General features: G+C 33.8%; 2 protein-coding genes across 33 annotated transcripts in view; both read left to right on the top strand.

The window, feature by feature from the left end:
* The window catches only part of LOC114319295 (DNAJ heat shock N-terminal domain-containing protein), a 14,316-nt gene extending 5,974 nt beyond the window's left edge, over positions 1-8,342 (top strand). Inside the window, exons 2-9 of one of the 2 annotated variants that reach the window (XM_028266298.2) lie at positions 1,182-1,310; positions 1,408-1,537; positions 2,002-2,122; positions 4,247-4,328; positions 4,906-4,956; positions 6,098-6,136; positions 6,617-6,716; positions 7,933-8,342. In XM_028266298.2, the coding sequence (XP_028122099.2) occupies positions 1,182-1,310; positions 1,408-1,537; positions 2,002-2,122; positions 4,247-4,328; positions 4,906-4,956; positions 6,098-6,136; positions 6,617-6,716; positions 7,933-8,063 (783 nt within the window). In that variant the 3' untranslated portion in view covers positions 8,064-8,342. Of the gene's footprint in view, positions 1,311-1,407; positions 1,538-2,001; positions 2,123-4,246; positions 4,329-4,905; positions 4,957-6,097; positions 6,137-6,616; positions 6,717-7,923 lie in introns of both variants that reach the window. The other variant, XM_082883639.1, reaches the window with a different exon arrangement.
* A 21,508-nt stretch (positions 8,343-29,850) lies between these two features.
* LOC114319291 (TMV resistance protein N) lies at positions 29,851-59,650 on the top strand. Of its 31 annotated transcripts, XM_082883603.1 has the most exons (13): positions 29,851-31,318; positions 34,626-35,724; positions 35,845-36,153; positions 36,275-37,315; positions 40,757-41,406; positions 43,401-43,751; positions 53,101-53,125; positions 53,234-53,307; positions 55,850-55,884; positions 56,397-56,450; positions 56,699-56,737; positions 58,155-58,239; positions 59,323-59,337. In XM_082883603.1, exons 1-6 carry the CDS (start codon positions 30,831-30,833, stop codon positions 43,708-43,710), a joined length of 3,897 nt encoding a protein of 1,298 aa, XP_082739729.1. In that variant the 5' UTR covers positions 29,851-30,830; the 3' UTR covers positions 43,711-43,751; positions 53,101-53,125; positions 53,234-53,307; positions 55,850-55,884; positions 56,397-56,450; positions 56,699-56,737; positions 58,155-58,239; positions 59,323-59,337. The 31 variants fall into 31 exon arrangements, with proteins under 31 accessions (XP_082739729.1, XP_082739728.1, XP_082739730.1 ...); XM_082883602.1 differs by lacking the exons at positions 53,101-53,125; positions 53,234-53,307 and having other exon boundaries at positions 55,811-55,884; positions 59,323-59,557; XM_082883604.1 differs by lacking the exons at positions 53,101-53,125; positions 53,234-53,307 and having other exon boundaries at positions 43,401-43,755; positions 55,811-55,884.
* The last annotated feature ends 12,439 nt before the right edge of the window (positions 59,651-72,089 follow it).

Raw genomic sequence — 72,089 nt, 5'->3', positions numbered from 1 at the left:
GATATTATAAATTTATAAGCAGAGGTTGCACATGCTTTACATACCGAACATCATCAACCTTTGGATTCGGTTCATCTAAGTAATACCATTTGAATTACTTTCCTTAGTGATTATTGTAATCATGTATTGGAAGGATATGTCACTTGAATTCAGAATTCCTAGATTACTGGGTGTCACAAATAGTTTGGGTTGAAGTCTGACTTGGATTAAACATTATGAAATTTTGGAAGATAGTTGCACTGGTAAACTTCAACAAAAATATTGATTGTTGTCTAGGTACTTAGATAATGCATTTGGAAGGTTGACAACTTTGTTGAGTATAAGATGCAAGTATTATTAGTTTGGATGGAGAATTGTGGAATTTTGAACAAGGAAATTTCATGCATTATCCTTGGGATTCTTGGATGTTTTCTATTTAACTTGGATGGAATAACATGGCAAAAATATTAGATGGCACGAAGTCAGGTTGCTCAGTTCTAATGAAAATGCAACATAGATATAGTCTCCCTAAATTAGGTGGAAAATTTTGTAATAGGATGCAAGGAATGTTCATATGACAATTTACAATAATGGTTCATCAAAACAACTTTCAATGAAAGTCTAGTACATTCCGATTTGTGCTATTGGAAGCCTGTTTCAATAATGTTACTTCATTCTTTGGTGTGAAATTCCCTTTCCCATGCATATACGCTCCATTTGTTTGGGTTTTTCTCATTTTCTGACATTTAGTACAATGGAAAATGAAAGTCAACGGAAAAAAAGCTTATTTGGGCTGAAAATGTTTTTCACTTTTGAAAGATAGAAAATGTTTTTCAGACAAAGGTCTTATCAATGCCTTCACACTACCCTGCCATCATCACCTCCACCACGTTACCACTACCATTGCCACCACCACACCACCCCCACCACTGCAACCACCCCCAAAACCCCTGCTATCAGCGCTCCCACCAACCCACCACCACTACAATCACTAGTACGTTAGTTTGAAGGATGCAACCAAAATAGGAAAACTTTTTCTATGGAAAATATTTTTTGGAAAAAGTTATACATAGAAAAAGTTTTCCACCGTAACAAACGGAGTGATAATGCTTGTCTCTATGTTCTTTCTTCTCAGATTTTGTGCAGTACTTGAATCATTGTTGAAGTTTACACTTTTTTCTTTGCTTGGCTTATCTTACCAGCTTCCAGATGCCACACCAGAGCAGATTAAGAAAGCCTACTATAATTGCATGAAAGCTTGCCATCCAGACTTGAGTGGTAATGACCCAGAGACCACAAATTTCTGTATGTTCATCAATGATGTTTATGCGGTGAGTTAGCACTGGAAATGGAATGCTTGAAAATCTGAGTAATTGAATATACATTTTTTTCTTGTGCTTCTTTTGTAAATGGACTATTGCAGTGTAGGTTCTCAGTGATCCTGTGCAGCGCATGGTTTATGATGAAATTCATGGGTATGCTTTGACTGCAATCAATCCTTTCTTGGATGATTCCTGCCCAAAGGATCACGTATTTGTCGATGAGTTTAGCTGCATAGGTACATTCAGAGTTTATCAGGAATCTCCATTATAGATGTAAAAAGTATTGAGTTAATGGAAGAGCACAATTGAAATCTGACATTAGCTACCCCTGAGAATTTCTGAAAATCTGAAAACCTCTTTAGTGTTTCTGGCTTCAGCATTATTTAACTTCCCTAATATGCAAATTGTTTGAAAATGACCTCTTCTGTGAAGATCAATGACTCTGTAATCAACACAAAAGCCTTTTTCTTAATGCTTATGAGATTTCTAGTACTTAAATTTTCATTTGTGAGTGGTTAAGACATTATTCCTTGTCTGTTGAATGCTATTTTTAGATCTTATTTAATTTTGTTTGAGTGTAGAAACAAGGCTGGAGAGATTCTACTTAGTCTTGATATATAGCTGTGTCAGTGTCATCCTCTGTAGCAATCTATGGGTTATGATACCTTTGAATTACAATATAACGATTTTTTGTCCACAGGTTGTAAAAATTGTGCCAATGTATCCCCAGATGTATTTGGCATTGAGGAAGATTTTGGAAGAGCCAGAGCATATAGTCAGTGTGGGAAACCTGAATTAGTTCAACAAGCAATAGATAGTTGGTAAGTTCCTGATCAATGGTTATGGCTATGATGCACTAATTATGGTTTGCTCAGGCGTACTGTTAGAAAGTGAAAAAGTTGCAGGCATTTTACTTCAATCATCGAGTATTAACTTTATCTATTCTGGCAAAAAACGAATCAAACCTTTTTTGCACTATGGTATAGCTCTTAAGTTGTTACTTTTATTTGTCATTTAGTGACATAGATTAGAGACACAAAGCATTGTTATTTTAACTGTAAGAGGGGTTAACTTGAGCTCATTGAATTAATTGGGTCCAATTGGAGCCCAATTTGAAAGCCCAAAAATTAATGGATCCGGAGAAATTATCACCAAGTGGCCTCAAATGAATTCTATTGAATGGACTAGCAAAAAAACTAGCCAAATTGGCTAGAGAGGCCCAACAAGATTATATTTCTAAGAAAAGCCCAACAGGCCCATCCAAGGAGGCCCAGATCATACGGGCATCCGAGAAGGTTGATCATTGCTTTCAAAAGAGATGAAACCCTCGGAGGAGATCCATTCTCCGAGGTATTTGCTTAGTCTCGAAAGGGTTTGGAACCACGAATCTAGAGACCTATTTGAGTTCGGACTCAAAAGGGTTCAGATACACGAACCTAGAGATCCGAAGCACTTGGCTTCGAACGGATTCGAACGCAATCTAAAAGTCGCTCCGTTAATGAGTTCCAGAACACTTACGGGCTCAGAGCTTTTCGGGATCTACGTATCAGAACCATGGACGTGACGGAGTCCGAATAAAGGATCCGATCCTGAGGACGGTGAGTGGAGATAAATTCACTCTTCAGTTAAACTATCTTATACCCGGGTCGAGGTGGCACAATCTAGGGGATCCCTGAGATTTGGCGATATTTGCGGCAGGGCGTTCTCTTGAACTATCCCTGACCCTTCTGTGGTAGGGTGTCCTCTGGGACTACCCCTAACCCCTTTGGGATGATTGGGGATCATTGGTTAGGTGTGGCTAAGAAGAAGGGTTTGTCGAGAGATTGATCTCCTCTTCGGGATTTTTCTCATCTTCAGAGAGGTCATTTCCTCGGACTAAGTGGTTAGAGAGAATATTCCCCATGTGCCTTGCACATTGCCTCCATCCTACATCAAGAGGTGCTTATAAAGAGCACCCACCCATAGTTTTACATGAAGATGGATTTTGGAGAGACAATTTTTGGAAGAGAACTAATTTCTCTTCTCCGTTATCTACCTTGAGAGTGAAAGTGAGAAATCCATGGGAAAGTCTTGGCATTATTTTCTCTCAAATTACTTTGCCTTCTTCTTCACCCAATCTCTTATCTCCATCATCTCTTTGCTATTGTGTTTCTAGTTGCGACCATTAAAGAATCTAAGCCTCTCATTATTTCTAGAGAATTCAGGTTTTATGGTGATCTTCGAAGATCTTCGAATTTTCCGGCAGGCATTCAAAGTTTCCGTCAAATTTTCCAGCGAGCCTTTGAATTTTCTGGCAACATTCTCGAACCCTCTCATACATTAACAAGACGTCATTTTTGAAGATTTTTTTATTTTTTTAGTGTTCAAGGACTGAAGCTGATATTTCTTCCTTTTTTCTCTGTATTTTGCCAATTATCTTTAGGTAATATGCTTATTTTTCTTTTACAGATTTCTCTTAACATTCAAACACCCTTTAACAAATAGACCAAAGAATCTTGGAGAGTTGGTGCTTATCTGTTTTTGAGTCTGCTCTTCATGATTTACAATTGTTGTGTAATTGTTCTATATAATTTACATCAACTTGTAAGAATGATCAACTTCCCTGCATTTATAGTACATATATTAGCTGATTTACGGTAAGGGAAAACCCAGTGATCTTTGTCGTTAACCCTTTATGTGAATATTTTAATGGATGGTGTCACCTTTGGACAACTCTGACTAAGTTTCGAACTTATGTGAAGTAGATGCTAGATGAACCTACCTGGACTTTGGTTTTGGCAAGACCTCTTGATATTTTAGCTCCTGAAACCAAGTACATTAGCTAGTTTATGGTTTCTTGACGAGATCTGAATAATCAGTAATCATAGAATATTTGTCGCATGTTAAAAAGTTAGTGCAGTGGATGTCTTTAGATAGTTAGATAGTTAATTCTTTTTTCATTTCAGCCCAGTTGATTGCATCCATTGGACTTCTGCTGCACAACTATCTTTGCTTGAAGACGAAATGCGGAGGGTAGAAAGAGTAAATGTAAGGCACACACTTAAAGTTTCATTGCTTCACAGTTTATTTTACAATAATTTATGTGTATCTGATATCACCTCTTTATAGTTTACAGAATTTGTGACTTTTGGCTTGCTATTGTCTATTTTCAAGTTTAAATAATATCTTTATTGCAGATCCAAGGGATTTAACATCATTTTCAAAATGGGTTCAGGCCCAAAAATCACCCCCAAAATCCGAATATCTGGGCATGACTTGCATTTTAGACATGATATTATTTGGGTTTCATCGGTTTCTTAGCATAGAATTCATAATTTCTTTTATGAGTTACATCTTTTTTAGAGACTAGTTTTTCTTGTTTGATATTCTACTGTAGAGATGAATTCATCAGGACACCTTGAAGAGACCAAATAATCTTTCAAAACTTATCTTCTAATATATGACATTGTCAGTTACTTTTGAAAAAAAAGAAAGGAAGAAAATCTTCATCTCATGGTAAAAGTATGCCTTAGTATTGTGCATTATAACTTTATTCATTTGTCAAGTTCATTAAAAATAAAGCTAAAATAGTTAAAATTTGACGATTTTCATTAATGACAATCAGGTTGCACTGATGCTTTCAGGAATGGGATCTTCAGTGGATGTTTTTAGAATGGTAAGACCTAAATTCTTAATTGTTCATTGTACAATTCCTCTAGGGGTGAACTGAATGATGGCCTGCCTGTTACACGGTCTTGGGTAGAACTCAACCCAAAAGTTAGCTATTGAGGTGAGAGTGCCCTCACGCTTATATGCTTAATATTACTTTAGTAATGTAGGACTTTGCTTCACGCCCTTCCTTGCGCCCAGCGTGCTCACTTGGCAGCACCTGCGATGTGCAGATTAGGGACATGCACCCTACCCATACTTGACTACTCCAGCTTTGATACCATGTTACACCGTCTTGGGTAGAACTCAACCCAAAAGCTAGCTATTGGGGTGATGGTGCCCTCACGCTTATATGCTTAATAATAATTGGGCGATGTAGGACTTTGCTTCACACGACCAACTAACTCACTGTGATGGATAACATTTACACTCCTTAGGAGAGTCAAACTTTCGTGTAGGAATTAATGTTGTCATCTTGGAGACTATTATTTGTTTAATTGATCAGAACATGGTTTAGTTGAATGGTTTGATCATGCCTCATTGTCTCTGAAAATCTCCTGAAATGTAGTAGTGCTCAAACTATTGATTCATTTATGAAAATGAATTACTTTGTAAAACAAAGTTGATATCTATTTAAAGAACCTAAAATATTTATGCTTCTTTTGTGCCTTGTGTGGTTTAGTGAACTTGATTCAGGTATTCAGGCGCAACGCCTTGTGTTATTAACACCTTTTGAGATTTTGATAGGATTGGATGGAATTTAATTATTTTCCTGTTGACAACTTTCTTTTATTGAATAAAGTGTCAAATTATGCTCACAAATTTCTTCATTTATTTCTAAATGCTGGTTCTTTAATCGGTTACCAAGTTCTTCAGGTGGCATTTCAGAGAGGTTGTGGTACAAGGAATGGATAATTTGATATTTGTAGCTCATTGGTCAGTAGTTATTTGATGGTGGTGCCACAGTTAATACTTATTGCTGTCATCAATAGGCAAAATCATGAAAAACCTTGAGAAGTTTTCTAGCAGCAGACCTTGTCTCTTAGGAAGATCTCTGATAGAGATAATTAAACTGCTAGCGTACTTTAATCCTTTCAGTATTAATGTTTTTGATTATTATTTTTCATCAAATTACTCCAATGTGGCAGGCAACCTCTCGATGGGAAAAGAAACAAGCTAAAATCTTGGTAAGAACTCTGATATTTTTTCCTTTTTCTTCATTTTCTTTTTGTGTTTTTGTGGGTTCTTCTGTATTGGATTTCAGCTATTATTTGGTGTCTCAATATTTTTCATCTCTATACTTTTTTTGATTTTATAAAAACCTTTCTTGTAATCTTATTTATTCATTATTAGCAATGCATTTTTAAACTGCATTGCATACAATTTCACATGTCAATTATTATTTGTATTAATGAAGCAAATGTTTCCTAAATAAGCTACAAACATGGAATGGCAAGAGAATGATGGCATTCCAGTTGAGATATATATTAAACCTACGATTTTCTTTATGTTTTGACCTTGGATATTGTCTGCATCAAGTTTCATCTTTTAATGCTGCTCATATTTGTTTTCACCGGGCAGGTATATTTGTTATGTTCATTGATTTTTGTTATTATAAATCAAATCAGTGTTAGGTTTGACAAATGGCTTATATATATTGTGTCCAGGGAAAAGCTAAAGTGAGGATGATGAAGCAGAAAGGTTCTGATCAAACTGAATCATATTGGAGCAACCTCTGGGGTAAGCCCAGAGACTATCAAAATACAGGTAACAAGGATTCAATGAAGAAAATTGTTGATTTTGATGTTTAAAATCATGGAAAGCATTCTACTTCTATTATTCTGATATAAATATTTTGTCAAGTGCAAATAGCTGCTCTATTGTTTCTCTCATATGTTTCCAAGAATTCTTTAGCTCGATTGAGTATACATTGTAGGCATGTGTTTGTTCCTAAAGTTGTAGAATGTGGTAAAATAATATGGCATATGCAAACTTGCACTGACCTTTCCACTGAAATTTATTATTTCTTTCCATTTGGTAAAATGCTGTCCAAAATAATGTTTTGTGTACTTTGGGAAGAAGCCCTACTTGTTGAAGGATGGAGCCTAATGAAAGCTCCCCTATAATAAATAGTGGGAAAGGGTTTAATTGTAAGGGTTTTTTGAGTGAAAAGGTAGGAGCTGAGGTTTAAAGGGTTTAGACCTGAATTCGGCCAAGTTTGGACTAGGCAGTAGCAAAGAACACAAGGTTAATGCTTTCGAGTGTATGGTATATTTGCTGAGAAGCACCACACCAAGATGGATGTTGTGCGGGAACACACGTGTCGACGTGTCCGACATGCCTTGTGGGGTTCAATTTTTAAAATTATTATTATTAGTATTATTATAGAACATGTCAAGGACACTTCATGGACAGGCCAAACACCTTTATAGAATTTTTATTTTTAATTTAGAAGGATGATTTGGTGTCGAAATAAAATATATCCATATATGCATCGATGCCTCTCATATCTATGTATTCTTAATGTCTATTAATATAAATAGTAAATAAAAATATATTTGTTTCAGTATCTTGCCGCATCGGTATTATAATTTTTTGAGAATCGTTGTATCCTGTGTCCATACTTCTTAGTTGATTGGGAGAAGCACTGGAAAAAATTTTATGATTCCATACATAGTATTGTCGCCAGTTTTAGCATTTGTAAAGATCCAAAGAGGCTAGAACTCAAAGCACTTGAATCTATAGTGTTCATTGCAAATACTAAAAAAAAAAATTGAAATTTTAAATGTGCCACCCTGGTGGATTTTGTAGAATATAAATAAATTTTCGCTCCTTGGATGCTTATTACTTTGTTGGCTTCTGTAATGGTTGTATGGTTTCTGCATCGGTACAAATCATACACACGGCAGAAATTGTCTCAAAATGTAGCCAACACTTTTTAGTTTAAAATTTTAAATAAAGCTTTATATAATAGTGGTTGCAGAGGAGGAAGCAAAAGAGAGAGCACAAAGAGCTGCTGCAGCATCTCGAAGATGGAGAGAGTACTCGAGAAGGGGTGCTGATAAACCTCCCACCTTTAAACTTCCCGAGTCCGTGTCAAACAATGAAAAATGAGTAGTAAATTCTGATACCTCTTGATTTTCCATTGTTATATGTAATTAATATATTCAAAATTTCTTTACTGAAAACATATATTCGAGATGGAGAGAGTACTCGAGAAGGGGTGCTGATAAACCTCCCACCTTTAAACTTCCAGAGTCCGTGTCAAACAATGAAAAATGAGTAGTACATTCTGATACCTATTGATTTTCCATTGTTATATGTAATCAATGTATTCAAAATTTCTTTACTGAAAACATATATGATAAATGTTTAGCTGTCATGTACTATAAATGTAAAATTCATATTGATCTCACAACTATGTAACTACATTACTATAGGTGCAATAAAAATAAGAAGAGAAAATTTCATTTTCCCCCTGAAGTATACTGTTCTGATCAATTTCACACCCGAACTTTTGATATTGTCAACTTACAACCTCACCTATTTAAATCGTTATTAATTTGCCCTACCGTCACATTTAAACAAAAAAAGTAAAAAAAAAATATATATATATATATATTTTGGCCCTAACTTTCAAATTATAGATTTAAATTCACCCATTCTCTTCTCCTTTCTCACCCAAACCACCCTCTCTCTTCTATCAGCCAAACAACCACCACCACCACTACCACCATTGCCATGTCAGTGTACCGCTCCCGTTACCATCAACCATCCTAAAAACTAAGAAAATTTATGAAAGAGAAGATATATTTTGATTCACAAACAATCATACATAATAATGAAATTCACTAATTTAGATTCAATAAATCCAAACAAACTAATTCCAGTATATACTCAATCAGACTAGTTGATTAGTATCCTCAAATGTTGTAAAATTTCCTCTTTCTTTCTCTCAAATGTTGTAAAATAGTATCCTTCTCTACAAAGCATAAATCATTTACTTCCCATCAACAAATATTTTATCACTTGCTATCATAACAAATTTCATAATAGAGGCTGCTCACAAAATATTACATCCAATGGAACCACTAACAAAGAAACCATGTCCTTTTGAGGCTTCAAGTTTCATCAACTTACCAGAGGCTACTTCAATGGAGAACCCAAAAGAGGACACAAGAGGAAAGAGAAGAAGAACAGCAAGAAAATCAAGTATTAGAGAGGATTACCGATCCAAAGATTGATCTTGAGTTCTCTTGCAAGAACTCCAATGATGTATCCAGAGCTCAATCTTCTTGATTGTTTGAACGTGGGTTTGGCTCAAATTTCATCTGGAACTCCCGATGATTATGCAATATCGTCTGTGTTGCAATAACAATGATGCTATCGTCAATGATTGAATTAGTTTGGTTGGATTTATTGAATCTAAGTGGGTTTCATAATATGATTGTTTGTAAATTGAAGTATATCTTCTCTTTGATGAATTTTCTTAGTTTATAGGATGGTTGGTGGTGGCGGGGGTGCCACTGATGTGGTAATGGTGATGGTGGTGGTGATGGTTGTTTGGTTAATAGAGGAGAGAGGGTTGTTTGGGTGAGAGAGGAGAAGATAATGGTTGAATTTGAATCTACAATTTGTAATTTGGGGCTAAAATATAAAAAAAAAAATTAAAAAAAATTCCGTTTAAATGTGACGGTAGGGGACAATTGTTAACGATTTAAAATATTTCCGATGTACCCAAAAAAAAGATAATGATTTAAATAGGTATGGGGCAAATTGACAATATTAAAAGTTTGGATATGAAATTGATTAGTATAGTTTGGGGAGAAAATGAAATTTGCTCAATTAATAAACAAGAAAAAATAATTTATAGAACTAGTTTGCTACTCTATGGCTTGTTTTGTTGCATCAATGAGAATAATTGGATAAGGGAGATTGCAATTTATCGGACTGTTAATCCTGAGATACATTGTTCCCGGACTATTTGGTTGGGCTGGTGTCTGAATTGGACTATTCTATTGAATCTTATGTTTGTTCGGGATATTATAGAGAATGATAAATGCTCAAAAGAATATTTTATCCATTTGAATTGTTTACTCAATAATAGGAATATTAAATCTGCCTCATAAATTTTATTTAATTTTTTTACTAGAACTTTTAAAAAATTAAATAAATCGAATATTAATAAAAATTAAATAAATTTATTTTAATTTGTAGTTGAGATTTTTAAATTTTATTTTACTTTACTAAGTATAATTAATACTATATGATTATTAAAATAAATAATTCCAACTAACAAATGGCTCTAATAAATAATTTAATAAATAAATTTTATTTTTAAAAAGTAATTAAATAGTATAGAGTCAAAAATGTAATTTTATTATCTAATTTCATGGGATGAGTTATCCTAAGATTTGTGTCCCACTCCCCTCATGGGATAGAACAATCTTATATATTTGAGATTAATAGTTCGGACTATTAGTCTGGTGTAAACTTTTTGAACAAAACAACGGAGTATTCCATCCACATGATATGAATCCTATCTCATGGCTCAACCCCTATTATTTGCGAGTGACAAAAAATGCATCCATATGCATATATTATATGACTTGTTTGTTCTTTCAAATTTATTTCCACTTCTTTGTTAATTATAATCAAATCTCACATGTATTATTACTTTGTTAGTTGCAACAATATTTAGGTTGTATTTGAATTATAAATTTGGATAGAAATTTGAAATGAAAAAGAAAAAAAGTGGGTGAAATGTAATCACATTATCAGATTTCACTCAACGTTCTCTTGTTTTTCTCTTAAATTCTTACTGAAATCTAAGTACCAAACATAGCCTTATTTTTATATGAACTGAAGTTGTTGGTTTGTATTGATTGGAGTTCGGCTGACTATGGTATATGCCAAAAGGGATAAATTCCTTTTTATACTTAATCTCTTCATACCCTTCTCGTGAAAGATTTAAATAGTGATTTGTGGAGAGAATAGAAAAGGAAAAGGAAAAACATAGTAATCTCTTCAAATTTTTGAGTGTAAAATTGATATTAATCGAAGTCTGGGGGTCAAATTGAAAAATGCATGAAAGTTTGGGGGGCGAAATGATATTTCCTCTTATTTTAATATAATATTATCTTTTGGGAACGTAGAAATAATTTTTTTTGATATTTATTTTCGTTAAATTATTTTTTATTTTTTCAAAAGTCAAACATAGCGATAACTTTGATATCATTATTAAACCAATTCATTAAATCAAAAAATTCAAAATTAAAAATATTTCATATATTAAACATATTGACTATACATTAAAAGTCTAATAACTATCCATTACATGATAACCATCTAAAAATATCTGTTAACAACAAATACAACCGTCTAGTACATGATAACAATCCAAAAATATCAACAAAATAGCCACCTATTACATTACATGATCATCATTCAAACATATACTAAAAATTAATTTAGTTAAAAAATAAAAATATAAAAAATTATTATTTTTATATGACTTTATCTTTGGTGAGTAGATATAATTTTAAAAAAATTTGACATTTATTTTTGTCAAACTAGTTTATATTTTATCAAATTGACAACTTTGCCCTTGAAATAGAGCAACAATATCTTCAATTGTCTTTATTTGGAACGAAATTCAAAATTTAAGGTCAAATATATCACAATTGAAAGGTTAGGGACCAAAGTCATACAAGCCTCAAACTACAGGGACTGTTAGTGTAATTTGCTGAAGAAAATGGTTGGCATATTATGCTTTACCAGATAACGTAAGATTGTGCAAAATATTACTTAATCTGTTAAAATTATATCAGTTCACATTAATTTGTATCGCTCTATCTATTAATTACGTGTTAAATTTTAAAATTTATAATCTGTTTTCAAAATCGTTACGCTCCGATATAATATATATATATATATATATATATATTAACCTCTAATAAAATATCAAAGTAAAAATGAATATGTGAGAGATTTAAGATGTTACAAATTAGTAGTTATATGTATGAAACGTAGGCAATTCTTAAGTGTGCAAGTGCATACCATATGCACTTACGTAAGTTCTCACAAATATATGCAAGTTACCTCATAAAGTCGCAATGCACCTTACACACCCAAACACTTCCCATGAAACTTATTAGGGCAAATTACACTAATAGACCCTATAGTTTGGGTTTTGTGTCACTTTAGTTCTTGACCTTTCAATTGTGATACATTTGACTTGAATTTTGAATTTCGTTCCAAATAAGGACAATTAAAGACATTATTGCTCCATTTCAAGGGCAAAATCATTAATTTGATAAAATATAAACTAGTTTGACAAAAATAAATTTTTAATTTTTTAAAAATTATTTCTACTCACTAAAGATAAAATTATATAAAAATGATAAATCTTTTATATTTTTCTTATTTTTTTACCAAATTAATTTTTAGTATGTGTTTGGATGATGATCATGTAATGTAATGTAATGTAATGGGTGGTTGTTTTTGTTGATAGTGTTTTTTGAAGGTTATCATGTAATAGATGGTTGTATTTGTTGTTAACAGATATTTCTAAATGGTTATCATGTAATGGATGGTTATTAGGCTTTTAATGTATAATTGATATGTTTAATATATGAAATATTTTTAGTTTTCAATTTTTTGATTTAAAAGATTGATTTAATAATGACATGAAAGTTGTTACCATGTTTGACTTTTGAAAAAAGTAAAAACTAATTTAACGAAAATAAATATCAAAAAAAATTATTTTAAAAAATTATTTCTATCCTCTCAAAAGAAAAAATTATGTAAAAATGATGTGTTTTTAATTTTTTTTCATGAATTTAATTTTTAGTTTCTTAGAAATTTTTTCTAAAAATAGATTCTAAAAACCAAATCAAACAGAATTTTATAACAAAAAAAGTTCCAACATTGTTCATTAAAAAAAGAGTTACTTATTTAAAAGTCCTATTTACAAATGTTATGGTAGCTCAATTCCTATTTAAGATTTTTTAAACCAATAAATCCTATTTAATAAAATTAAGAATATTATCAGTTTCTTTTATCAATTTTTAAAATTAAGAATATTATCAATTTTGCATAGTAATATTCCAGATAATTATTTCACCAATTGATGAAAAAAAACAAAGCATAAGATTAAACAATTTTGCCCTTCTACTTATTGGTTTGATTCAACTATCCAATAAAACCGAGAACATTATCAATTTTTTTTCAGTTTTAAAACTGAGAGTATTATCAGTTTTTTTCATTTTTAAAGTTTTTTTTTTAATTATATTTTTTTTTCTAGTTTTGCACATCAATGTTCCATCATCATGCTCCTTTATAGACACAAAATTTTCAATTTTGCAGAAAAAAATAATTCAATTTTTTCAAAGAAAAAATAGTTTTTTTTTTTTTTTTGCACGTAATTTTTTTTTTTTAGTTTTCTCAATTTGAAAGTTGATGTTTTAAAGTTTTGAAAATCAAAATAAATGTCAAATTATCACGTTACTTTACAAATAATCATAAATGATGAACGATCATTGTTTGAAAGGCAATTTCGATTATTAAAAATTTAATGGAACTTGAAGGTTCAAAAAATTTTAGTTAGAATTTAATGGAGTATAAGTTCATAAATTAGGACTTGTGTGTAAATGCCTCTTAAAAAAAAAGTTATTATATTTCAAATAACATATAAGTTAACCAACATGAAATAAGTTGTATGACGACTTTGCCCTTCAAATGGAGTAACTAAGTCTTCAATTGTTCTTATTTGGAACAAGATTCAAAATTCAAGGTTAAATGTATTATAATTGAAAGGTCAGAGACCAAAATAACACAAGCTCCAAACTATAAACTATCGCCCAACATATTATGTAAAATTAGTTTGTGTTAGATATATGGAAAATATTATACAAATTAGTATTATATATTATGCAAATGTTTGATAATTTGTTAGACTATTTTTCAATCCGTCAATCCATCAAAAACCGTCCAAATCACAATTCGCTAATCTGTTAATTCACCATTCAATTTGTAATTGTATTCTTAAATCACACCGCTCACACTCAAGTAACGTAAATGCCACATTATAAATAATAATAATAATAATAATAATAATAATAAAAACTAGAGAAAAAGGGAGAGATACTAGTTTCTAGGGTAAATTACACTTATCTTCCCGAGATTTTTGACAATTATAAGGACTTTTTCTTATGGTTTTAATAATTATACTAACCTCCCTTACTTTTGAAACTATTATCAAAATTCTTCTACTGTTAGGCTATTTAACAGAATTTGTTGATATCATACTGATATCATACCAAAAATGACGAAATAGCCAATTAATTATTTTATCTATTCAAATAAGAAATTTCACTTATTTCACATGAGGTTTTGTATATATATTATCAACAATTCATACATATTTTACCATTAGTTAATAAAACTCTTAAATTTCATTCAATATTAAATAAAAAATTTCACTTATTTCACCTGAGGTTTTGTATATATATTATCAACAATTCATACATATTTTACCATTAGTTAATAAAACTCTTAAATTTCATTCAATATTAAATAAAATATTTAAATTGTTAAGACATTATTAAATCATTTAATGTAAAAAAATATCTATTGATAAAATGCTTAAAAATAAATAATCTCTCTAAAATTAGTGTATCCTAATAATTTAATATATAAGACTTATTTCACACCACATAAATAATCTAAAATTTATTATTTTAAGTAATGCATTTATTATTTGAATTTTTTTAAAAGTTAAAATAAATAAATTTATTTTTTTCCCTATAATTTGCATTACTTATTTATTCATATGTAAAAAAATTATTATTTTATCTTTTTTCAATCATATATTATTCTCAAATTTTTATTTTTATCCTTGTGTCATTAAAATTCCAGTCGATGCATATTTTAAAAAAGGAAAATGCATGAGACCCCCAGTGGGGGTGCTGGGGGTCTCTTCCCATTGGTCCAAAAAATTGTTTTTTTTTTTTCCCTCCATTGGCAGCCCCCCACGTGGAGGTGGGGGTGCTGGGGGTCCTCTCCTGCTGGGGTCTCCAGCAGCCCAGCAGGACTCTTTAAAAAAATGCAGGTTAATATTTCTTATATGATTAAAAAAAATATATATAGAATTAAAAAAAAAATTGCCTCACAATAAAATAAAGGGCACTTGAGCGATAAATCCAATTATCAATTTTCTTTACCTATAGATCCAAGCCCTAAAATAGGATGTCCTTAAGGACATCATTCTACGAAAGGACCAGAATATCCATGGTATATACGGTCCAAACATATCCACACCACTCACTTTGTCTCTCTTCGCTTCTTTATTATGTCTATTCACCTCACTCGCGCCCCACTCTCTCTCTAGAATTCGCGTAGAAATCTGTGGCGACGACTAAGCCGCCCACTACGGCTCCCCGATTATGGCCGTGTTAGGACTCTATGGCGGCAACGCGACCGACAATGTTTTGCGGCATTGCTAGGGCATGCAATGGAGCAAAAAGGAACTAGAGACGGCTATGAGACGGGTTTGTCATCGACCCCCACCCCAGCTTTCAAACCCCATTCCCGCCCCCGAGGAAACCCAATGCCAGCGAATACCCGACCACATTTTAAATAGCCAAAAAAATTGAGAACCATTTAAATCCTTAACATACTAAATAATTTATCTTGTTTCAATATATATAAACAATGCGACTTTTAGGATTATTATTTATTTATAGTTAAACAGAATCACAGAATTTTAGTATTTCTTTCTTATATCTAATTATATTATATATATATTATTAATTATATCGGGTTGGGTTTGGGTAGGAGGAGGCGATACTCGCCTTCACTCCACCACTGTTGCGGCTAACCAAAATATAATCCACCCCCACTCCACATAAATATCGGGTTGGGTAAAATCCGCCCCATTTGGGTAGATATGGGTAGGCCCTCGCGGATCAGATTAAAATGGCTATCCCTAAAAGAAACCTTCTCTATCTTTCTCTCTCCTCCTGTCTTTCCTCGTCTCGTCGCCAACTGACCACCACTACCTCCTCTGCCATCGTATTTCTCTTTCTCTCTCTTTTTCTCTCTCCCTCCTTTGTTCGCTGCCAATTGACCACTACCTCTGCCTCCGCTGTCTTTCTTTCTCTCTTCTCTAAGCACCTATTGCACCACATTTCTCCCCAAAACTGCCACCACTACTGCGCCAAATTTGAACCCTAGCCCACTGACGACGATGACAAAGGGAAGCTTTAAACTGTAGTCTTCACATCTTCTTCAACTCTAACCTCTTAGCCACCACGATTTGAGCAATCTAAACCCTAGACCCTAAGTATTTTCTAGATTTACATACTATCTATCTCTTTCCATTTCATACTCTTTAAATTCTCTCTCTTTCTCTCTCTCTCTCTCTCTCTCTTTCTCTTCATTTTCAAGTTCTTGAAACAATCTCTCTGAAGATAAATGGTAATCACTTTGATTCTATGTGAAAATCTCTAATATTCATCTTGGTATACTATCTGTATGGAGTAAGTATTTCTAGTCTGTAGATCTAGATCTTCTCTTAGATCCGAGTGATTCGATCTTTTTTTTTTTAGTAGTTGATGAAATGAGATCTAGATTTTCAACAGATCCTTCTTCTTCTTCTTCTTTTTTTTGTAATTATTATTGTTGTTGTTGGTGGTGATGAAACATATTAAAAAAATTGACAGATAAAAAAGATCTATCCGAAATTTGAATAGATAGTGGCTTTGTGTGTTTCAATAACAAAGATTTGAATTTCAACAGATATAAAAAATAAAAGGACTTTTCAATTGTAATGCCTCCAAATAATTAACATAAAGATAAAACCCTTTGTTTCGTTCAAACATAATATTCTCAACTCAAGAGGGCAATATCTCTATATTTGTATTCCATCCATGTAAGAGATTTATAAAAGTGTCCACATGCAATACATATTCAATATTCTAAAAGGATGAATTCATAGCATGTGTGCAACTAGAATGAGGAAAAACAATAATAAAATAAATGCCCAAAGGCTACAAGTTCCAAGGCTTAAGCCTAGTTACATAAAAATGGTTGTCAAAACCCATACAATCTAAGCCTTTGACTTGTCAAAAATAATCACAAAAGAAAAAGAGTCTCGTGCTCTCAAAAGACTTTTCATGCCTTCAGCTAGGAGGGATCACCACATCTTTTCTTGCACAAATCCAGTAAGGGTGAGCATGTAGAGATATCTTAACAAAGTATATATGTTTAAGTAGTCCTATATATATGTATGCAATGCTATGCCATGATTTCAAAATCACTAGTTTCATTCTTTTGAAATTCATATGCAATACTCTTTAAAAGAATTTTCTTCATCTCATTAAATTCCACTTTTAAATACGGGGTGGTAAATACGACTCAGGCAAATTCTTAAGGCTAGTGTCTACAAGTAGGCTTTTCAAGCACTACCAAATCTTATCTTATTGGCTTCTAATTAAAGAGCTTAGGCACCCACATGGGCGTGTTTTTGGTTTTACTCCAAGGACACTCAGGCCAACTTAATTCTCATTTACACACCCTAATCGGATTTCCATCATATTTACTCCAAAACAGTTAACGTCAACAATTGTTTTCTCAAAACAATGAGTCAATTCTCAAAACATAGCTATAATGAACAATAGTCAAAAACCATGCAAGGTATGGAATAAGATTAAGTTACGTATGAGTAAAATCATCATCATATACTTTCCACAATTCCTCAACACATGTTCAAAATAAGGTGTAACATTTCAATATTTTTCACCCTCATAACAAAATCTAAATCGATGTGACATATGATATCATTTCATATTCACAATCAATATTCATCTTCATTTCTTAGTCGAAGCATTTACAAGTTCATGCTCGTCACGCCCTGAAAATTCCCACAATAAATATTCGCCAACTTCATTGTTAAATATAAACATGAGTAAGTGTTCAATGCTAACATCATCTACAAATCCCCAACATTTGTATTCATTGATCATTAAGAGATTTACAAAAGGTATTTCACATGCAAATATATATTTAACATCCCTAGTAAATAAATCTATAGTATGTGGCATAACAGTTCAAATACAATTAAATGCCCTAAAGGGCTACAATTTCCCAAGGCCTAAACCGGTTACAAAAAAATGGTTTCAACTCATACTTATAAAGCCCTTGGCTTGCCAAAAATAATTACAACAAAAGAAAAGAGCCTCATGCCCTCAAAACATAAGCTCGGCGGAATCACCACATTTTTCCCTGCACAAAATCCCATAAGGGTGAGCACAAAGCCCAGTAGAAACACCTTAACAAAGTATATACATTTTATACAATCTCACAGAATGAATGCACATGTCATGCCATGTTCAAAATGACACATATATTTATCTTTTGAAAACCTTTGTGCACAATGCAATCATGAGAACTCAACATTTTAACAATTTCAATGAAGTTAGCAGGGGCAGTAAATACGACTTAGGTAATCCCTAGGTTGGTGTATGCAAGTAGTGTAGCACTTTTGTTTCTGGGTCCGCTCTAGCGGGGGATGTTACGTTTGAGCGAAAATTTTTAACTCCCACTATTTGATGAGTTGCAGGCAGGATGCTCGAGCACAAGAAGTTGCGCTTGAGCGGAGAATATTGGTTTCCAGTTGTTTCACTGTAGCTCTGCAAAACTTATGGGACTTGTCATTTCACGCTCGAGCGAGGGATTAGTCGCTCGAGCAGGCCTTCAAGTTTATGTCTCACGTTCCAGCTCGAAAATCGGCTGATATCAGCAACTTAAAAAGTACGATTCTAGATCCTTCTTTCCACTTTTCTTTTCCCTCTTCCTCCTTCTTGTTCCAAAACTAAAAAACCCTAAACTTCCACCTCAAAATACTCCTCAATTCCTTAAGATCTGAACTAAATCTCTTGTAAAGGGGGACGAACACTTAAAGATCATCACTTTTACCGGTTCGAATTTTGTTTGGTAAAGGGCTCGACTAGAAGTTTGATTCTTGGGCTCATAATTTGAGGTTGGGATACTTTTACTTTAGTATTTCTTTATGTTGAAGAGATCTCATGGTGTTGTTGTAATTGATAAGCTAAGTTAAGGATATTGTTGAATTAAACCCATGTTTTACATAAACAATCCATCTAACTTGACTTTTGCTTGAAATTTCTTAACTCTTGCCTCAAAATATGAATATTAATGTTGTTGAAATCCATATCTACGATGAAGAAGAAAAACCCCCAAATTTTGTAAAACGCAAATTATAAATTTGAGTAGAAGATGCTAAATTGAATGGACTTTTCTTTGAACTATGGAATATTGTGAAAAATGAAGAAATGAAAGATGTGAATATTGATATGGTAAAGGAATTGTGGCTTGAGTGTCATTGATCCTTGAATGTTGTGTTATATTCTATTCTTGTGAAGTGTTCAATACTTGTTGATAGAATGAAATGTGGTTAAAGTATTAGTTGTGCATGAGTCCGGACAAAAGTCAGTCTTGGAAATGTGGTTTGATGTTGGTACCCACGCAGGGAGTTTAAAAGGTGCCCAAATACCCCGTCTAGGCTTATCGCTGGACGAATGTGAGAAAAATGTTTTTGGGTGTCCACACAGTCCTACCGTATTAATAGCCGGCAAAAGTGGAAAAACAGATGATTTTGGGTGCCCACATCTTGCTGTATTAATAGCCACAAAATGTGGGAAGATTTCCTTTTAAAATAATAGTGAATCGAAATTCCTTTGATTTGAGACTCATGGTGTGTATTTCTTTCTAATGTAAGAATGCTTTTCTGTGACGAAATGAAAATTCTCATTTGTGCATCAACTAATAAATATAGTTAGCTAAGTCTTTGAATGTGTGTTAATGATTCACCTGGCCTATCACCAATGATGCCTTGGGTTTGTTCAATAATTAAATATTTGATTAAATGTACCCCTACTGGGCATATAGCTCAACCCTATTTCGTTTTTTAGGAAACGATGAAGTACCACAGTGAAGCATGGGGTAGAACTTGTTGACCACTTGGATCAAGGCTTAGAGATGTTTTGTTATTAATACTTCACATTTTGTATTAAGAATTCATTTTATTATTTTCTTCTATTTTTGTATGCCCTTGGGGCTTATTTTGACATAATACTATCTGGCTTCTTGAACTAGGTTCATTTTGGGAATGTATATTGAAATATTGTAAGGTGCTGAATGTCAGTTCAATGAGAGAGATGGTTTCAGTTTGGCTTTTGTTATTTTGGTTATGAATAATGGTGTTCTGTATATTTTGTTAGGACGTTACAAGTAGGCTTAATAAGCACTACCAAATCCCCACTTTATCGGTAGCTAACCGGAAGGTACGTGGTATCTCCTCCGCGTGTGTTTTCGGTCTTTCACCATGGACACTTAGGCCAACTTAACCAATACCATCTACACCCCCTATCTGGACTTACTAACGTATTTACCCCAAAACAAATCGACATGATCTTGTTTCACAATTCAATTTTCTTTCTCAAAATAATTCTTTTCCAACACAATATTTAAAATCAATTGGATCAATGATAAAAGAGGATGGTAATGCAAATGTCCGATGCAATAATGAAGTTCCATTAAATAATCTCTATTTTCTCAATTCGTCCACACAATCTTCTATTCTGATCAAATTCTACATCTCAAACAATGCAAAAATCATGATACATTACAAGAGATAAAATAACACAACATTAGCCTTCAAGCATCTTCTGCATATTAATCATCATAATATAATTCTAAAGGATGATATAACAATCTCAATCTTCATGTATTCTCTATTTTCCACTTGGTCATTTCAAGACCAAACATTAATAAGCTATACAACAAGCTTCTATTAAATTACTACTTATTTTCTCTCCATGGAATTTCCTCTTTATGCACAATCATAGGAACATCCCAATCACACATTCACCATAATACTAGACAACCATAGATCTCATAACATCATGACATTTTCTCAAATACAAATCTCTAGTTTCAAGGGTTTCCACAAAACTAGGTTTCATCATTTTTGAAAGGATTTTCCAAAACAACATCCCTCCTCAACAATATAGTTCATACTTCCAAGAGTTTTTAGAAAATAGTGAGAAAAACCCGTTCTAAAATCATCAAGAACTCATGAATCAAAATTAAAGTTCCATACTACAAGAGGAAGTTCCAAAATCAACATAAACTTGCAAAAATGCATATATAACTCAAAAATTATCCCTACCTCAAGTTTTGGAGAAAAAGAGAGAAGAAACCCCCAAAATTAACGGTGTTAAAACCCGATCTCCACCACACAAAACGTAGCCCTCGAAGAGTTCTCCAACTTTGATGAAGGGACTAGGGTCAAAACTTTAATGGATTTGGAGAAATCAAAGGTCTAATGCAATTTGGTGAGAGTAATTGTAGAGAGAAAGAAGAGAAAAATGTTTTAGAGAGAAAAAGATGAGTGAAAAGTGAGGTACACTCATGCCAAGGAGAAGAAAAAGGAAATTTTTTCAGACCCAACACTTTCCGCACGTGCTAGCTTCTTCCGTACGGCGGTATGTACTTTTCCGCACATGCAGCCTTCTCCCCGGCATGTACGGCCCATTTCCCGCTCGTGCAATTAAAGCAGTAGCCAGCCAACGGTGGCACTCCCTCACCTCATGTGTTGTAACGCTCCACTTTTAATTACTCAGATAACATTACCAAATTATTATTATTAACCATTTTAGAGATAGCAAACAGAAGTTCCAATATCTTGATAAAGATAAATCAATGAAGGTTCTCTCATTCGTATACAAAATAAATGTAATATGTGACCTAACTACAGTAAATTGCCTGAAGGCTTACATCAATACATGAAAGAGGAAGGATTCAATCCTTTATACAACAATGGCATTCGGCCAACAATTAAAAGGTCCCGTGGCCAACAGATAATGATGATCCACGATCTTGAAACATTTCTCGATGTTTACCTGAAAAAGGATTAGCAATGTGAGATGAACATAAAGTCTAGTAGGAATCCCAACATGATCCTAAACAATAACAACATATAGATAGTTATGATCATGAATGCTTCACGTCATACCATATACATAAATGCCAGTTTATACATAAAGATATACATACATAGATACTTTTCTCAAAATTATTCAATTTATCCAACAATCACAAAACCTTTCATCTTTCTTTCTTTTTGTTACCACTTTATTTATATTTTCCAAATGATAGTAGGTATTTGAAAACAAACCCATGAAATCTAATTACTTTTTCCAATTGCTGAATTCACACCCAATTCCAAATTTCAATTTCCAAACAGAAGGATCCCAAACGAACAAGAAGACGATACACGTAATATACTTCTCACATAACCGTATAAGACAAGTGACATTCTCAATAAAACCATTATCACTATGCATGAAACACATAAAGAGAGTTGAGATAATAACAAGAAACCCAACAATGCTCTACCTGCCTCAAGCACGGTAAGCCAAGAATACACATTTCCAATGCTCATGCCAATTTACCAGTCGCCAACTGGAAGGTAATGGTACCTCTGCCAAGTTCTCTAGGTGCTAGCTAGAAGGTACTGGCACCCTACATTCTCAGCGCGACCAATTCTCCAAGCGCTAGCTAGAAGGTAATGGTACCTCTTATTCTTAGCTCATTCACAATTCCAATCATTACATAATTCAACAAATATAAATAACTCATGTGTACTACATACACAATCTTTTCAACATCACTATGTCATCCTCCACCGATGACCAAGGATAAAACCTCTAAACATAATTATTTAAAAACACGTTATACGATAATCCAATGCTCATTTGATCTCAAGTCCAACAACAATGATAATCACAATATTCACAGGTTACAAAATTCAACCTCCAGTTCATCTCTACGTATAAAATACACCATGGTTTCTTTCTCTTTTCAAAATCAACTTTTTTTATTTTCCAAGTTAACTTGCCCTAAATACATTGTTTCCAAAAATCAATTTCGCCAGTTCGATAAAACCAAGTCCATAAATTCCAAGCCATAATCTAACTTAACTTAGCATGATTGTCCGCATAAATTCCAATACCATAATTAATTCACCCTTTATACTAATAATACAATAACACAACTCAAATTATCAAAACACAATCACTGTACAACTTTACACCTTTATAATTTATTAGGTTAAATCATCAAATTAGGGCTTCCATTTCCTCTCCAAATAAACATATTAACTACAACCCAATTAACCCAACCAACCATCACGTAAGCAATTTCAACCCCAAACATTCAAACCCTAGACCCCTTTATATGCTTTTCAAAAATTCATAATGAACATGTTTTTTATGCAGAAAAATCTACCGTATATCTATCCATAAACGAGGTATTGAAGAGAAGCAAATGAATCCCTACCTCAAGCAATGAAGAGAAAAAGCATAAAAAATCCAACTTCAACGAAAGCACGATTTGCTCAGATTAAATGGAAACCCTCGTCGAGCTCAACGTTTTGGTATATAGAACTAGGGGTCAAAGCTGTATAAAAGTAGATGAAAACCAGGTAGAAAGAGCTTGAGCAGAAGGAGAGAGAAGAGAGAGAGAGAAAAGTGATCTAGATGTGACCAACAGTGACTTTTATAGTTGCTGAATTCGGACAGTTTGCTCGAGCACAAAAAGTGTCGCTCCAGCGTCTAGGTACAACAAGTGTGATCGCTCAAGCGCAAGAGTCATCGCTTGAGCGAAGAATTCACCCTCCTAGTACTTTGCAGAGAGTTTTCAAACACCGCTTGAACACAAGAAGCTTCGCTCGAGCATGGAGACGAAATTCAAGGCAGCAGTAAATTTAGAAAGAAGCAACCAACTTACTCCAAATACAACCAACACAACCCAATAACCAAATTCAATGAGGAATAAGGGAAAACAAGACATGAACAACCATAAAAGACAATGAAACTTGGATCCAAAACATCAACGTGTTGGATCTAAATCGGAGTCGCTATACGTGCGACCTCACTTCCTGCACGTGTAGCTCCATCTCCGCATGTACGGCCCAAGCCTCTGCACGTGCAGTTTTGCTTTTCACCCAAAAAGGGCATTAGCAAGACCATAACACTCCAATTCCAACTCATGTCAACTGAAATGAGCAAAAATTTTACTTTGGAACAAAATAAAGATGAGAATCCAAGAAAGGTTTTCAGGGACAGTGAACCCAAACGGTCGACGAGGCCTTAGGTTAATACCTGACGCTCCCAACGCAAATAAGATAAACATAATTAAAAGAAAACAAGATGGGTTAGCTACCTGGGCATCACAATGCTAATCCATAATATCTCAAAATAAAAACATTCATCTATCTCTTGAATATTTTAAACAACACACCAACATGGGATATTTTTCATATTTTTTTAAAGAAAATACTATCAATTTCATAAATCCCCTCACAAAACCCACTTTTCCCCAATTTCTCAAAGCTAGGGTTTTATCTTCAAAACGGGTGCTTTCTCATTTTCAAAAGTATTAACCTTCCATGTACTTCCAAAAGGCTCATGAAGTTAACAAACAATTTGATTTAAATAAAATCACCAAAAGAATCATCTTTCCAACGTTTTCAAACTCCAATACCTTGAATCTCAACCCCTCACTCAATAATCATAAGAAAATCTGGAAGACATGCTAAAACCATATATATAACTTAAAGAATCTCCCTACCTCAAGTCTTGAGAAGAAACTGTGAGACAAACTTCAAAATTGACGGTATTGAAATCTGATCTCCACTGCACACAACGTAGCCCTCGACGAGATCTCCAACTTTAATGAAGATACTAGTGTTAAAATCCAAATGGATCAAGAAGGATCAATGAGTTAATGAGGTGGGTCGAGGGTTTTCTAAAGAGAGATGAAAGAAAAGAGAGAAAATGAAATATACACACACACACATACACACACACACATATATATATATATATATATATATAGAAGTGAAAAGTGAGGAAAAAGGAGTGTAAGGCTAAACTTTTAAGTGATTGGATACATTTTTCAGAGCTAATTATGGACAGACCACTCGAGCGAACAATCCTACGCTCGAGTGAACAATCCAAATTCCCAGACCGCTCGAGCGAACAATTCTAACTCTTAGAATCTCTCTCTTATCTGCAAAAAGACCGCTTGAGCGATGAAATCTTTGCTGGAGCGAAAAATGAACACTCATAATATTTCAGACTTCAGAGCAAAGTAATAAGAGGACGATGTTACCACTCGAGAACCGGAAGTACCACTCAAGCAGTCTCAACATAGAAGTGAGACAACAACAACGTTAATGAAATTTTCCACCATTTTCGGATTCATTCCAACATCCAAATAGATAGAGTTTAAATAGATTAAAAAAAATAAATATATGGGGAACAAAATAGGCTTATGAAATTCGACAGATAAGGGAAAATAAACTTGAATTTCAACAGATAGAAAAAATTAGAAAAATAATTTCAATAGATAGGAAAAAATATGACAAGAATTTGAACAAATAGAATTTCACACAGATAGATTTTTGATAGACAGAATCAAAATTTCAACCTATAAAATAAAAAATTTCAACAGATAGAATGGTAAAATTGGAAACCAAAAGTTCTTAAAGACAATAAAAGGAATTTTCGGCAAGCTATTTGACAAAGTGTGGACTTTTCACCAACAAAAAATATTCATTGAACTTAATGCCTTAGGCAATTGTTAGTTTGGACTTTTCAACAATTTTCTCTAAATTAAAATTAGTTATTAGGAAATGAAAGATCAAGAAATCATTTGAGAATAATAAAAAATCCAAACAATTTCTCATTTCTTACGCCAAAAATTAAAATTAATCTTTACTTGAATGGAGAAATTATTTAAGAATAATAAAATACTCAATTAATTTGTTATGTATGATAATTAAAATCTATTTCTCCATCTTTATTTATCTCATTTAAACCATTTTTATTAAATTAGATCTTAAAATTTATTTCTCACTTTCATTAATGGTTGAATTTTTATTTTATTTTTTATTTATAAAAGTTCAAAAACTTGTTGTGAAATCAAAATAGAGTCAAGAAATTACATTTATATTTTAAAAAAATTATGAAAAATAAATAATAATTTCATATATATTTAATAGGGTAAATTAAATTAAATTTATATGATTTTCTTTAGAAAGTGTTTTATTTCGTTGTATGTTTAAATTAGTATTAGAGTCTGATTTCTCTATCTTGTCAATAAAATTATATGAATATTAGATATACGGAAGAAATAAAATTAGATAATTTAAATAATAACACTTCGCCATAAATAATAATAGAACAAAATAAAGGTAAGAAATTAAAAAGAAAGTAAAAATTTAGGGGATTTTTTTTTAACGTCCCTGATATTAAGATTTTATAAGATAAACGATATACAATATTTTCATACTAGTTAAGGCCCCTCAAAATTTCTATAGAGAAAATTCAACTTAGAGAAATTTTACCCAACTCAGAGAAATTTCAATTTTCAGAGAGAAATTTCTCCGAGTCGGGTGAAATTTCTCTGATTTAGGCAAAATTTCTCTAAGTCAAATTTTCTTTGTAAAAATATTGAGAGACCTTAGCTAATAAAAAAAAAAAACTATACAATGTTAGAAAGAGATGTTTCACTAATTTTTCCAAAAAATTAACCATTAATGAAGGTGAGAAATTAATTTTAAGATTTAATTTAATAAAAATAGTTTGAATGAAAAAAATAAAGATGGAGAAATATATTTTAAGTATCAGACAACAAATTAATTGAATATTTTAATATTCTAAAGTAATTTCTCCATTCAAGTAAAGATTAATTTTATTTTTAGGTATAAGAAATAAGAAATTGTTTGAATTGTTTATTATTCTCAAATGATTTCTTGATCTTTCATTCCTTATTAACTAATTTTAATTTAGAGAAAACTGCTGAAAAGTCCAAACTAACAATTGCCTAAGGCATTAGGTTCAGTGAATATTTTTTGTTGACGAGAAGTCCACACTTTGTGAAATAGTTTGCTGAAAAATCCTTTTTGTTGTTTTTTAAGAACATTTTGTTTCCAATTTTACCCTTTTATCTATTGAATTTTTTTATTCTATCTGTTGAATTTTTTTAATTCTATTTGTTGAAATTTTGATTTTATTTATTGAAAATCTATTTGTTTGAAATTCTATTAACTAAGGGGACAATATGGTCATTTTGGATAGACAAGTAATGGCATTTCTGCTAAATGAACGGATTGACATAATGTAAAGAACAATTTGAATTTTAAACAAATAATGTAATTTTCAGAAATATAAAGAACAATTTGTATTTTAAACAAATATTGAGAAATGTATTTGTAACTTAATTATGAATTTGAAAATTTTGGCCAAAACCCCTTAGGTCCAACATCTTAATGTGAAAAGGACAGTATTTTTTTTTTTTTAATCTTCTAAACCCCTTAAAACAGTCCCGTTTCTTTCTAGAAGGACAAATTTTCTTTTTTTTTTTTAATTTTTTTTTATAGACGAACTTACCTTTGATATATATATATATATATATATATGTATATATAGTATAGATCCCAGTGGATTGTAAAATCACCAAGAAAAAAAGTCTCCCTGTTTTCCCTCAAATGAGCTTCGATTCGCAATCCACAATTTTTCTACTGCTTCATTCCTACTTACAAAATTCCAATTCGGTGGTTCTTATATCATTTATTCATTTTCAATTTTTGAATTTTTATTGGGTTCTCGCATGTGTTAAGAGACAAATTAAAAAAAGTTAAAGACATGGCATGAGTGATCTATTCATATGGCTATTGTTCTTTTTCCTCATATTCCTCATTGTTATTGTTGTTTACCAGCTTGTGTGCTTAGTTGATTTGGAGTTCGATTACATCAAAACATATGACTCTGCATCTCTGATATATAAGGTGGTTCTGCCAGACTTTATTACTCAAGGAGTCTTGTGCTTTCTTTATCTAATAACTAGGCAATGGTTTATGTCACTGTTGCGTGTTCCATACCTGTACTACAATGTGAGATTGTAAGTCTTGTGCTTTCTCTTCATAGGTTTTTTTTGTTTTGTTTTGTTTTTGTTTTTGTTATTGATATTCTATTCAGAACAAACAATAAAATATTGCTATTAACCAGAGTAATATTTTACTATAAAAAATATTAACATGTTACCGTGAAATAAAGTAACATAGTAGTGTCAAACAGAATAACATGTTACTGTTTATGTTTATTTGGATGGTAATTTTGTATTTTTTATTTTATTTTAAAATTTGATAGTCAATATAAATCTTGTTTGATAGATCTTGATGAGAGAATTATAAAAATATTAATTTTATTAAAAATCAACATCTAGATCAAAAGTTATATCATTTTAAAGTTTAAAATATTAAATTACTTACTAAGGATATTTTGGTAACAGTGATGTGTGCTAAACTTTTCAAGAATTTTTTTTTGTGTTTGTCCTTAATGTATTAAAATTTATGAAGGAGTTTTGATCAAATTCCCCTATAAATTTAGTATTAATTCTAACCAAACTAATTGATGCACATCTCTAGTTAAGATTATTATAATTGGTACGAGTCTCTCTAACAACCACTAAGAAATTTGAATTCAACGACCTCTTATTTATCAAATTAATTGAGGGTTAACCCTTAATCGCCATCAAGTATCATTGAGTAAAGATAAACATAAGCCGGGTTCAAGTTTAATCTTGTCATGTGAAGCTCGACCACTTAACTTGGTGTATGAACTAATAATTATTTTATATTATTTTGTATTAAAAGTAAAATTTTATCATTTTTAATTTGATTCTACAATTTGATTTGATTTTATTTATCCTTTTCTTCCAACAATTCCGTCTAAAATTATGATTTTAACAACCTTTATTACTAGAAGACTATTTGCTATGATACAAAAAGTATATTTTTTATCTTTTTTGAATCATATCAATTTTTTATTTTTTCTGTATATTTTTTTTATAAAAAATAAAAAATACACTGATTTAGATCATTCTAAATACCCTCTACTAGGTTAGTGACCGTTCCTACCATTGGGCATGTTTGGCTGATTATTTGCTGATATGTGACAAATAATTTTGTTATTGCTTTTGCTTTCTTTTATAAAATAAATTACAATTCAGTGCATGTTTTTTAAATAAATTTTAAATTAATAGTAAAATTTATTAATTTTAATACTTTAATAGCTTTTCAAGCCATTTTCCTGTTCAAAAGGAAACGCGTATTTGCAATAATAAAAAATAATTGAGAATTCTAATAAAAGAACCTCCCTGTCATATGATGTTTAAACTTGAACTTGATTTTCTATTTTATTTGTTTACTTTTTATGTTTTTTTTTCTTGACTGTGCCACCGCACTGTACTATAGCTCAAATTAGAATTAAAGCTTAATCACTTCCCTAAGCAGAGCAAGCAGTACTAGTACACAGCAAATGGGATGCATTAAGAACCTTTAGGTCATGTTTGATTCATAATATTAATAGTGAAGTATTAATAGTCCTAGTAAATTAGTATGGTATTCACTATCCAATTGGATTAATATCTATTGGATTAATAATCCCACCCCTATCCTATTACTAATAATCCTACAAATTTATTGGATTAATTATCAATTAGATTAATAATCCTAAACAAAAATATTAAAACAAATATAGGATAATTGGACCTACGGATTAATAATCATAATCTCACACCGTAACCCACCCAATCAAACATGCCCTTAGAGTGTAAATCCTGTAGTAATCTCCTTGATCCATTCAATGGCTGAGATTAAGCCTGACATCGTTTTAGCGAGTAATTTTTTTTTTTTAAAAAAAAAATCTGAATCGATCAAGAAATAGAAGAGAGAGAGAGTTGCTGAATCGATCGAGCAAATGTTGGTGAAGCTGGCGAGTTCATAATCTCTACCCTCGGAATATTTTCTCTATCATATCACTTTGAATGCAATGTTTGCTTTCCTTTGTCAGCAAAGCCGACTCAGACATTGTGGTTCTGTTGGAATTTCAGCCACAACCCATCTGGGTTTTCTTCAAAATCTACATTTAACAATACCCATCAAATTCTTCTCATCAAAGAAAACATCAGCACCACCAACAACCAAATGAAATCGAGTGTTTTACAGTGTCTTCCCTCATAAACTCATGTGGGTTATCCCCAGAAATCGCCAACTCTATATCCCACAAGGTTCATTTTCAGACCTCCGATGGACCAGTCTCTGTTCTATCTTGCTTCAGAGATTGTGGGTTTTCTGATTTCCAAATTTCCAAACTAGTTCATAAGTCCCCATCGTTACTCTTATCAAACCCTAACAAAACCCTTTTTCCCAAACTCGATTTTTTCCAATCTTTAGGGCTTTCAAGAACCGAAGTTGCAGAGCTTGTTGCTTCGGCCCCATTTCTGTTATGCTATTGCTTGAAAAACCGCCTCATCCCAGCTCTTGATTTCCTCAAAAGCGTTGTTCTTCTTGACATTACAGTTACAGGAACGAAGAAATAGATCTGATTTTTTTTTTTTTTGGTTAAATTTCTTTTTCAAATTACTCACAAAAACGACTTCGTTTTGGTGAGACTTAATCTCAGCCATAGGATGGATCACTCTATGATTTACACCCTAGAGGATCTTAACATTTGGATAGGAAAGTAGCCGCAATGGACCTTCTCGATTTCTTTGATGAATTTCGTGGAAGTTACAAAGAAAATTGGTTGTTTATCTGTACCAAATTGCTTGCAAATGACGTAAATCTCATATTATAAAAAAGGCCACAGAGATCTTAGATTCTACTTGTGTTTTCAATTTCCCAATTTTATCTCTCTCTACTAATTCCTTATACCAAACAGTTAAACAATGGCTTCCTCCGCTGTTCCATCTTCATCTCGACCTCGATACACATACGATGTGTTCTTGAGCTATAGAGGCGAAGACACTCGCGATAACTTCGTCAGTCATCTCTACACTGCGTTGTCTCAGAAGGGGATTCACACCTTCAAAGATGATGAAAAGCTCGAGAGAGGAAAAGCGATTTCGCCAGAGCTCCAGAGGGCTATTCGAGAATCGAGGTTTTCAATTGTGGTTTTATCGAAGAATTACGCTTCTTCGAGATGGTGTTTGGATGAACTCGTGGAGGCACTTGAATGCAGCAACACAACAGTTTATCCGATATTCTATCATGTGGATCCATCAGAAGTGAGAAGGCAAAGAGGGAGTTTTGGGGAGGGATTTGATGAATTGGTTTCCAAACAGGGAGTATTGGGGATGGAGAATGTTCAAAAGTGGAGGAATGCTTTGGAGCAAGTTGCTAATTTATCAGGATCGCCTTATCCCAGCGATACCAGGTAACTTGCAATTAGAAACAAAATATATTCACATTTCATCAATAAATATATATATATATATATATATATATTATAATACAAAATATATTCACATTTCATCAAGAAATCTATGTATGTGAAGGTTCGATGCAAGGGTTATATATTATTAACAATAAAAATCAAAATGCTTGGATTGAGACAATTTTTCCTCAAACTGTGACTGAATTTAATTCGAGTTGGTAAATTTTTCCTTTAGTCTTGACAAAATTAAAAAAAAGTCTCAAGGCTCTAAAATTTTGCGTACTTAAAATTACTTAAGTTGGTCCACCCAAATTACACCTCAGTTAAATTAGATGGAGCCCTGAATTTTATGATCTAAATATTCATGTAATGTTAATAAATATTTTTATCATATATCTCTAAATTCAATAATAAAAGTAAATTTATAATTTAAAAATTCATAAAATATTAATATATATCATTATCATATACATTTAGTCGTGCATAGCACATGTTGAATGCTAATATATTTATATTTAAGTTTTATATGGGATTTTTTTTTTCTAGCTTCCTTATTAGGACAAAGTGTGTCACTACTGTGTGCGTCCGATTCGGTTCTCATTTCATTTTAATGGTGCGAACAATTCACTTTTTAGTGTACGTTGAATAAAATATTTCTATAAAATTTTAAGTTGATTGGACATCGAAAGACCTATGATCAGGTCAAATCCTAAGCTTTTGATTTGTTTTCAATTTGAACTATTTGTCTATTTTCATTAAGTAAAATCGATGAAAATATAGGTATTTTAGTTATTAAACACAATGAAAATGAATATTCTAGACATTTTATATATGTCTACATTGAGTTTAATGACTAAAATATTTTTTTTATTGGTTTTACTTAACGAAAATATATAAATGGTTTAGATTGAAAACAAATCAGAAGTTTAGGGTTTAAATTGACAAAATTGAAAATTTTGAGATTATTTTGTTACAAGAGTTAAACTCTGGGGTTTTTTTCATAATTATACCAAAAATATAATATTTGCTTTTTTTTTAATCAATATAATTGTTTTTTCAAATTTGATATTTGATATTCATTGTCTTAAAAGATTTCAAAAAGACAAATTAATATATAAGTGGTGTTACATCTTCCTAATAAATCACTCTCTCATTTTGATCTTTAATGAGATAGAAGATAGAGAATAGAGAGGGATAGAGAAGAAGGTTGAAGTGTAAGGAATGGGTTTTTAAGATAGACTAGGAGTGCTCAATTAGAACTCTCAAATATTTTTTTTAATATATATCAATTTTGTTAAAAACGAATTTATAAAATAAAGTTATGTGATTTAAAAAATTTAACACAAAATACAAAAATGATAAAAATATCAATGATTGTCCTTATCATCATATATTTAAAAGTGCCTGTGTCCTTTTTACCAAGATGACATCAGTCTTAAAACACTCTCACCAATTTTTCGTTATGTTTATAATTATAAAATTATGGGTAAATTATAATTTATTCCTTTTATATTTAGTCATTTTTTATTTTTTTAATTTTTGGTTCTTAAAAGTCTTTTTTTTTTTTTTTCACATTTTAAGTTTTTTTTTTCAATTTACTCCTAAAGTTAATTTATGTTCAAAATTAGATAAAAAATTTAATAATAATTATAAAAAAGTATATTATTATATTAGAATTTGAATTTGTGTCAGTAGTTTGAATTATAGATAATAAAATATTTTTATGACATGTAACTGTTGATGTATCATTTTCTCTAAAATTTTTAAGAGAAGTTAACTTTAGGAGTAAATTGAGAAAAACTTGAAACACGAAGCTTCAAAATGAGGAAGTGGCCAAACGTAAAAGGGCAAAAAATAATTTATCATAAAATTATTTAAAAAGATGTTACGATATATGCAATGCAAGATATGATTAAAAAAAAATATATATATATATATATTTTTTTTTGATTTGGAAGTATAATCCTAGTGCAACTTAAATAAATATATAAGGAAATTCTATTATATACATGCCTTAAATGGGGTGTACCATATGCGCTTTTAGTTATTCATTTTTTTTTAACTATGGCTAATTTTCTTCTTTATTTATGATAATATTTTAATTATGACTCATGAGATCTTTGGTTATGCATCATATAGTGTTTGGACATCATGTAGTATTTGGTTATAACTTCTTTTTTTTAGTTATGACTACAAAAAAAGGAATTATATCATTTTTTTTTCTTTAGTTATAAGGTGCATATGGTACACATTTAAGGAGTGTGTACCATAATTTTTCTCAAATATATAACATAGTTTTATATGATGTTGAATGTTATCATATTAAAAAATTAATCAGTTTGAAAGTAAAAATTATTATTTATGAAACATTACAATATGCATGAAATAAGCGTTGCCAAGTTGGTTAGTTTAATAACATTAATGAAAACGAAAAAATTGTCATCTAACCTACTCGTAAATTGTGTTTGAATTTAGGATTTGGACAAAAATTTATGGAAGTAAATAAAAAGCTGAGAGGAATGGTGGAAAATTAACTTAAATTTCATTTGCATTTTTTACATTTTTTTTCTTTTTCTCTACAAATTCCTATCAAAATCATAAATTCAAATACAACGGTAAAATTTTTAAAGTTGAAGGACTAATAGCCAAAAAGCATAAGCTAAAATACCTGTTCCCTTGCTTGTTATTAAAAAAATATTTAGACTATTTATGCCTCATAAGTTGTAAACAAAAGCTCACCAAACATTCTTACACAAATTTGTAAAATAGAAATAACTGAAAAGCAGAAACTAAAACACATCTTCCCTTGCTTGTTAATAACAACTTATTTATACTATTTATGCCTCATAAATTGTAGACAAAAGCTCAGCAAACATTCTTATGCACCAAACAGTTTTATTGAGGTTGGGGAGGCCTAGAGGAGACTTATCCTTAGTTCTCTAGTTCAATATCACCTTCAGACCAAAGAAGCTAATAAAGATTAAACCCAAAAAGGGATAAAAAATAACAAAGGAAAAAAAACTTAAAAATAGAAATCTTCATGAGTGTTTCTGACAATAAATTAAAGTAGAACTGAAGAAATGCAGTTCAATAACTAGTGAAGTAGATGAATTGTGGGAAAATTTAGAAACCCAATGTGCCATTCAAATAAAGCAAATAAAGACGTTTCATGTTTTTCTTTCTATTAAACAATATTTCAATTGCAATGAGTAAAATTAATCACAATTTTACCAAAATAAATTTTTCTTCTTATTGCTCTTTTGAGTTTTGATGAATAAATTTATTTTTATCCCCCCTAAATCTGCAGGTCTGAAGCAATGTTCATTCAAGAATTTGTTGGGATACTTTTTAGAAAATTAAATCAAACATATGAATATTCAAGCGTTGTCAAAGACCTAGTTGGGATGGATTCTCGTATGCAGAAAGTGATTGAATTGCTAGGTTTAGGGATGGATGATGCTCGTGTTGTAGGTATTTGGGGAATGGGTGGAATAGGTAAGACTACTATTTCCAGAGCTGTTTATGACTCTATCTCTTGCCAATTTGAAGGTTACAGCTTTATTGAGAATGTTAGAGAAGTTTCAAAAAATTGTGGTTTAAAAACTTTGCAAGAAAAACTCATTTATGAAATCTTAATGGAAAAGGATTTGAAAGTAGGAAGTGATGGTCATGCAGTACATATGATAAGGAACATGGTATGTCGTAAAAAAGTTCTTATCGTGCTTGATGATGTGGATGAATCAACCAAACTCGAAAAATTGGTAGGAGAGCAAGATTGGTACAGTTTTGGAAGTAGAATCATTGTAACGACTCGAAATCAACAAGTGTTAACTAGATATGGCATAAAACATATCTATGAGGTTGAGCAATTAAGAGAAGATGAAGCTATAGAACTCTTTGAATCGAAAGCCTTCAGGAAACACCAACAAATGAGAGGCTATGGAACGCTTGTATGTCGTGCAGTAGAGTATGCTAAAGGAGTTCCTTTAGCTCTCGAAGTTTTGGGTTCTTTTCTTTGTGGTCAAAGCAAAGATGAATGGGAAAATTCATTAAACAAACTAAAAGGAAGCCATCTCGCAGAAGTTCATCAAGTAATTAGAATAAGTTACGATGCATTGGATTGGCAAGAGCAGCAAATATTCTTAGATATTGCATGTTTTTTCAATGGGAAGGACAAAAATGAGGTTATAAAAATACTAGAAAGTTCTGGCTTCCACCCAATTATTGGAATACATATTCTTGTTCAAAAGTCTCTTGTCACTATCTCAGACAATAAGCTGTTGATGCATGATTTGATACAAGAACTAGGGTGGTACATTGTTTTCCAGCAATCACCTAAAGAGCCTGGAAAGCGCACTAGGTTATGGCTTGATGAAGATATAAAACATGTATTGATGGACAATACGGTAAGAGGTCTTATAGAAAGGAATGAACACTCAAAAATTGTTTAATTAACAAAAGCTAGCTCTGCATAATTTTGTCAGCCTTCTAATATTGTGTTCTTGTTATTTGCTTGTGGTTTTTAGGGAACAAACGAAGTGGAAGGCATAGTTATGCAGTATAGTGACCTACGATGTCTAGATCCAAAGGACATTCAGTTTCTAAAACAATTGAAGTTGAGGCCTAAAGCTTTTGCAAAGATGTCAAACTTGAGGATTCTCAAAATTTGTTGTATGCACCTCTCAGAAGAGCTCAAATATCTTTCTAACAAGTTAAGGTATCTTGAATGGTTAGGATACCCTATGAAATACATGCCTTCAACATTTCAACCAGAGCATCTTGTTGAACTTCACTTAACCTATAGCAGCATTGAACAACTTTGGGAGGGAACAATGGTATGAATTTGCATTCTCTTTAATTACTTTGAATAAGATGCAAAGTCCTTGACACAATATGATTCCTGTAATTTATTTCTGTGTTCTGTAATTTATTTATATTTTTACTTTTCTTCAACAGCATCTGGATGAGTTAAGGATCATGGATCTTAGTCACTCGACATATCTAACGAAGAGCCCAGACTTCACAAGGGTCCCAAATCTTGAAAGACTGATTCTTGAAGGCTGTATAGGCTTGGTTAATCTTCATCCATCCATTGGAGTTCTCAGAAGGCTTATTTGTTTGAACTTGAAGGACTGCAAAAGTCTCAAGAGTCTTCCATGTGGCATTCAATTGGAATCTCTTGAAGTTTTTATTGCCGCTGGGTGCTCAAAGCTTGATAACGTTTTGGTCAGCTTGGGATATATGAATTGTTTATCAAAGCTTTGTTTAGATGGGACTGGTGTCAGTGAACTTCCACCTTCAGTTGGACATCTTACCAATCTTGGTTTGATTAGTCTGAGCAATTGTAAAAACTTGAGAAGTATTCCAGACAGCATTTGTCAGTTGAAAGATCTTAGAAATTTAAATCTTTCTGGTTGCTCCAAACTTGACAAATTGCCGCAAGACTTGGGTGCTTTGGATTGTTTATATGAGCTTCATGCAGATTGGACTGCAATTAGACAACTCCCATCCTCCTTTGGACTTTTGAAGAAGCTTGGAATACTAACGCTAAAAGGGTGTAAAGGAATATCATCTAATTCAAGGAGTTTTTTCTTCTTGCCTTCCTTTTTACGAAGAGAGAGAGATAATTCCATGGCTTCTGAACTTGAAGCTTTGTCGGGGTTAAAGTCTTTATGGAAACTAGATCTCAGTTACTGTAATTTAAAATCTATCCCCACAGCCATTTGTCACATCGACTCCTTGGTATTTTTGGATCTAAGCGGAAACAATATGGAAAGTTTACCTGCAAGCATGAATCAACTTTCAAGGCTGTCGGGCTTGGTTTTGAATGGTTGCAAGAAGCTTCAAGAATTGCCAGAGATTTCATCTGAAATACATGGCCTATCTGCTGATGATTGCCCATCATTAAGAACAAAATGGATTCCAAACAAATGCAATACTTTTGGCGGGCTGTCCTTCAACATCCTGACAGAAAAATTTCTTTCAAATAAATTTCAGGTTCTCTCTCTCTCTCTCTCTCTCGCACTGTGAAACGGCGGCTCTACTCTTTATTCCACTGTTTCCGTTTTTCATTGTATATATATATATGTATGGTAAATTACAATAATAGTCTCCAAAATTTTATATCTTTTTCATTTAAGTCCTTAAAGTCTTAATTTTGTCAATTAAGTCTTTATAGTATTTAATTCGAATCAATTTAGTCCTAAAGACAATATAAAAATTGAACATAAGCCTAAGGATGTGTTTGGTCCTTGATTTAGAAAGGAATTTGAAAACGGAAAGAGAAAAGGTGTGTGAAATGTAGTTAATTTCATTTACATTTTACTTAACTTTCGTTTCCCTTTCCAAATCTCTCCCCATATCTATGAACCAAACATAGTGTAAAAGTTATAAAAAATTGTGATTAAGCCCATATTTTAATTTATTGTTAACTTAATTATCCTCTGCATGTGTGTTTTTATAATTGTTATATTTTTTGCAGACTGATTAATTCTAATTGCTTATATAGGTTTTCTTGTATTTCTATTCTACTATTATTTATTTTTTGTAATATGTAATTATGCATTTTATCTGATTTTTTGCTATTTTTAATATTATTTTATATTTTATTTTATTATTTTTTTCTTGTTCCGCCATTATTTATAATTCGTCTAGACTATAATTAATTAGATCTATTTTTTTTTTTTGGTGATATTAATTCAAAAGATTCCCTTGGAGAGTTCATTTGTAAGGATAAAGATAATTATATGTATTATTTTTTATAAGAGCTAACTACTTAAATCATTAATAATTTTAAAAAAATAATTACAAATCAATGATAAATTTATAAATATTAATAATTAAAATTTTAAATTTTTTCCTAAACATGTAATTATTTTTTTAATTTATGCTAAATTATAAATTTAAAAATAAATGCCTTTTAAGCTCCAGACTAGGTATGAGTCGTATAACTTATCAAAAACAATTTACATATTTTATTTTGTTGGATTGAAACAAAAATATTAGGGATAATTACAAAAAAAAAAAAAAAAACTCTGGAGTTTAAGTTTTGTAACAAAATAAATTTTTTATTTTGTTAATTTAAACCATAATCTTTTAATTTATTTTTAATTTAAACAATTTGTTTATTTTCGTTAAGTAAAACAAAAAATAAAATTTTACTCATTACACTTAATTTAATACATAAAATGTCTAAAATATACTTTTCATTAAAATACTCATTTTTTCATTGATTTTATTTAATGAAAATAGGCAAATGGTTTAGATTGAAAACAAATCAAAAGTTTAAGATTTAAATTGATAAAATTAAAAATTTAGGTTTAATTTTATTTTAAGGTTCAAACTCTAGTGTTTTTTTTTTTTTTTAAATTGTCTCGAAATATTAATATATTTATAAAAAAAAACTATCTGTAATTTGAGAAGTTTAAAGGATTAATTTCCTCCCATCTAAAAAAATATATATAAATTTCAAGTACACCCCCTGAATTTTGCTTAAAATACAGATTACTCTTTGTGCTTTGAAAAATTATAGATAGTCCATTGTTAGAATTTTTTATTTAATAAAATTAACTAAAAAATAAAATTTGTAAATGTATTCTTATATAATAATAAAATTATCTAAGTTATTAATTAAAATATATTTCTAACAGTATTAAAAACTATTAATTGACTTGATGATTTATTAATAAAATGACCATTTATTATGAAATTAGAAATTCCAATGGGTGGAATATAATTTCCAAAGCCACATGGGTGATTCATATTTTAAGCAAAACTCAAGTGGTGTATTTATAATTTATCCAAAAAAGAGATTAAATTTCTCTCATGTATACTCTTAACATGAGAGAATTTGAGTCTCGTGGGACTCATCATAGGTCATGTTTTGATAATCCGAACCATTTATTCTGTAAGACTCTTAATGTATATCATTCATGGAAAAAATTATGTCAATCTAATAATCTTAATATTTTCATTTTATCGTGTTTGTCTTTAAAAAAACGAATAGTCTATTTTTAAAAATGTCTATCATCCTTTTTTTTCAAGGATAAATTCGATAAAATAAAAATATTACGACTATCATATCAAATTAAATTTTTTTTTTTTATAAATAATATAAATTAAAATTTTACAAAAATGAAGAGTTCGGATTATTGATAATGAGGCCAAACCTTTCAAATTCTCCTATATTAGATAAACTAAACCAAAGTTTGACTTAACGGATTAACAGAAAGTGAATGATAGATATAGATTTGCTTGGTTGGGCTTTCCGGCCCGAGTAGGTTTTGGGGCAAGCTTCCCACATTGTGGGGAGTTTGGGTGTGTATTTTAATGGGCCACTTCAGCAATTGTCCAGTGTGTGGTTTGTGGGTCCTCCTGTAAAAAAAAAAAATGATAGATATAGATGAGTGAATTTTTTTTTTTTTGAGTGTAAATTACACTTTGCTTCTTTTATATTTGGTCAGTTTCTCACTTTAGTTTTTAATGTTTATTTTTTTTTCTTTCACTTTGATCATTCATGTTTTTAGTTTTTCTCACTTTACTCTTAAAGTTAATTTATGTTAAAAATTAGACAGAAAATGACACATTAATAATCTCGTAGCATAAATATATATAACTCACATATTTGACATAAATTTAATAATTACTATAAGAATATATTTTTTATGTTATGTGGCAGTTATTGTGGTATTTTGTATTTAATTTTTAACAAAAAATAGTTTTAGGAGTAAAGTGGAAAAATTTTCAAGCATAAAGGGTCAAAGTGAGAAAAAACAAATTTTAAGGACCAAAGTGAGAAAGTGGCAAAACATTAAAAGGTAAAATATCATTTATCCTTTTTATTTTTATTTTTACAGAAATCTTTGGTAGCTCGAATTGAGCTATCCCGAATGGCCCGAATTTGTGTTTATCGATCGATCTCCTAGACGACTGGCCAGATGACCGGGTGAAATACTTGTCTACTGTGATTGTCACCTTGTCAATTGTGACTGTTAGCTTTTTCGCCGGACGACTGGCCGGATGACCGGCAAGATGAAATTCGAACCATTCAGCGCAAGCTCAAATTCGAGTTACACAACATTGCTCTTATTTTTATATCTATCTATTCTATTATATAAAGAGAGGTCTTAAAAATATAAAATTATATTATGTGGTGACTAGGTTTGCCGAATATTCTTACCATTTGAACAATATGTTTATATGCATTTTTTTTTAATCATTTTTCTTATAATAGTACTTATATAAATTGTAATTTACGATTTTGGATGTGTACCTCACTTTGGGTTGGTTTGGAATGAACTAAAAAAGTCAATTTATTAGTTTGTTAGATGTCCCATCACTTACCTATATTTTTGTGTAATAAGTAAAAAATGTAAAAAAAAAAAACCTAAGATTTTTGGAAGCGCCAGCCACTGATTGAGACCAATCTCTATTGTACAGAGAAATTTTCGTGCAATGAACTGTTATTTTGACGTTGTTTTACCTGGGAGAGAGATTCCAAAGTGGTTCAGCTATCAAAGTGACGGGTCTTCGATATCTTGTCAGTTGCCTCCACATTGGTTTAACAACAGGTTCTTGGGATTTGCTTACGCTGCTGTTGGATTCAAAGAGGATAATTCCGACTATTGTTATATTAAAATGAGCTTCAAGTGCCACGTTACTCAGAGGATCATCGAATGGGGTGAACCCATTCCAACTGTGAAATTTGGAAATATGGTGGTTAGGTGTGTCCCACGAGGTGCATTTTCGGGAATCACGGAAGATGATATGGAGCAATTAAATGAGGAGGGATTTGAATTGAACATTTATTTTTATAAACTAATTCGGTATTCTTCAATTCGAGAAAATGAAAAACTGGGAGTAGAGGTCTACGAGCCAGTATACGAAGTAGAGATCGAGAAGGTCGGTGTCCACGTCTTTTACAAGGAAGCTGAAGAACAAGCATCGAGTAGTAGTATTAGCGCTACTACATCAAAGAGAAGACGCGACGACGACCTCAATGACAATCACTACAATGCAGCAGCAGCAGCACTCAGTGGAAGTCCTGGAATTGATGATCAAGAGGACCACCTCAACAGCGAAAGGCTTAGGTAAGTATATATCTCTTACAACTCAGTTACAGTTTCCTCCAAATAAAAATGTCTTCCAACTCACACTCCCACTGCAAATTAGAAAATAAAATTATAATAGACATAACCCATTTCAAATGACTCAAAATTGGTTTAATTTCAATTGTACTGTCTAATTCCTTAACACAAACACAATAGTAATAATATTTACTTATGGTTTTCTAAAATATGTGCATTCTGTATCACCTTTTTTTTCTTAAGTTTTTAGTTTTGTCTCTTTGGTTCCTAAACATATATAAAGAAGATGAAGCATGTTCTTATAGTGTTTAGGGGTGCAATTAATAAAATTGAAATTTTGGGACCAAAATGACATGTAATGTATACTTTAGGGAGAAAAGTGTATTTTATGATTATTCGTTAATGGTTTAGAGGTCCAACCATTTAAAATTACACCGATTTGACTTGGGTTGAAAATTTTATAGATGAAATTGGCAAAATTGAAACTTGTAGGACTAAAGTAACATGGTAAACATACTTTATTGAGAATTTCCCATTTCTAGACCAACAATTTTTTTTCAATGCTAAACTTTAGGATATGTCTGGATGACATTACTAGGAATAAAATCATGTGTCAATGGTATTCAAGTGTTTTGTTTGACTAGGAATTCTCTACGAGAAGATTATGAAATTTTAATTATTATGGGCCCATTTATTTATTTCTCTTAAAACTGTTTACATTATCAGTAATGCTCGGAACACACAAACCAAACATAGAATGCGACACAACACAAGGGGTGTGGGGGATTGTCCCATTCTGTGTTTGGTTTTTGTGCACAGACTTACTGCTTTACCTAATTATGCATTGCTTATCTATATGTATATATATATTTTCCTCTTGCTATCTAGTGCTTTTATGGTTTTTTTTTTTTTCCTTCCTTTTTAGGTTGGTTTGGGATTTTATCTTTTTTGTTTTTCTCGTTCTTTTGTTTGTTGGAGTTCTTTGAGGAGGCTTCCTAAATTGAAATTAATTATGTCTTGTGTGACACCACAATGACGACAGACATGCACATTTTTGAACTCCTTTTTGAGACTTGCAACTCAATTTTTTATTTTTTGAGACTTAAAATATAAAGAGAATTACATCTGGACAATTATAGTCCACTAATTTTATAACTTCAACAACTAGCATGATAAATAGTCCTATAATGGTGAAGCAACACCAACCCAATAATTATTCACCCACAAAAACACCAACCCAATAATCAATCAACCTAAGAAAGGGTCCTGTAAAGAGGAAGAAATGAATAATACAATAAAGAGTTCCCATAATGAAGATGAAATTATCAATCCTTGAACTCCTTTTGAGACTTGCAAATCAAACTTGATAGTACTATTATGCAAGTACGTTTAGGGGGCTTACTACTATTATCAACGTTTCCAACCCGAATTGTCACTAGCAGCCTTTGAATTTTTAAACAAGCTTTTTAATTTTCCTATTCCAATCTTCATTTTTCAAAAGTTTTTTTTTTTGAACTAGTCGATTAAATTTGAAGTGCTTTTTTTTTTCCTTCAAATTTTGCAATGGTGAATGATGATTCCATTTATAATACATTCACCAACAAATATTTTTTTTTGGATTGAATCAAACGTGAGAGTGGATGTTATGATGGAATGATCATTCCATTTCATTCCATATTCATTTCAATGAAACAAACATTATCTAAATTATTTAGTGCAAATTTCACTTTGCCCCCCCGTGATTTGGGCCGAGTGCGGATTACCCACCTGACATTTGAATATCACCACATAATCCCCTGGTAGTTAATAGATTGAAGTGCACAGTTAACATTTCCATCTAATCAAACAACCCATGCATTACACGTGCGTAATGTGCAATTGGGCATAAACTGATGGTTTTCCCTCTGAATTAAATGACTAAAAATGCTCCTAGAGTTAGAAATAAAAGCTATCCAAGAAGATTGGTTTTTTACTCTCTCATTCCTCTCTATGTCCAGTTGCAAGCGACTTTGCCCAGAAAAAATGTCCTCTTCAAGTAGTATGGGTGGTGGGGAAGCACAAATCTTGAGGTTCATCAGTAAGAAATGTCGTTGTGGGAAAAAAGCAGCCATTAGAGTGGTAGAGTTCGAGAATCCTTCAAAAGGTAGGTTGTACTATGTATGTGAAAAGACAAGTTTTGGGGGTTGTGATTTTTGGGCTTGGTGCAACCCAGTTGAATTTGCTCTCACCTATAGAAGAGATGAGACTAATGAGAAGCCAGGAGTTGAGGAAGGTGAGCCTATCTGCACTTTAATGGAAGACTCATGAAGCTGAAAATGAAGATGGAGGCACTGAACATGATGATGAAGGCATGTATGGTGATTTTGATTGTGTGTTTCATTAGCACCATGTTAATGTTCAATATGAAATGAATTTGTAAGGTGCATTATGAACTTGATGTATGTGTGAAATGAATGAAATTATGTTTATGAAATAAGTGGTTTTTTGAATTCTTTTATTGCATTCCAATGCAAAAAATACAAGCAACATGAAAATGCATTCAAAGTTATTCCAACACAGGTTACCCTATTGAGTTTAATTCCAAAACAAACAATTAATTCCAAAATAGTGCACTTCAACCAATGGAACAATAATAACAAAGGACAAATTTGCAATGACAATGCTATTTAACAATGAACCAAAACATAAATATTGATCCAAAGCCAAAATCAATGCTTCCCAAAAATCTGCATTACAATGCCAAAATGGTCCTTATGTCTGCATTACAATGGCCCAAAATTAATCCATTTATAGAACTAAGCTGCATTTAAATACCATAATTGCCAAGTCTAATATGTTAAAAAGCCACAAAAACACATCAACATTTGCATACAACACTTGAACTAATTTTTCAAAAACCACAAATCTATGTGTGTGTCTACCCTTCCTTAGCTCAAATACAAACAGACCATAATTTTTTTCAATACAAAAAAAAAAAAAAAAAAAAGAAGAAGAAGAAGAAGAAGAACTGACATGAAATGCTCTACTTTGACCCACTAGCCAGTTCTTTGGCTTGCCTCCTTGCTATGATTTTGTCAAGTACATAAGTTATGGAAGCAGGGTTGGCATTGTCTCTCACATCAGCATTTACTCCACCACTTGTTGCAGGATTGCCCTTTCCCCTCCCACCAGTATTTACTATACCATTTGCATATACAGGACCTCCTATGCCCCTCCCTATGGCCATCAGACCAACATTCACTCCAGTTTTTTCAACATTGACTCCAGTTGCATTAATTTCTCCTTTACCCCTTCCAGCAACAATGACTTCAGGTCCTTTGGCAAGACCAAGTTACAAAAAACGAAATACAAAACAAAAAAGTTGGAGTTGTAACAAGTTAGTTACTTGAGTGGATGACCTACTACTCCTCATCTTTAGTCCAATAGAAGTACTAGTCACTGGTGAATGAGATGCTGATTGGCCTCCTTTTGTGGTTTGCCCCCCACTAGACCTCTGAGAAAAAAATTGGAAGTCTCATTAGTTATGTCCACTGTTAAAATCCACCTACTCTCCACCTACTTCACCCACTTAAACCTACTCCACTAAACCTAACCCACTACACCACTACCACCTCACCTACTCCACTAAACCTAACTCACTACACCACTACCACCTCCACTTCACCTACTCCTTACCTACTACACACTCACCATCTTCTATATATAGGAATCATGAATCATTGTAATAGACATTAATATATCAATCAATAATAATACATACAATTTATTCTCTCTCTTTCTCTATACATTATTTCTTACATGGTATCAGAGCTGGTTTAAAACCTAGTATTTTCGCTTCCCCGGCGGGCGGCAACCTCACCTTAGCCGCCCGCCGGACCTCAACCTATTCCGCTGATAAAATCAACAAAGATTTGTGCAACTGTAGTCATGTGTGAGGCTGATGGAGAAGAATTCTTCACCTCATATGACGAGACAGTCTGGAACTGGAAACACTGCAACATTCTGCTCTGGAATTCTGCAGCAGCTAGATTATAGCTTGGTTGAGTGCCAAGCTTTGGTTCTTCCACCCACTCTTGAACTTGCCCAGCAAAGTGTGAAGGTTCATGCTTGTGTTGGAGGGACTAGTGTGCGCGAAGATCAGCGCATTCTCTCCAGTGGGGTTCATGTTGTTGTTGGTACTCCTGGTCGTGTGTTTGACATGTTGCGGAGACAATCACTTCGCCCTGTTTACATCAAAATGTTTGTCTTGGATGAAGCTGATGAAATGCTGTCACCCAAAATCCAGGTTGGGGTGTTCTCAGTTGCTGCCACCCACAATCCAGGTTGGGGTGTTCTCTGCCACAATGCCACCAGAGGCTCTTGAAATCACCAGGAAATTCATGAATAAGCCTGGAAAGAGAAAAAGCTCATGCTAGGATTTGCGAAGTGATTCGCTGCAGGAATTTTGGCTTTGGATGAAACCCTTACCATACTCCACTCATTCTCTCCAACTGTTCTAACTTTTTATTTTTATTATTATTATTATTATATCAAATAATCAATGCACTCATGTTCCCCACTAACAGTGTCCACTTTTGACCCAAACCATTTTCAATCCATCATTTCTCCTTCACCTTTTGCACCCCACTCACCGACTCTCTCTCCACTTTATCACATGGGTTTGTCCCTCTCTCTCCTCCATTTGATTTCAAAAATCACTTATTTTTATTTATTTTTTCCAAGTCACTTTTCCTCTTTTTTAAATACCCCACTTTATTTTGAAACAATCGCACTGATGTTTTTCATATAATCCATCTATAAATATTTTTTATCTATTTTCTTTCTCCCTTGTTTTCTTTCATTTTATTTTTATTTTTTCAACAAAACACTCCCAAAACAAAAACAAAAAAAAAAAAACAACAACATTTTACAAACTTGTCATTTCTTCATGCCGGGGATCAACCCCGATCAGCATTTTACACCATAAAAAAAAAATAAAAATAAAAATAAAAATAAAAAAACACAAAACAAAACAAAACACAACCAACACAAATCGGAACAGTGGGATTTTTCTTCTCGCCTATTCCGCCGGTCTTTTCTTCTTGCCACCGTCTTGGGCGGCCCTTGCCGGGGTTGCCTCCGTGTTTCCCACTCCACTGGGCATGATCACTACTCCCTGCTCCTCCACTGCAGCATATGGCGGCCCTCCAAATCGGAACATAAAACTGGCCTTCCGTTTCAGCTCCTTGTTTTCCGCCTTTAGCACACTTATCTCTGCTCGCGCATCCTTATACATGCGTTGGAGCAGAGCCAGTTGGGCGTTTAACTGCTGCACCTCATTTGTCCTACTCTGCAGCCGGTTCGACAAATTTGTAACCGCAGTCATGGTTTCCACACATGACTTCAAGGTATACTGATTGGCCTCCACATCCGACTGCACCGCCATTTTTTGCTCCACCGACCGCATCGGAAAGTTCAACGGAGCAAAACCAGAGGTGTTTGGTTGAGGTTCACTGGCCACCGCACCAGTTATTTCTCTTGTGGACTCGTTCAGTTCTGGAAAGAGCGTGAGCAGACCACGGGAAGAGGAGGCCATGTTCTGGGTAGCTGGACGGGAAGAAGAGGCCATGTTGCTGAGTGGTTCAGAGACGGGTTGGTTACAGAGTATTACAGAGTTTCTTTCTCAGCAAAGGAAGAGTTGTTTTCAGAGGATTTTCAGAAGTTTTTTTGTCTGCCTCAGCCTCAGCATCAACCTTGGTTAAATAACGAGGCAGCCACGCGTATCGCGCGCCACTTGACGCCAGACGACAAACGGGCGCGCCAGTCAAGGCACTCACGTGCCTCGCCATCATGTCCGGCACATCTTTTTATGACTTGGGCTCGCCTTTTGATGGCACGCCTTTTTATGGATTGGGCACGCCTTTTGAAAGATTGGGCACACCTTTTGAGGGTGCGACTTTTTAGGGGTCCGACAAGACTCTGTAAACTGTCCCGACATTTGATTCCGGTTAGCTTTTCCAAGGGTCCGACAAGACTCTGTAAACTGTCCCGACATTGATTCCGGTTAGCTCCTTTATGGGTCCGACAAGACTCTGTAAACTGTCCCGACATTGATTCCGGTTAGCTCCTTCATGGGTCCGACAAGACTCTGTAAACTGTCCTGACATTGATTCCGGTTAGCTCCTTCAAGGGTCCGACAAGACTCTGTAAACTGTCCCGACATTGATTCCGGTTAGCTCCTTCATGGGTCCGACAAGACTCTGTAAACTGTCCCGACATTGATTTCGGTTAGTTTCTACAAGGGTCCAGCAAGACCCCGTAAACTGTCCTGCTACAACGGTCCGACATGACCCCATAAACTGTCTTCTACAACGGTCTGACACGACCACACAGTGTCTGCTACAACGGTCCGACATAACCCCGTAAACTGTCTACTACAACGGTCCGACATGACCCCATAAACTGTCTTCTACATCGGTCTGACACCGCCATCCAGTGTCCTCTACACCGTTATGACACCACCATACAGTGTCCTCTACATGGTTATGACACCCCCATACAGTGTCCTCTACACCGTTATGACACCACCATACAGTGTCTCTTATCTTCTTTTATTTTTATGTATTTTCTTGTTTTGTTACTCTCTCCAAACTCAAGTTGGTTAGTTCCTATCCCCCTTGAGTTTGCGGGGGGCTGTTAAAATCCACCTACTCTCCACCTACTTCACCCACTTAAACCTACTCCACTAAACCTAACCCACTACACCACTACCACCTCACCTACTCCACTAAACCTAACTCACTACACCACTACCACCTCCACTTCACCTACTCCTTACCTACTACACACTCACCATCTTCTATATATAGGAATCATGAATCATTGTAATAGACATTAATATATCAATCAATAATAATACATACAATTTATTCTCTCTCTTTCTCTATACATTATTTCTTACATCCACAAAGTTAATGTTACCAATAAATTGATAACATAGTCATGTTACTTGACTGGGCTCCCTTTGAGGTGGCTGAGGTGCTGAATGGGCTCCCTTTGAGGTTTGCCTCCCATTGGACATCTAAGGCAAAAAAATTTAAGTTAGGCACATAAACAAAATGGGTAAACTTGTGTCCAAGATAAATTGTGTATTCATGTTACCTAATTGGTTGTCATAGGTGGTTGGGAACAATGTGATTTGCTCCTGGTGGACACCCTAGTAGACCCTTGGCACAAATTAATTCAAGTTCAAGTTAGGCCTAAGTTGAAGTAAACCCTATGTTGAAGTTACAAGTCAAGTATAAAAGTTAACTTCTGGCATGTTACCTAATTGGATGGGATGTTTTTTGTTGGAGTAGGAGTAAGAGTAGAAGTTGATGCATGTTGAGATGAAGATGATTATCTTTGTTGCAACAAACAAATTAAGTTAGAAGCACAAACGAATGTAACAACACGTGTACAATAAATGAATGCATAAGTATACATTGACCTTCACCATTTTGGACTTAGGATGCAGCTTGTTCTTGCATGACCTCTAATTGTGCCCTTTCTGCAAACACTTAGCACATGTCACATTGATGTTCTTCCTTGATGCCTTGTGTGTATTTCTTGGTTCATCTACTTGCCTATTTCTTAACTTCTTTGGTCTTGCTAATTTCCTTGCTTTTGGTGGGTTCCATTTTTGGCCACCTTCCTCATACTCATTCATGTTTGGAACATGGTGTATCACAAATGCCTAAGTATCCAAGTACCTAGACTTGGTGTAATACTCATGCATGTAGACTTCTGGCTGCTCATGATTGATTTGAATGGCACTGATGGCATGGCTACAAGGAAAACTAGACAAATCCCATCTCTTGTAACTACATGTCCTAGTACTTAGGTCTACTATGTACCTCATTTGAAAATGATCCACCTCAAATTCCAGTTGTCTACACCAAGTTGCAAAGTAGTTCCTTGATTCCACCTTCACCTTCTCAAGTTTGTCATAAATACTGGGACATATCTTACTAGTGTATTTCTCTATTCCAGTCTTCTTAATTTGGATCCTTTGCATTAATTTTCTTTTGATCCATTCAAACATGGAGATGATTGGTAGCTCTCTAGCTTCTAGAATGTAAGAATTGAATGACTCACTCAAATTATTGACAAGGATGTCACACTTGCTCCTTGGGGAAAAATGTGACCTCGACCACAAGGCAGGGTTAGTCTCCCTCAACCACTCCACAACTGTCTTCTTGTTTCCAGTCTTAGGATCAACTTCTTCAATTTTCTTCATCCAGTAATTGAATTCATTCACATTTCCTGTTGATGTAGCTTTCCAGAACAGGTCTTTCAACACAGAACCACTGTACGTTGCCTTGAAATTGTTGTACATATGTCTTAGGCAATATCTATGATCTATTGTAGGGTATAACTCTGCAAATGTTTTAACCAATCCCTTCTGTCTATTTGATATAAATGTCCACACCATCTCTTTGACACTCCCAATGTTACTCATCCGTTCCTCAAGAAACCAAGACCAAGAGGCTTTACATTCAATCTCAACCAAAGCCACAACAATAGGGTACATATTGTCATTTCCATCTCTCCCAATAGCACTGAGTAGCTGTCCTTCAAAAATCCCTTTTAAATGACAACCATCCAATCCTATTATTGGTCTACACCCTGCTATAAATCCGTCTTTCTATGCACAAAGTCTGAAATACATCCTTCGAAATGTAGGCTCTGTTTTTTCAGGATCAGCTGTTATTGAAATGTGACTTGATGGATTTTGCCTCAGAACTGTAGCTGCATAATCCCTAATCTTGAGATATTGCTTTGCCAAATCCCCTGCAATGACCTCCTTTGCCTTTTTCTTTGCCCTATAAATTTGAAACCTATTTGCATCCACCATTATTTCTCTTCTCACTTTTTTCTTGAAAGAAGCTATGTTAATGTCATGATTATCTCTTACCTTATCTACAAACTTCTTCCCCAAATACTTATAGTTGGCTTGTTTGTTGTTGGAATGCCTCCCACATGTATATTTCCCCTATAGAGTTTTGATCTGAAAGGTTGTGGCTCCCCTCAATAGAGAGGCATGTATCCTTCAACTACAGTTATGCCTACAAATAGCAGTGATCCTAGCACTCTCATTTCTGATGCACCTTATATCATAACCATTGATCACATTGAATTCTCTCAAATACTCTCCGAAATCTTGGGGACTGGGAAACTTCATTCCAACTACAAGTTTGGCATCCTTCATCATTACTTCTTTGTATTCAGGGTATCTATCATCTTCCTCATCTGATGACCCTTTCAGACTAATCAGTTCATCATCATTATCAGGATCTAAATACCAATAGGCATCATATGCTTAATTCACTGTAGGTGGTGGTCCGTCTGTTCTTCTGTGTGAAGTTTTATCAAATAGGTCACCATTGGGACTTTCTAGGTCTTCATAAAACCAACTTTGGTCATCACTTTCTTCTGCACTATCCTCGGAAGTTTTAGTACTATTATATTCTTCACTCACTATATAGTCCAAGTCCTCAAAATCATCACTGTAAGCTCTCTTCTCATTAGCCAAATCCCACTCTGTGCAATGTCATTTTCATTAGCCTCATTACCTTCTACAGACTCAATGCTAGTAGAATGCTGCAACCCTTCCTCATTTTATGTATCATTACCCTCATCTTGACTTGTTATTTGGCTCTCCCTAGCCTGATTCTGACTTGCATTCTCCCTACCCTCAGATTCCTTACCCACATGCTCACTCTTAGCTACCTCTTCATGATCTGACTTATTCCCAATGTAACCATCAATTATGATCTCAATATCAGACAAGTTTATATTAATAATGTCGGTGTCAGCACCACCTATGCCATTACCACCTTGTTCTACACTCTCAATTTGCAACACCTTCTCATGTGTACCATTGCCTCTCTCTTCTACACCCTAGTCTACCCTTGTGCACCATTGGGATCTGACAACAACTCACCATTGGATGGCAAAACCATAATAGGATTTGTACCCATCTCTACATAAACTACTACATAATCCAAATCTTTATAAGCGTAAAGCATCTTCATCACATTAACATCACTATAAATTGTTTTCAACCCAACATCTAAACTATAACCAAGCCATTTATAATACATATCTATGTTTTCTCCTTTTCCACCAACCAGGTCATAATAAATGTCCCTTAACTCAAATATGGATATCTTGTTAGGGTCACAGTTAATAACTTCATTTACCCTACCACTCTCATAAACAACTTGTGGATGAAACACAAAATGGCCCTCATGATGTATTCAACAGTAATGAAATTGTTTGAGACCACAACCAAAACCCTAAACAAAACAAAATATTCATGCATGTAACCAACATAAAGTAAAATAATGAATGAATAATCCCTAATCCTAAAACAGATTGCACAAAACAAAAAAGAATAACAAAAAAAAAAAGAAAAAAGAAAAAAGAAAAAAAGAAAGTTGAAGTAAACCATAAGCAAACAAACAAAAACTAAACTACATGAAAAGCATAAAGTAATAGAATGCCCAACAATATATCCTAAAAAACCAATTCATGTTTCTACTGGGACCACAACACATAAAAAAACATTATATAATTGATTAAATATCAGTAAATGAATAATAAAAGAAGGAACTTTGACCTTTTCAGGCATACCCACTTTAACAGAAAACACAATGACAACAAAAAAAACAAAACAAATCATTATTATCATCCACTACAAATAAACAAACAACCAAATAGCAAATAGCAAATAGCAATAACATAAGAACAACATCATCGAACACAGTGTCCATCAGAAAAAGTGAACAACTAACAGTACAAAAAAGGGGTAACATCGACAAAAATTAAGTAACTTTTTATATTTATGTCAAGGCACAGAAACCCTAATATACAAAACATAGGGGGCCACACCATACAGCAAAAAAACTACATCAACTAACATTATATATATATATATATAAGAGCAAATCGAAGCGAATCGAATACAGAATAAAAAGAAAAGATCGAAAAAATACCTTCAGCCTTGTTCTTCTTGAACTTTTGGGCTTCGTTTGCTTCCAAATCAGTAACTTCGCACCCCTAACTTGTTGAATCGAATCGAAGCCCTACTTTATCAAATCTAAGCACTAATTTGTTCAATCCAAACGTTAATTTCTTTAATCAAACCCTAAGTTCTCTCCACACAACCTTTGCTCTTCTCAAATGCACGATTGTTTGAAGTGAAATGGTAAACAATGTTATATATACACAAGGGAAAATTAGTCTTCTTACGTCTACTGTTAATAGTGTTAACTGTGCACTTCAATCCATTAACCACAGGGGATAAAGTGAAGTTTACCCAATTATTTATAATAGGTATCTGCCTTCCTTGCATCATATGTAATTTATGCCCATTCATGATTCCATAATTCAAGTCATTAATTTACTGAGATATGTAAAACTCATCCCTTTACTTCTCTTTTATTTTATGTTTTAGGTTGAATTCTAATTAAGATTCATGGATATTTTTGTGAATATTTGCAAAAGGAAGACTTTGTCTCATTATGTCATTACCATTGAAGATTGTATAAATAGATTGGAAGGCATGTGAACTTTATCGGGATGTGTTTCTTGAGTAATGATGCTCCTTTTCTAGCAACTTTCTTGTGGGGGGACGCAGAGTTAAAAAGAAATGTTGATATGTTCAATTGACAGGAGGTGTCTACAAGCAAGGAACAAGGTGGGTTTTAGTTAGAAGAATTAGAGATGTAAATGATTGTTTGCTGGAGAAGTGGTGGTGGAGATTTGGATTTGAAGACAATGCTTTATGGAAACGTTTGATTTGCAGCATTTACAGAGTTGAGAGAGGTAGATGGTTCCCATCTTATGGAGCTAATTCTGCCTTTTCAAGGATTTGGAGTGGTATTAGTTCTATTCCTTTTTCCAATCCTAATTTACTCAACTTTTTTTTCTTGCCAATACTGATGTGGTAGGTGATGGCAACAAAATTCGCTTCTGGATTGATAAATGGCTTGGGAATGTTAGCCTTAAAGATGAGTTTCCTAGACATTTTAGCCTTTCAACAGATAATGAGTGATCCTTGAGGATGTTTATCTAGAGGACAGACAACTCAAGCAACTGGAATCTATGCTTTAGAAGATCTCACTTTGGTTGGGAGCATAAGGAGGTGGTCAGACTTTATGGTTTGCTGTGTGCAGCTCCATTACTTAAGAGTTGGTTTTGCTGATCACATTAGATGGGCTGCCTCATCCTTAGGCTAGTTTATGGTGCATTCAGTCTTTATGTGGTCTGAGTTTGCCCGTGGTCTGAAGGTCTCTTGTCCTGGGATGTTATTGCATTATGCCACTCCTCATAAAGCTCAATTTTTTTGCTTGATTAGCATGCAAAGGAAGAATTAAGGCTTCAGAGTTTTTGCAAAGAATTGGTGTGCTGAATTTGGATGCTAACTGAAAAATCTAGATTTATTGAAAAATTCTTTTAGAAAATCTAAATGCGTCCCATGTTAACGTGATTATTGATTTAGGCAATCTAATAAAAATTATGCTACCATTATAGTAGAGAGAGTAAAAACAAACATCCACAACACACAAGATTTTTTACGTGAAAAAATCACAATTGAAATCTACCAATTTGTGATAAAAATCACAATTGAAATCTACCAAGAAAGATAGTGCATGAGATATCTTACAAAGGCCAATCCAAGCACGAGTTCACTCACTAGCACACAACTTTGCTCAATCTACAGGTACCTCCACATTCTCCACTGGATATCTGCTATGGTTGTTGAATCGCCATGATGCCAATGACTCTGGAATCCACTGAAACCTATAATCTTGGAATCCACCAACAAGGTTCACCTTTGAAAGATTGTGAAGAACTTTTTACAACTTGATGATTATATTTGAAGCTCCTGTGAACTAATGAATCATCAAGAAAATGAGAGATACAAATAATTCTCACTACAAGGTCACTCTCAAAATAATCCTCTATTAAAAACAAACTCTCTCAAAATATATTTCTCTAAAAAATAAGTTCTCTATATTTTTGACAATATGAGCTCTAGAGAGGTATGAGAGATGTAGACAATGTGCTGGGAGAGACACAAAAGAAGCACCATAGAGATGAGAGATACAAAAGAGATGCCCAAACAATTTTGCCGAGGGTCCTTTAAATAGGCCTGAGGCAGGGCACGTTAGAGGGCGTGGACATTTTCATCGCGGACGTGGTCATGGTTGGTTGCTAGCATGAGCTCCCTTCGTGGGTTGCAGAGAAGATACTGAGAGTGTGTCTTTCGGAAGCTGCAAATCACGGGAGCGAATAAGGAACATTGCGGGCGCGATGGTGACGCTTGCTGGCTTGATCACACATGCATGCTTAGCAGCCTTTGCAGACTTTTTGTTTCATCTTTCTTCCAAAATTTTAGCCATGTTCTGCCTCCTTAGCTTATAGACAACCAACCTTCTTTTAGGCTGGAAAGACTCATCACTTGCACATGCTTGTATGCAAGACACAATCATCAACAAAGATTATATTTTTTACTAAACAAAATCAAGAAAAAGTTAGCCCATTTTATGTCAACAAAATCAACCAAAATCTCTCATATTTTTCAACCCATATCGTATTATCTATGAGGCATAATAACCAAGATGATTATAAACATCCAGAACATGACTTACCAGCAGATAAAAAACAAAAACACTTTGAATCAATAATCATGATATTAAATTTTGTCAAGAATGGTATTGCCAAAACATAACTCATTAAATTTGTTAGGATCAAAATCCTGACACTAACACTACCTCTATGTTTTGTAATTCTGATGCCGTAACTCTGAATCATATTCTGCTTTTCTACCCTTTTGTTTGGAAAGTTTGGTCTGAAATGATCAGTTGGTGTTGGTTTCATTGGGTAACACTAGCGTCCGTGGAAGGCTTACCACAATGGTGGCTGGGGTTTAAGTTTAGTAAGTTGGAATCGTAGATTTGGAATGTTGTTCCTATAGCAGTATTTGGTCTGTTTGGAAGCATAGAAATGATTGCATCTTTAATGGCCATCAACCGAATTTGGGTGAACTGTGTGAGCTTGTAAAAGTAAGAGTAGCTTTATGGGTGAAGTTTCATTGATTTAATATGTTCCTCTCAGTGATATTAGGGACTAGTGGGACTAGTTTTTCTTGCTTTGATATTCTTCTGTAGGTATAAATTCGTCAGAACACCTTAAAAAGACCAAACAATCTTCCAAAACTTCTCTTCTAATATTTGTTAGGTACTTTTTTTATAATAAAAAAACATAAACAAAAATCTTTATTTGACAATAAAAGTATGCCCATGTACTGTGCATGACAACTTTGTTTCATTTGTCTGGTTCATTAAAAATAAAAACTAAAATAGCTATAAATTGGCAGTTTTCATTAATGACAATCAGGTTGCACTGATGCTTTCAGGAGTGGGATCTTGTTCTGTGGATGCTTTTAGAATGGTAAGACCGTAATTCTTTATTCGTCATTGTACATTCCCCCTACGGATGTACTATAAATTGGCAGTTTTCATTAAGCTCTTGAAAAGTATTTTGGCAGGAGGCCTTGTCTCTCATGAAGATCTCTGAGTTTTATATTAGGTTTTAAGAAGATGTATTAGATAAATATAATTAAATTGCTTGCTTACCTTAAAGTGAGGGTAGCTTTGAGTTGCATTTTTTATATTAGGGACTAGAGGGTCTAGTTTTTCTTGCTTGATATTCTTCTATTGATTTAAATTCATCAGAACATCTTAAAAAGACCAAATAATCTTTCAAAATCTCTCTTCTAATATATATCAGGTACTTTTTTTTTGTTTTTGTTTTTGTTTTGTAAATAAAAAAACAAAAATCTTTACCTCACAATAAAAGTATGCCCAAGTACTGTGCATGATTGCTTTGTTTCATTTGTCTGGTTCATTAAAAGTAAAAACTAAAATAGATATAAATTGATAGTTTTCATTAATGACAATCAGGTTGCACTGATGCTTTTAGGACTGGGACCTTCTTAGGTGGATGTTTTTAGAATGGTAAGACCTCAATTCTTTATTGGACGCTGTACATTCCCCCTATGGATGAACTGAATGATGGACTTCTTGGTTAACTAGCTCTTGGAAAGTTTTCTGGCAGGAGACCTTTCATGAAGATATATCTCTAAGTTTTATCTTAGGTTTTAAGATCTATTAGATGATTATAATTAAACTGCTAGCTTACTTTAATATTTCAGTATTAATATATTTGATTTCTATTTTTCATCAAATTATTCCAAATGTGGCAGGCAACCTCTTGATGGGAAAAGAGACAAGCTAAAATCTTGGTAAGAACTTTGATATTTTTTTATTCTTTTTCTACTTTGTTCATTTTCTTTCCATTCCTTTCCTTCTTTATTTTTTATTTTTTATTTTGTGGGTTTTTCTGTATTGTACTTCAGCTATTATTTGGTGTCTCAATTTTTTGCATTAGTTTTATTTTTTGGGCTTTTTATAAAAACCTTTTCTTGTTATCTTATTTATTCATTAGCAATGCATGGTTAAGCTACATTGCTTAGAATTTCATTTGTCAATCTGAATAACCTTCTGTCCCCAGAAAATTCCGTTAGCTTTTTTTAGTAATTTGGCCATCCATCGGATACTTCCAGCAGTAACATATATAAGTTCTGTGAAATCACTTAAAGTTCCCGTTGAAAAATCTAAACCCAATTCCATCAAGGATGATTGCCTCAACCATGAGATCATCTACAAGAAGCTTTATCATGAAATGGACGCTAGAAGCTTGCAGAAAGTTGAAGACGATTGAAAAAGAGGATGAAGAAGAAGGAGAAGCTTCACAGAAGCCCTCTATTGTTGACTGTCAAAAGCTTCACCATGAAGCAAATATGAAAAACATGGGAATTGAGTTGGTTACATCTCACAGCCATCAAGGATTCACACCTGAGGCTTAGTACTATAAATAGATGATTTATGTTGTAGTTTTAGATTATGAGATGAGATGAGATAGAGAGATACTACATGTATCCACAAAATTCATAAATAAAATTAGTGTGTTTGTACTTCCAAATTCATTCTCAAAATACATCATTGGGATTACATTCCCATACATCTCATCAGTGGAATTTAATTTTCCATCAGTACCTAGAGTGAGGATACTTTTCTATACCTCCTAGATATAGTGCACATGTCATGGTGCTAAATCTGCTGATCTGTATGACTTAGCTTCTATTCGGTCAATCAATGTGACCAATATATCATGTTCGACTAAAAAATGTGAACAATAATTACAAGATTCCCAAGATAAAAGAACAAATTTTAATTGAACAAAATTTGCCAATGAAACTATTTCATATTGAACTACAAATCAAAAGGAAGAGCATAGGGGTGTGTAATTTGAGAAGTGACAACTGCTCTTTCAAAATATTCGAGAAGTGAGACCATGTTCCAGGAGCTCGCCCCAAGTTAGTAAATAGAAACAATTTTTGTATTAAGGAAGCAAATTCTAAATAAGACACAAACATGGAATGGCAAGAGAGTGATGGCATTCCAGTTGAGACATATATTCCATACCAACGATTTTCTTTATGTTTTGACCTTGGATATATTGTCTATAGCAAGTTTGATCTTTTAATGCTGCTCATATTTGTAATCATTGGGCTGGTATACTTGTTATATTCATTGATTTCTGTTATTATAACTGAAATCGGTGTTAGGTTTGACAAATGGCTTATACATTGTGTCCAGGAGAAAGCTAAAGTGAGGATGATGAAGCAGAATGCTTCTGATCAAACTGAATCATATTGGGGCTATCTAGACCATCAAAGTACAGGTATCAATAAAGAAAATTGCTAATTTATTAGTCCTAATGTTTAAAATTTTGGAAGGGTTCCTTGTAGCATTCTACTCATTATTCTGATATAAATATTTTGTTAAGTACAAATGTCTGATGACTGATGATGAAGGATTGAGCCTAATGAAAGCTTCCCTATAAATATTGGGGAAAGGCTCAACTGTTACGTTTTTTTTTTTTTTTGAGTGAGAAGGTAGAAGTTGATGTTTAAAGCAGCTTTATGCTTGAATTTGGCCAAGTTTAGGATAGATAGTAGCAAGGAATGCAAGGTTAATGCTGTATGATTTATTTTCTAAGAAGCACCACACTCCAAGATTGGTGTTTTGTCGATGTCTGACAGGTAGGACACGGGTGTCAACGTGTTTGACATGCCACATGGCGTTCAATTTTTTTTAATCTTTTTGTAGAATATGCCAAGGATGCTTTATAGACACTCATGTCTTGTGATTGGACACTCTTCAGGACACCTTTATCGTTTATTTTTTTTTTTTACTAAATAATTTTAGGAAGCTGATTTGGTGACGAAGTCAAATATATTGAATTAAAGAGAGAAAAAGTAGAGGGGGAAGAAAAAAACACCCACGTATGTATCCATATGCCTCGCATATCTATGTATCCTAAATTTCTATTAATATAAATAGTAAACAAAAATATATTTCTTGCCATATTCCCACTGCGTTCGTATCATAATTTATTGAGAATCATTGTGTTCCATGTCCGTGTCTATGCTTTATAGTTTCCACACAGTATTGTCACCAGTTTTAGCATTTGTAAAGATCCAAAGAGGCTAGAACTCGAGGCGCTTGAATCTTTAGTGTTCATTGGAAATACTATAAAAAAAATAAAAAATTGGAATTGTAAATGTGCTACCCGAGTGCATTTAGTAGAACAGAAATAAATTTTGGTACTTTGGATGCTTATTATTGTGGTGACTATAGTAATGAAGTAAATTATGTTGATGGTTGAATGGTTTCTACATTAATACAAATCATATGCACAGCAGAAATTGCCTCAAAATATGGCCAACACTTTGTACTTTAAAATTTTATGTGGTGGTTGCAGAGGACGAAGTGAAAGAGAGAGCACGAAGAGCTGCAGCAGCATCTCGAGGATTGAGAGAGCACTCAAGAAGGGGTGCTGGTAAACTTCCCACCTTTAAACTTCTCAAGGCTGTGTCAAACAACGAAAAATAAACAGTAAATTCTGATACTCTAGATTTTCCATTGTTAAATGTAATTCATGTACTCAAAATTTATTTATTGAACATATACAATAAATATTTAGATTTTATGTAAGATGTGTAAAATTCATATTGATCACACGACTGTGTAACTGGGATTTTTAAGTGCAATGGAATTAGTAAATAATAAAAAATATGAATTATATAGAACTAGTTTGCTATTTTGTGGCTTGTTCTATTGCATGAATGAGTTATATTCATTTGGTTCTTGTTCGACCCTTCCTTTAGTTGTTGAGAGAATACTTTGCTAAACAGAATACAACAAAAGTATATTGCTTTGTAATTTAATATAACGCTTTCTGAAGCATGAAATATGAACTGAGTGAATCAATTCCACGAACTGTTCTCTACTTGGGGCTTGTTTTGGCTATGTTTTCATTGTATTTGTTTTCATATGTCAATGTAGTCGGTCAATAAATAGATGTGGGTAAAACCATTGTGTATTTCCTAATTTATTTAATTTTAAGATGGGCGAATTGCATTAATAGTTCTGTATGTAATGAAATTCAAAATTTATGATCAAATGTATCACAATTGAAAAGTCATGGATTTAAGTGACACAAGCCCCAAAACCGTTAGTGTAATTCGTCCGTTTAAGATTTAAACCAAGAAAATGATAATTTAAATGTGAGGAAAAAAATGTAGAGTGAAAATGTTAGCAGTTTCAAGGGAAATTATTTATTTTTTAGGATGGAATAATAATTTTCCTTAAATTGGTAAAATGATAATTTAATTGTGAGGAAAAAGTGATTTTTGCTTTTCATATTTTCTTTTTTATTTATTAATCATTTTATTGGTGTAAACCTTAAAATTAGGTCAATTAGAAAACAATTGATTATATATATATATATATATATATTTCGTATTTAATAATGGATTGGACTACATTTGACTTAATTATGAAAGTTGGATGACCTAATAGCAAAAATAATTGTTTGAGGTTTACACGTAAGGTTGCTTTGAAAATTAAAACAAAGTTAGACGGCTTAAATAAAAAAAGTAGGAGTTGGAGGGTCATATTGAAAATTAAAACAAAGTAGGATGATATAAATAATAATAATAACAAAAATAAATGTTTGGGGTCACATTAAAAATTTGGTAAAAGTTAAAAGGATTAATTGCTAGTTTACCATTTATTTTTATTTTTTGTTTTATTATAATATTCGAGACTTGCTTATTATATGCTTATTTATCTATCTATATTATGGCTATGTTTGATTACCGGCATAGGTGGACGGACAGGACTGATATAGCTGTGGGTCCCACCCACAACTTGTTTGGTATTGATTTAGGAGGAGGGATTGCTAGTGTGGAGGGCTTAGCTGGGATGAATTTTAGGTGAGATTATGAAAATAGTGAAGAGATTGAATCTATTTTATATATATAAAAAAAAAATTACTTAGTACACCTGTTTGTTTTAATATTTGTTTTAGTTTTTTTTAGTATAAAAATAATTTATTTATTTATTTTAATAAAAATAATTTAACAATGTCATCACTAATCATCTCCCACATTATTATCAAAACAAACACATTTTTATTTAATCCTCTCACTAACAATCCCCACATTAATAATCTCTTTACTAACAATCCTCTTACTAACAATCCTCTCACTAACAATTCCATCTAACGTAATCCGCCAAATAAACATGGCCTATATATATTTTTTTGATCGGCGAAAAGAAGACTTTATTGATGATTATATAAACATTACATCAATAAAGAGGAGCTTGGAGCTAAAAACAAGCTCCAACCTCCTAGTTGGTGAGGAACCAACGAGTACAACAAGCACAGGAAACCAAAACCAGAAAACCAGAAAAAAGGCACAAACAGCACCAAAGCCAGAGCAAGCAGTATAACCCACTGTTAAACTCCCAACAGATCACTCCCTACAACATCCCTACAAAGCAGAGCATTAGCACTACGAGGCAGAAAAACAGACCAGGCATAGAAGATTATTTAAACTGCAACCATCCTTCAACCAATCCAAGCACCAAGATTATTTAAACCACCACAACAGTAAGACTGATCAGATAGATCAGAGCACAACAGCAGGCAGCCATGCACCAGAGCAAAACAAACAGCAGAACACAGGTTACCACCCTCAGTGCAGGAAACAGAATTTCACATTTTGCAAATTAAACACCAAATCATCAACTGAATAACAAAAGGAAGGGGTAGAGGCTCTGAACCACAATGCAATCCGTGTTTTGATAAGATCACACAACTTCTCGAAATCCAACTGTGACTCGTTAAAGATGATTTCATTCCTCTGCTTCCAAAAGGACCACAACACTGCCAGTGGGATTAGCCTCCAGATTGCCTTCAATCTGTTATTGCATCTAAACCCAGTCCACCATTGAAAAAGACCAACCACTGAACCCGGCTGCACCCATGATACACCCTACCATCCAATCATATGAGACCAAACTCTCCAACTGAACGTACAACACAGCAACACATGAGACATAGTTTCCCTTTCATTCCTGCAAAATACGCAGTTAACATCAGAATTGGCACTTAGGATTCCAATTCTATGCAAGTACGTGGCAGTCTTGATCCTCCCTTTCCATGCTAGCCAAGCAAAGAATTGCAATTTCGGAGGTGCAACATTCTTCCAGATGAGATCCACCACTTTTACAGGCATAGTAGATGGTGACTCCTTCCACTTGTAGGCAGACGAAACAGTAAAGGTGCCAGACCTGTCTGCAGCCCAAGACACCCTATCTAGCACACCATTCCTGAGCTCTGGAGCAGTTTGTAGCACCAACTTCATCCTCCTCAACTCTTCAAGTTCCCATTGGAACAATGCTCTTTTGAAGGACAAATTCCACCCCTCATTTCCAATACTTCTGCTCTTAATCACTGCCAATGATATACCTTTATGCAAAGACAAAGAGAATAATCTAGGAAATAAGTTCTTTAAACAGTCTCTACCAACCCATTGATCCAGCCAAAAACTTATGAGCCTCCCGTTCCCAACATTAATCTTTGAATTGGCCTTAAATACCTCCAGCAGCTCTGGGCACTTAATAGCAACCCTCAAGATGTCCCTCTACACCATAGAAAATCTGGAATTTGCATCTTGATCTTGTAACAACCCTCACTCCAACTTAGTCATACTTGCATACATTTATGTATGATCTTGTTTTGTTATGTGCATTTGCAAATCCTGTCTTGTTTTGCTTGAGTGTTGCTGCATGCTTTGTTCTTGCCTGGTGTGTTGCCGAGGTCATCTTAAGCCTAGACACCTTGGAACCTTTCCACACTTAGAACTATCTTGGAACCACTTCTGTTGGCCTCCATCTTCACCTTGGCATATTGGCCGAGATGTCATCATCTAGGCCGAGGTGTGCGTCACCTAGGCCGGGATGTGCATCATCTAGGCCAAGATGTTATTATCTAGGCGCTCTAGATCCTTGATCCTTGCACTTAGTGATTTTGTTCTTGGAATGGTATGACCTAGACCGAGGTGTGGCACATCTAGGCCAAGGTATGGCACAGCTTAGTTAAGTGTTGTCCTTCTAAGCCGATGTCGTTGTCACCCTACTTGCTGAAGCTTTTCCCTTAGCCGAGATCATCACTTGCCGGAGTGCTCTTGCCATCTAGCTTGTTGAATACACTTTGTCATGGTTTTGTCTTGTCAGTCAGTCACCCTTTTGAGTAGAGCCAACCAGCCGATGCCACGTGTCCCAGCAGAGGGTTAAGTCAGTGACTGTCGAGAAACATATCATTTTTGTATCAAATCTTGTCTTCTAGAGAGAGAGAGACTCTAAGAAGAAGAAGGAGAAGCTTTTGAGTGAGAGAGTGGACCTCCAAGCTTGACTGTGGGAGTTTGAACCGTTAGATCCTAGTTTTGAGGTTAGAATCTTAAACTACTCTTGTTGTTCTTATTGATCGTCTAGCTGCATTGCATGATTGAACCTGTTCTTCATGCCTTGCATCGATTTAAAGTTGGTTTTGTAAGAGAAGATAGTGTTCATGTGTTCTCGAAGAAAAGTCTTGTTTTGATCCGAAAGTTTGCATCAAGAACCATGTTTTTGTGTTTGTTCTCACAAGATCTTTGAGTATGGGTACCCAGGTCCATGTTTTCGAACTCATAGCACGAAATCTCAGACTTTGTAGTAACAAGTTATGATTTTAGCATGCATGTTCTCCATCTTCTCCATCTTCATGTTCTTTAAAGGGAAACCCAGATTTTCCCGACTTCGCTTTTGAATGTGGCCGTCGGGACCACACCTCGGTGAGAAGGTGTGGAACCTTGGCCAAGACCTGGTTGATGCCCGACATATTTTTTCCCGAGATGAAAAACAGTGTTTTGTTTTGATTTAACCTGGTTTTGATGAACGCCGAGATCATTCATTTGCATATGAATCTTGTTTGGAAGTACGTTCAATAGACCTTGCCGTGTGTTTGTAGGACTCGGACTTTTGCCTTGACCTCGACGTTTGAAGAACTATGTGAGTGGTATTTTTAATAAAGCTATGTTATCAATGTTTTGATGAGCTTTGCTTTGCTTTGTTTTGAAAAGTATTTGTTAAGCATGAATGATTGTCCCTATTTTGTATATCAAGTATTATCTTGTTTTGATGACATTCTCGGAAAGTCCTTAGTGCCAAGGGACTATAATGCAAATGCACATCTTGTTTTGAGAGTCCTTAGTGCCAGGGGACTATAATGCAACTGCACCATTGTTTGAGATATCTCCCTTGCTTTGTCTTGTTTTGCCACTGACGGTTTACCGCCTGGGTTTGTTTGTCCGGAATGTCATCATTTGTAATATGTTGATGCTAGTAAGCACCCCTTGAAGCATTGAAGATTTACTAGATGGATGAGGTCCATCCCTTGTTATATAAAGTTTTGATATGTATCGTTTTGAAAAGACTTCGGCTATTATTCATGCAAACCCTTTATTATTTATATCATTCACTGAGTATCCAAGCTCACCCTTTCTATATATATGTAGGTGATGAGCAAGAAGGCGGTGACGCCTAGATGTGATTCGCGAGCTTGTTTTGGATTTTTATTATGTCGGCTTAACTTGTATTCATGTCGGCAGTCTTGAAAATTATGCTTCTTGACTTGTAATACTTGTATTTTGCATACGTCGGCTTGAGAAGCCTTTTGATCAAGATGTAATATGTACTTTACTTCATTTGTACTAAGTTGTAACCTATGTGGAGATGTTTGCCATTTCATTTGACTTACGCACAGCTCTTATGGACTAATCTAATTTGTATGTATTGCTTCCGTACTTGTGAGCCCCATATATTTTTACTCTGTTTGTGTGTGGATTTTGAAAATTGGCCTTCGGTAATCTCGGATTACTGGCCATCACAGCACCATCCTACTAGGGGCGGGTTGGAGTCGTGACAGATCTGGCCACCTAGACCCACCCTGCTGTGGGTACTTACTAAGAATCACTTGTTTCCAAATAGGGTCAGCTTCACTCCCAAATCTCCACCACCATTTGAGAAGAAGACATTCATTCATGATTCTAACCTTTCTAACACCAAGACCCCCGTTACTTTTGCTTTGAGTAATTTCCTCCCACTTTACCATATGAATTTTCCTTCTAAGTTCATCACCCCCCCCCAAAGAAATCTGGACTGAATTCTATCAATCTCTTTGGCTATCCCTTCAGGCATTCTAAACAAAGATAAGTAATACACTGGTAATGAAGATAACACAGACTTGATCATTGTCAACCGACCAGCGAAGAAGAGAAGCCCACGCTTCCAGGAAGCAAGTTTAGATTTGAAATTATCAATGACCGGTTGCCAAGACCTTCTCCTCCTTGGATTAGCCCCCAATGGCATCCCTAAATACTTCAAAGGTAACCTATGATGCAAGCAGTTCAGAATGGCAGCAAACTCTTTGGTAAGGTCTTCAGTAATGCCAACACCACACACTACACTCTTGTGATAATTTATCTTCAACCCAGACATGATTTCAAAACATCTCAATATTCTTTTAATATTAAGCACCTCCTCCCTCTTCGCCTCACAAAACAAGATTGTGTCATCAGCAAATTGTAAGTGAGTAATAGTAAGATCATTTGAACCAACTAATGCACCCTTGATTAATCCAACCTGGACAGCTCTATGAATCAGAATATTCAAGCCCTCAGCTACAATGTTAAAAGAGAAAAGGGGATAAAGGATCACCTTGTCTAAGTCCCCTTTGAGGACCAAACTCAGCTGTAGGTGATCCATTTACCAGAATAGAGATTTTAGCAGTTGAGACACATTCCTTCATCCATTTGATCCATCTTGATCCAAAACCAAAGTTTGATAACATGGAGAAGAGGACCTCCCAATTTATTGAGTCATATGCTTTCTCGAAATCAAGCTTTAGGATAAGCCCTTTCTTTTGCTTCTTCTTCCAATCATCAACAATTTCATTAGCAATCAGAATACCATCAAGAATACTTCTACCCCCTATAAAAGCTGATTGAGACTCACTAATGATCTTAGGTAAAACAACTTTGAGTCTACTGGATAGAACTTTGGAAAGCACTTTGTACAATGATCCAATAAGACTAATAGGCCTAAAGTCACTGAGAGAAGAAGGATTTTCATTCTTTGGAAGCAAGGCTACAAAGGAACTATTAATACCAAGGACCAACTTTGAGTTGGTATGGAACTCACTCATAAACTGCATCACATCCCCTTTAATTATTTGCCAACACTTTTGTAACATCATCAAGTTAAATCCATCGGGGCCAGGTGCCTTATTCCCATCACAATTCTTAAGAGTTGCCACAACTTCAGATTCTGTGAACTCAGCTTCCAAAGCAACACACGCCTCTTCATCCCCAATGGACTTGAAAGGGCCATATAAACTTGGCCTATTATACCATGATTCTGAAAACTGCCTCTGAAAGTGATTGAACACTTCGGTTCTTATTTCCAAAGGATCTTCAGTCAAGACTCCATTAACCTCAATTGAGCACAGTGCATTCCTATTCCTTCTCGTAGAGGCCATAACATGGAAAAATTTAGTATTTCTATCACCTTTTAATATCCAGTTAGCTCTAGACTTTTGCAACCATAGCCATTCAACTATTTTACTCAACTTCCATGCTTCACCTTTTAGCTCCCTAAGTGTAAATCTCTCTGCATCAGTGAGTAATCTTTGTTCAGCTACCAAATCCAAGACATGTAACTCCTCCTCCAGTTGCTTGAGTTTAAAGTCCACCTTGCCAAACACCTCAATGTTCCATCGTTTCAATGCTGCTTTAAGTAACCTCATTTTCATTATACATTTGAAACCAGCCCAAATTTTCTGCACAAAATTCTTAAAATTCGGATGAAGACACCAGGCATTAAGAGACCTAAATGGCTTTGGACCCTAATCTCTTTCATCTTCCATCATTAAAATAGGACAATGATCCGAGAGCCTTCTTGGCAAACCCCACAGTTTGAAGTTGAATTTCTGCAACCAATCTGGATTGAGCAAAAATCTGTCCAGCCTACTCCATTTGACACCATTCTGAGAGTTACACCAAGTGAATTTTCTCCCCAACATTGGTAAGTCACACACTTCCAGCTTATCGATTAACTCGTTAAAATCCTTCATACCACCACACTTTTGTGAACAACCCACCCTCTCAGATAAGTTCCTAACTTCATTAAAATCACCCCCCAAGCACCAAGGATTGATAAAACTTTCCTTTAAATTCTTCAAAATTTCCCACAATCCCTTCCTAATAGCACCATCAGTCGGGCCATAAACATTCACAATAACACAATCTAGACTTGCAAAAAGAGTGCCAGACAAAAGGATAAAATACCTGTTGCAACAGCAATCCAGAAGTTGAAACACTTGTGGATTCCAGACACACAGTAGACCACCAGCTGCACCCTCTGAGTCCACAGCCATATAATCCATCTGATCCCTAGGCCAACAAGATTTGACAAATTCCTTAGTTATAGCAGATCTCTTTGTTTCCTGAAACAGTGCCACATCCACCTTTCTTTCAAATAGCAATTTTTGATTTTTTCTCCTTTTAATGGACTTACCTAACCCTCTAACGTTCCAAGATAAGAGCTTCATTACAACAAATTTACACACCAAAAAACTCCACAGCAGATACAAATTATTCTGCCTTGCTACCCTTTTGACCCAGCACCTCCTTATCCTTAGCTTCCAGTTCCATCAATTTACTAATTACTTCCTCATCCTTGCCTTTACATTTCAGCCCAAGCAACTTCCCTATCTTCAGAGATGTTTCGGCCTCAATAACGAGCAACTGACCAGAACCCGATTTGCTTGCCATGGACAAAGAAATAGCTACAGCAACCGAACTAAATATAACCCCTTTCTTAAAGTTCAACACTGATCCAACCCCTATTTGTATGTTTCCTTTTCTTTTCCTCTGGTACTTCACCATTCCTTTACCTTTCTCTTTTGTGGTATTTTTCCTTTTTTGATTAACCACTGCCGTGTAGCATGTCACTACTCCGTAGGTCTCCTTAGCCACATTGTCATGGGTTACCTTGCCCTTACTGTTTTGGGATTCCTCCTCATCTGTTAGCTGATCCTTTGGATCACTTAACTCAGAAAGTCTATGGCCCAGATTATTACCACACTGTAAGGCATGGGCCTTACTTAATAACACCTCTATATTAAGCCCAGGTGCATCTTTTTCTGGCCCACTAAGACTTTTCATAAAACCAGGAGTAACAACATCATCTTCTAAAATCTGATTACCTTGATTTTGAACCGGAACAGGAGTTGGCCCTGATAAGACTGACTGAAGCCCGCCTGCTGCACCTCAACCTCTAGATTGCTTCTGCAAGCAGTCCAACTGACCTATCGACATGATAGTCTCCTCAACCCTAGACACGCTTAGCTCTCTCAGTTGTCCATCATTGTTTGGAAGGTCATCATAGCCTTCCCTTGGCCCTCTTACCTCCACAGCACCTGTGTTGTCCAGCTCACCACCAACGTGGCCCTCCACATCAGCCTTATCTTCACCCTCCTTGCTCCCCACAACGGATCCCTGCTCTTGATCCTGTTCCTTACCATTTGAATTTGAATTTTCCGTTTGGGGCTGTTCACTGTAGCATTTGCATTGCTTGTGTATCACCTCTGAAATCACCACCTGTCCTTTACAAACCTTGACTGGGAAATCGATCCCCTTGCATCGCAAAATATTGTTGTGTTTATGGACTCCATGCACTTAGTAGCAATTCTCACATTTTCGCTGTGAAGAGACGTCATTCTGGATGTGTTCTCATCAATGCCTGTGACTTCCCCCCATGCCCTTCCAGTGTTACTGAACGTTTTGCTACTCCAGAGATTCTGGGGAACCCCATAGCAAGTGAGCCATACAGATCTTTCTTGATCAAGAATCATCCCCTGCTACCATACCTTGACTGATTCGCTCCATGACTGAATCCACCCCTCCATTGATTTGAGCTTCTCTTTCATGATATCCGTTGATTCAAACGTTAGCACAACATCTCTCCCTCTTCCATCTCTAACGTAAACATTACCCAATCCTCTGTTCTTTAATTCCTCTTTGAACTCCACTGCAAGAATTTGAGATTTCAATCGAACAATCACACTGTCATACATCCATCCATTGCCCTCCTCGTAAGCTTGTATAATGATGTTTGAATTTGTGACCAGCCCTGGACCACTCAATACTTGAGTATATGACTTTCCCCTTTGTACCATAGTTGGAACTCTGCTGGTTATGGCAATAGCCCTTCTTCCAACTGATTTCTGGTTATCCTCCATACCTTGAGCAAAATTTGCTATCTTCACTTTCAGAGCTCTGTTATCACACTAGATGCCATGAGCTTTTTGAACCGCCATATTCGCCGCCACTTGACACGCGTACCGGACAAACCCAAATCTTGATCTAGTCAACTTTTTCCTTTTACTAGGAATGAACACATCCTTCACTATCCCATAATTCGTGAATATGTTATACAACCCTTTGGGATCCATAGATTCGGGTAGATTATCCACAAAAATCGTATGGATTTCATTACCCAGATCTGAATTTTTCCTCCCTTACCACCATGCTTACGCAGAATTGGTTTCCACCCTCTATCTTCCATTTTTTTGTTCATCCAGAGAAGGAGATCAATTGCATGCACCGGCCCTTGGTGTATATAACATATTACATTGTGTAGATGTTAAGCTGAAGCAATCGTAGGGCAACTCACTACAAAGAAGTACTTGATTTGAAAATCATTCTCATCGTTTACTAATAAGGTCATAAACATATTCAATATGTAGTGTTCTTTGAAATTAAAGTCTTTGACCTAGCATAAAGAACCTTTATCACTTGATTGTCATTTTTTTTATTATCAGATGTGTGTACCCACTGCTAATTATATATAATATATATTATGAATTTTTGATGATATAAGATTGAAGTTGATATTATGCTTTATAAAAGAATAAATTACTTGTGTAAAATATGATCGAACCACTATTCTAACTTGAACCAAGGTGAACTACAACAGCTTAGTTTGGTTTGGTTTGCTTCATATGATTGGTTTGGTCACTAAAAATTTAGACCTGAATAAAATTTAGAATAATATGACTAGTTTTGTTTTGTTTTTAGTACTAACCGAATTGACCATTAGAAGACTCCAACGATGCTTAGAACTTATCATTTTTTGTTGATCAAATTGAGAGTAAAACCTTAATTACTAGGCCACCACTATCATGTAGGGGTGGCTGGGTGTAAGAAGAGTCGGGTTAGTTCGGGGTCTAATCTTTGCCATTTTAAGTTCGAGCATAAAAAAAAAAATAATAATTAATTTTAATCCGCTTACTTAGCCATTTTTTTTTATTTATTTTAACTCCTCCGTTTACTTAGCTTCATATGTGGATTATTAAATTTTTTTGGGTCAAGACTATTAAATGAATTTGGCCCAATTAAAAAACATTTGAATTTGGACTTTATAGCAAACGTTTGAATTAAATTCTAAAAAAAGAATATGTATATTTTTGTTATTTTTTTAATGTTCTATAATTTACATCTAAACAAATAATATAAAAAGTACAATAAATATTTTATGAATGGCCGGACTAGGATAGGTTAGAATTCTATATTCCAATCCTAGTTCAAAAATAAATAAGGTCATAATTTCAAGCTAATTTGGCCTTATCAAGTCTTAAAAGTATAAAGCTGGAATGCTTAGATCACTAACCCCTAACCATTTGGTGGAGTCTTACTAATTATTTATTGGTATGTAGTGAAGATTCTTGACTTTCTTGACTTATGTTTTCTATTTGTTGAAAAAGAGGTTGGAAAATAGTGACAACTTTTTAATTCTTATTCAGTTTAATAGAAAAATAAAGACGTGTATTGCAATAGACAGGCACAATCAAAATAGTAACAACAATGACAATGGAAATAGTAAAGAAGTAATACTGACGATGACTCAATGAGTAATCTCTAGCATATGAGAATTTTAAACATATATATTCTTTTTGTTGATTAAAAAAATAATCAATGGAAATAACAAAGAAACAACAATGACAATGGACTATATAGCTATATTATTATTTGGTAGATTGTAAAGTAATTATACCGACTTCTCTTAAAATTTATAATTAATTATTTTTGCCCCACCATCCATAGGTAATTTATCTTTGTATTCAAACTATTTATATTCTTGTGTCAAATGAAATAGAAATGATCACATAGGTCGAGAGATTACGTAGTCCTGTACATATGTGATTTTAATTATCCTTATAATTATTATTCTTGTCATTGATTGGATATATTATCAACATGAAATTTTTAAAAGACAAAGACCTCATTGAAGTTAGTTTAGCCAAAATAGTATTAAAAAAATATTTAACTTATATAAAAAAAATTCCTTCCCCTTCATTCTATTTTTTTTAACTCATATTTTAGTCACAAAAAAAAAAGAAAATTAAAAAATTACCAAAAACGCCACTTTTCAAACCAACCCAAACAATAATCAATCAAGTCAACAAACTAAAAAGGAAGAACCATTGTTCTCTAATGCTGGGTTTGGTTGGGGAATTTTGGGAGGGATTTGGAAAGGAAAAGAGAAAAGGTGTGTGAAACTAGGTGAAATATAGGTATATTTTATTCATATTTCACCTAATTTTTCTTTTTCCTTTCCAAATTATTCCTTAAATCCCCCAACCAAACACAGCGTAAAACAAAAAAGAAGAATAAGAAGAACCAAACAAACAAATAAACAAACAAATTGCACTGACGGTGGTGTGGTTTGTTAGGAAAGGAGAAAAAATTTATTAAACAGATATATGATAATTTTGGATATTACAGCATCTGTGTAGATCTATAACCATATTGGATTTTCGCAACCTGAATCTGATCCATTTAGTTATTTATTTATTTATTTTTCAAACTATGTTTCCTTCATGCAAATTGAGGATTCTAAAAATTATGTTCGTAACCATAATGGAATAGAATTTGAGAAAGATTCATCACCAATATTATAACTATATAAATTAAACTAAAAAAGATCATAAATATTTCATAAAAATATATATACATGAATTCTAATTTGGAAAATAAAAGGGGAAAAAAAAAACAAAGATAGCTAAAAATTTGGACAGCT

Source organism: Camellia sinensis, chromosome 8 (genome assembly GCF_055761805.1).
Source record: "Camellia sinensis isolate YWXY chromosome 8, ASM5576180v1, whole genome shotgun sequence".
In the NCBI taxonomy this organism is placed as follows: Eukaryota; Viridiplantae; Streptophyta; class Magnoliopsida; order Ericales; family Theaceae; genus Camellia; species Camellia sinensis.
This window is presented reverse-complemented; position numbering and strand designations above follow the sequence as displayed.

Bases quoted from the DNA above. Each gene is read 5' to 3' on its own strand.
- LOC114319291 (XM_082883607.1), top strand. From the start codon at position 30,831: ATGGCTTCCTCCGCTGTTCCATCTTCATCTCGACCTCGATACACATAC. The intron at 31,319-34,625 runs GTAACTTGCAAT...CTAAATCTGCAG, and splicing joins CCTTATCCCAGCGATACCAG to GTCTGAAGCAATGTTCATTC. The intron at 41,407-43,400 runs GTAAGTATATAT...CTCTATGTCCAG, and splicing joins CTCAACAGCGAAAGGCTTAG to TTGCAAGCGACTTTGCCCAG.